General features: G+C 39.3%; 1 protein-coding gene across 2 annotated transcripts; it reads left to right on the forward strand.

Moving 5' to 3' along the window:
- Positions 1–3,903: 3,903 nt before the first annotated feature.
- Positions 3,904–42,875, forward strand: LOC106603993 (globoside alpha-1,3-N-acetylgalactosaminyltransferase 1). 2 transcript variants are annotated; one of them, XM_014198309.3, is made up of 11 exons: positions 3,904–4,176; positions 30,486–30,540; positions 30,662–30,694; positions 33,888–33,920; positions 35,667–35,702; positions 36,296–36,430; positions 37,495–37,546; positions 38,289–38,444; positions 39,423–39,547; positions 40,084–40,246; positions 40,375–42,875. In XM_014198309.3, the coding sequence occupies exons 1-11, from the start codon at positions 4,110–4,112 to the stop codon at positions 40,573–40,575; spliced, it is 1,056 nt and encodes a 351-aa protein (XP_014053784.2). In that variant the 5' UTR covers positions 3,904–4,109; the 3' UTR covers positions 40,576–42,875. The 2 variants fall into 2 exon arrangements, with proteins under 2 accessions (XP_014053784.2, XP_014053785.2); XM_014198310.3 differs by lacking the exon at positions 3,904–4,176 and adding an exon at positions 9,090–9,675.
- Positions 42,876–72,089: the final 29,214 nt, after the last annotated feature.

The following is a 72,089-nucleotide window of genomic DNA, read 5'->3' on the forward strand; positions in this document are numbered from 1 at the left end:
CTGTCCTGTCCGGCCGGTGAACGGAGAATCCATCGAGTTGGATAGCCGTGGGGGGTATCTTGTCCAAGAGCCGTGTTTCTGAAAAGCAAAAAATATTGCAGTTTTGAGAGTCCCGTTGGTCGCAGATCCCCCGATCAGAAGTTATTCATCTTATTATCAAATGACTGTACATTGGCTAGTAGAATGGACGTAAGAGGTGACCGGTTTTCCTTTCACCTTAATCTCACCAGGATCCTCCCTCTCTTGCCTCTGTAACGCCGGCATTTCCTCTTGGGTTGGAATTATAGAGATAGTCCAGAGCAAATGAGTGTAAGTCGAAGCCGGATTTTGGGGTTTAATAACTACCGATCTACTGATCAAAAGTTCTTGTTGCAAAATGGCAGCCACCTTTTTTCCCTCCATTTTGTTACGTTACAGCCTTATTCTAAAAATGGATTAAATCATTTTCTCTCTCTCATAAATCTACACACAATACCACATAATGACAAAGCAAAAAACAGGTATTTAGACATTTTTTTGCAAATGTAAGAAAAATAAAAAACTGAAATATCACATTTATTCAGACCCTTTACTCAGTACTTTGTTGAAGCACCTTTGGCAGTGATTTTACAAGTCTTCTTGGGTATGACGCTACAAGCTTGGCACACCTGTATTTGTGGAGTTTCTCTCCCATTCTTCTCTGCAGATCACTCTCAAGCTCTGTCAGGTCGGATGGGGAGCGTCGCTGCACAGCTATTTTCAGGTCTCTCCAGAGATGTTCAATCGGGTTCAAGTCCGGCCTCAAACAAAGCATTTGTGTTTAGTGAGTCCGCCAGATCAGAGGCAGTAGGGATGACCAGGGATGTTCTCTTGATAAGTGCATGAATTGGACCATTTTCCTGTCCCGCTAAGCATTGAAAATGTAACTAGTACTTTGGGTTCTCAGGGAAAATGTATGTAATAAAAAGTACATTATTTTCTTTCGGAATGTAGTGAAGTAAAAGTAGTCAAACATATAATTAGTAAATTAAAGTACAGATACTCCAAAAAACGACTTAAGTAAAAACACTTTAAAGTACAACTTAAGTACTTTACACCACTGGACATAGGTACCATCCAAAATGACACCCTATCCACCTTAGGACTTCCTGGTTAAAAGTAGCGCACTCTAAAGGGAATAGGGTGGCATTGCAGAAGCAAACATAAAAATGTTTACTGTATGTATAATTTCACTGTGACATTATTCTGTATCTTTCTTTTTAGTGATTTGAATGTGCTGAATGTAACGATTTTTTTTTTTTTTTTTAAACTACTAAATCAATGATTATTTTATGTCCTGTTCATCTTTACCCGTTTAACAATCAATCGGGTGCAGGTGGAAAAGGTTAAACAATAATGTTCTGAGAGACATGAGGAAACAAAAGGGTTTTAATATGAGTGCGATGTAGATTACCTTTGTCCCTATAGTGGGACAATTTGGAAATGGATGAACCCGTTTTAAAAGGCATGAACCTAGATAACTCCTTTTAGATTTGAATGGGTTCCAACGTTTTCAATGTGATTCCAGAGCTACATTAAAGATGGATGGTTACATTCCATCATTCCATGCCCATATTTAGGAATATGGATAATGAAATCTTATCTCAGATCTGTAGTTGAAGGCAACATATGCCTCAAAGGGAGAGATGGAGGATAACGTTCATAGCAGCTCGCTGGCGCCATCTAGTGGATGGACACTGTCATTTAATGGTTGTTTATTTAAGGCAAACACACAGAGAGAGAGAGAGAGAGAGAGAGAGAGAGAGAGAGAGAGAGAGAGAGAGAGAGAGAGAGAGAGAGAGAGAGAGAGAGAGAGAGAGAGAGAGAGAGAGAGAGAGAGAGAGAGAGAGTCTGGTTAGGTTATGCTTATGCATAATAAAATATCCAATCAACGTACATTTCGTGAACAAACACTCGGACGTGACTTTTCCCCGTATTAGCGCTGACTTTGCTGATAGCTACTTTGAGGAAAAATGTTTTTACTGTGACTGATATGGTTGTTCCACCTAGCTATCTAAACCCGAATGCACTATAACTGTACGACGCTCTAGATAACAGCGTCTACTAAATGACTAAAATGTAAATGTAAAAATGGGTAGGAACAAGGTTCGGGAAATATGATCATAGATCTGTGAATAGGTTAGTATCTAACACTAGTGACATAGCGAAAGATAGAATATAGACAGCTACTGGAGATGCACCTTATACAGTTCAATCGAGAGCAGACTGAACTGAAGCTGGCATCGAGACCATATAACTGAAGCTGGCATCGATACCGCATAACTGAAGCTGGCATCGAGACCGCATAACTGAAGCTGGCATCGAGACCGCATAACTGAAGCTGGCATCGAGACCGCTTAACTGAAGCTGGCTTCGAGACCGCATAACTGAAGCTAGCATCGAGACCGCATAACTGAAGCTGTCATTGAGACCACTTAACTGAAGCTGGCTTCGAGACCGCATAACTGAAGCTAGCATCGAGACCGCATAACTGAAGCTGGCATCGAGACCATATAACTGAAGCTGGCATCGATACCGCATAACTGAAGCTGGCATCGAGACCGCATAACTGAAGCTGGCATCGAGACCGCATAACTGAAGCTGGCATCGAGACCGCATAACTGAAGCTGGCATCGAGACCGCTTAACTGAAGCTGGCTTCGAGACCGCATAACTGAAGCTAGCATCGAGACCGCATAACTGAAGCTGTCATCGAGACCACTTAACTGAAGCTGGCTTCGAGACCGCATAACTGAAGCTAGCATCGAGACCGCATAACTGAAGCTGTCATCGAGACCGCTTAACTGAAGCTGGCATCGAGACCGCTTAACTGAAGCTGGCATCGAGACCGCATAACTGAAGCTGGCATCGAGACCGCATAACTGAAGCTGGCATCGAGACCGCTTAACTGAAGCTGGCATCGAGACCGCATAACTGAAGCTGGCATCGAGACTGCATAACTGAAGCTGGCATCGAGACCGCTTAACTGAAGCTGGCATCGAGACCACTTAACTGAAGCTGGCATTTTAACCGCATAACTGAAGCTGGCAGCGAGACCGCTTAACTGAAGCTGGCTTCAAGACTGCATAACTGAAGCTGGCATCAAGACCGCATAACTGAAGCTGGCATCGAGACCGCATAACTGAAGCTGGCATCGAGACGGCATAACTGAAGCTGGCATCGATACCGCATAACTGAAGCTGGCATCGAGACCGCTTAACTGAAGCTGGCATCGAGACTGCATAACTGAAGCTGGCATCGAGACCGCTTAACTGAAGCTGGCAGCGAGACCGCTTAACTGAAGCTGGCATCGAGACTGCATAACTGAAGCTGGCATCGAGACCGCATAACTGAAGCTGGCATCGAGACTGCATAACTGAAGCTGGCATCGAGACGGCATAAATGAAGCTGGCATCGAGACTGCTGAACTGAAGCTGGCATCGAGACCGCTGAACTGAAGCTGGCATCGAGACCGCTTAACTGAATCTGGCATCTAAACAGCTTTGTCCTAAAATTGCTTTCCAGTTTCACTGACTCGCCCGATGGTGCGCAGCTCACTCGCTTGTGATGGTTGATGCCAAAAGCCTCCCTCTCTCTCGTTTCACTTTGTAAAACGATGGATTGTAGCCCAATAACAAGGAACAGCGTTCCCGACCTAAGGCTGTTCCTTGTTATTGGGCTACAAATCCACAACGCTCCGCTATTTTAAACATTTTTTTTTTTAAGTCCTTATCGTGGTGTAGTAGGTTATTCTAAATTATTTCTGAACAGACAGCAGTAATTATATAACTTTGACAAATGTATTTACATGTATCAGTGGTGATGCAGTTCCTTCAGAACCCTTCGCGCGCTAGAGAGAGAGAGAGAGAGAGAGAGAGAGGAGAGAGAAGAGAGGAGAGAGAGAGAGAGAGAGAGAGAGAGAGAGAGAGAGAGAGATCATAGAAAGTCAATCTCATTCTTGTTATGTGAGAGATACCGGCGCGCTTCTCACACATAAATTACAATATTGCGCAAACCAAATAGGCTCCGGAACAAAACAGTCCAAAACGGAGAGGATCCGGCTCAAATAAAGGACTGACGACGAGCCTTCAGATGGCGGTGGGGAGATTTCAGGTCGTCGGCAACTGTTGCTGTACCACAGCAAGTGAACGAATGAGGGGTAAGTTGAAATATATTTACATTTCAAGATGTATACCCATTGTTATAAAGATAAGAAATTGATTATTTCAAAGCTGCGTTGTTTGAACTTGGTCAACAAGTTGCTGGATGGAAACCTCGACCTGACAAAGTAAACAACTGTTCACAATTTCCGTTTTATGCCATTTCCGTTTTATGGTTAAATGGGCTTTTTGGGCTTTTTAAAAGTGAACTCATGAAAGGCTGAATGTAAACGGAAGCCCTACAAACGTAAATGATTCTCTGAGGATATGATGAGAAATCACAACGTTGCGGACTACGCCTCTACCTTGATCTCAGAAAACTGCCACAACTTGAACATTCTGTTTTAAAACAGTTGATCGTGTTGTTGGTGCCCCGCTAAAAGTGATATTATCGATCCTCAGATCTATTTGAACAGTTTTCACGATTCTTTACAGAAAATATACAGACAAATATTGAATCCCAGATTGACAGTAGCCAACCCACACCAGTATTTCTGGTCAGGGGCCAATTCAGACAACTATTCTGAGAACGTCTACTGCTTCCTTTCGCTCATTTTGAGTCTCTTTTTGATACTGTAGCTCACAATGAGGACCTCTTCCTGCCCCTTAGACGTGGCCCCTACTAGACTACTCAGAGGTTATGCCTACTGTTGGCCCCAACATTGTGTCTATTGTTACAATCTCCCTCCCTTTTATCCAACATTTTATGAAAAAGTTGTTTTCAAACAATTGGTGGCTTTTTTTTTGTATCAACAACTTATTTTATTTTTTAATTGTCAGCCTTCCGCTCACTTCACAGCACACAAACTGTTTCATTAAAAGTCAGTAATGATTGCTGATGCCGGTGAATGCTCTATCCTAGTTCTCTATCCTAGTTCTCTATCCTAGTTCTCTATCCTAGTTCTCTATCCTAGTTCTCTATCCTAGTTCTCTATCCTAGTTCTCTATCCTAGTTCTCTATCCTAGTTCTTTAGGATTTCAGTGCCATGTTTTGATACTATTTATCATAACATTCTTGTCGACCGGCTGGAGAGGTGGGTGGGAATCTCTGGCATTGCCATCGATTGGTTAAGGTCATGTTTATGTGGCAGACGATTCTCACTGAGCATGGGTGGATGAAAAGCAGCTTTATTTACCAATCAGACCCAGTGATCAAGCAAATTAAATCACATTTCTTTGGTCACATACACATGGTTAGCAGATGTTAATGTGAGTGTAGCATAATTCTTGTGCTTCTAGTTCCGACAGTGCAGTAATATCTAAAGTAATCTAACAATTCCCCAACGACTCCCTAATACACACAAATCTAAAGGGGTGAATGAGAATATGTACATATAAATATGTGGATGAGCGATGACCGAGCGGCATAGGCAAGATGCAATAGATGGTATAAAATACAGTATGAGATGACTAATATAAGATATGTAAACATTTATTAAAGTGGCTAGTGATCCATTTATTAAAGTGGCCAATGTTCGAGTCAGTATGTAGGCAGCAGCCTCTCTGTGTTAGTGATGGCTGTTTAACAGTCTGATGGCCTTGAGATAGAAGCTGTTTTTTAGTCTCTCGGTCCCAGCTTTGATGCACCTGTATTGACCTCGCCTTCTGGATGATAGCGGGGTGAACAGGCCGTGGCTCGGGTGGTTGTTGTCCTTGATGGTCTTTTTGGCCTTCCTGTGACATCGGGTGCTGTAGGTGTCATGGAGGGCGGGTAGTTTGCCCCCGGTGATGCGTTATGCAGACCGCACCACCCTCTGGAGAGCCCTGCGGTTGAGGGCGGTACAGTTGCCGTACCAGGCGATGATACAGGATGCTCTCAGTTGTGGATCTTTAAAAGTTTGTGAGGGTTTTAGTTGACAAGCCAAATTTCTTCAGCCTCCTCTGTGATGTTTACGCCGAGGAACTTAAAACTTTCCACCTTCTCAACTGCTGTCCCGTCGATGTGGATAAGGGGATGTTCCTGTTTCCTGGAGTCCATGATCATCTCCTTTGTTTTGTTGACGTTGAGTGAGAGGTTGTTTTCCAAACATCACACTCCGAGTGCCCTCACCTCCTCCCTGTAGGCTGTCTTGTTGTTGTTGGTAATCGAGCCCACTACTGTTGTGTCGTCTGCAAACTTATTGATTATTGAGTTGGAGGCGTCCATGGCCACGCAGACGTGGGTGAACAGGGAGTACAGGAGGGGGCTGAGCATGCACCCTTGTGGGGCCCAAGCTGGCATAGCTACAAGTGTCTTGCTGACAGCAGCATTACCACCCTGCATCCCAATGCTGACTTGCCTCTAAAGCTAAGCAGGGTTGGTCCTGGATGGGATACCAGATGATGCTGGAAGTGGTGTTGGAGACACACTTTCCTCTGGTATAAAAAAAAATATATCCCAATACCTCAGGGCAGTGATTGGTGACATTTCCTTGTGTAGGGTGCTGTCTTTCAGATGGGACATTAAATGGGTGTCCTGACTCTCTGTGGTCACTACAAGTCCCATGGCACTTAATTGTAAGAGTAGGGGTGTTAATCCCGGTGTCCTGGCAAAAAAAATAAAAATCATTGCCACCTAATCATCCCCAGCTTCCAATTGGCTCATTCATCCCCCTTCCTGTCCCCTGTAACTATTCCCCAGGTGGTTGCTGTAAATGGAAATGTGTTCTGAGTCACCTTACCTGGTAAAATAAGGGTTAAATAAACACCAAATATTGGATGTGTGACAACTTCCTCCAGCTCATTGATAAGAAATCAGAGGTTGTTTGGCCTCCACCATGCTAGATTGAAATAACTTTGGTCCTTTGTCCACCAATGTAAAGACGAAGGCCAGAAACGCCTTCTTTGACCCTGACCTCAATGTCGAGATGCATGTAAAGAAGGTTGTCCTTTTATCATCAAAGAAATATAGCTCAAGTCAAGTATTTTATTTCATTCACTGATTATACAGTGCCTTCTGAAAGTTTTCAGACCCCTTGACTTTTTTTCCCCTCATTTTGTTACGTTTACAGCCTTATTCTAAAATGGATTAAATACAGAATTCTTCAGCAAACTAAACACAATACCCCATAATGACAAAGCGAAAACTGTTTTTTGAAATATTTGCAAATTTAATACAGATGAAAGAAAACTTAAATACCTTTTATTTACATACAGTTGAAGTCGGAAGTTTACATACACTAAGTAGACTGTGCCTTTAAACAGCTTGGAAAATTCTAGAAAAGACGTCATGGCTTTAGAAGCTACTGATAGGCTAATTGACATAATTTGAGTCAATTGGAGGTGTACCTGTGGATGTATTTCAAGGCCTACCTTCAAACTCAGTGCCTCTTGGCTTGACATCATGGGAAAATCAAAAGAAATCAGCCAGGACCTCAGAAAAAAAATTGTAGACCTCAACAAGTCTGGTTCATCCTTGGGAGCAATTTCCAAACACCTGAAGGTACCATGTTCATCTGTACAAACAATAGTATGCAAGTATAAACACCATGGGACCACGCAGCCGTCATACCGCTCAGGAAGGAGACGCGTTCTGTCTCCTAGAGATGAACGTACTTTGGTGCGAAAAGTGCACATCAGGCCCAGAACAACAGCAAAGGACCTTGTGAAGATACTGGAGGAAACAGGTACAAAAGTATATATATCCACAGTAAAACAAGTCCTATATCGACATAACCTGAAAGGCCGCTCAGCAAGGAAGCAGCCACTGCTCCAAAACCGCCATTAAAAAAAGCCAGACTACGGTTTGCAACTGCACATTGGGACAAAGATCGTACTTTTTGGAGAAATGTCCTCTGGTCTGATGAAACAAAAATATAACTATTTGGCCAGAATGACCATCGTTATGTTTGGAGGAAAAAGGGGGAGGCTTGCAAGCCGAAGAACACCATCCCAACTGTGAAGCACGGGGGTGGCAGCATCATGTTGTGGGGGTGCTTTGCTGCAGGAGGGACTGGTGCACTTAAAAAAATAGATGGCATCATGTGAAAGGAAAATTATGTAGTTATATTGAAGTATCATCTCAAGACATCAGTCAGGAAGCTAAAGCTTTGTTGCAAATGGGTCTTCCAAATGGACAATGACCCTAAGCATACTTCCAAAGTTGTGGCAAAATGGCTTAAGGACAACAAAGTCAAGGTATTGGAGTGGCCATCACAAAGCCCTCACCTCAATCCTATAGAACATTTGTGGGCAGAACTGAAAAAGCGTGTGCGAGCAAGGAGGCCTACAAACCTGACACGGTTACACCAGCTCTGTCAGGAGGAATGGGCCAAAATTCACCCAACTTATTGTGGGAAGCTTGTGGAAGGCTACCCAAAACGCTTGACCCAAGTTAAACAATTTAAAGGCAACGCTGCCAAATACACTCAAATAGTATGTAAACTTTTGACCCACTGGGAATGAGATGAAAGAAATAAAAGCTTAACTAAATAAATCATTCTCTCTACTATTATTCTGACACTTTCACATTCTTAAAATAAAGTGGTGATCCTTACTGACCTAAGGCTGGGAATTTTTACTAGGATTAAATGTCAGGAATAGTGAAACTGAGTATTTGGCTAAGGTGCATATGTAAACTTCAACTGTAAGTATTCAGACTCTTTGCTATGAGACTTGAAATTGAGCTCAGGTGCATCCTGTTTCCATTGATCATCCTTGAGATGTTTCTACAACTTGATTGTTTTTTACCTGGAACCCCCAAAAAAAAGGGTTCACCTATGAAGACAGCCGCAGAATACGAGTAAGAGTTCGGGAGTGCAGTTCACACAGACAGACAGCAGGGGGAGACATTGTCCTGCTCTACTGGACAGAAAACTGCAGGCTTTTGTTCCAGTCCAGCACTAAGAAACTTGATGCTAACAAAACTAAATTATCAGACAGACGTTGAAGAAAGGCTGGGGGGAGAAAGGCTGGAACAAAAACCTAGTTAATAGAAGAAATAGGCTACGTACCAATATTCTACCCTTTTCAGAAGTGTACACTCATACACTCTCCCTCGGAGTGGTGTGAGGAATATGGGGGAGGGTCTGTTAGAAGTTAGTATGGGACTAGGAGTGGAACCTCCCTCCAGCCATGCTTGTACCAATCCAATACTTTATGCCTGCTTGAGTAGAGTGAACAAGTGCATACTTCTGTAGAGAGGAAGCTCAATGGAAACATTTATTTGTACAGTGACAAAGGCTGGAACAGAAACCTAGTTAATAGAAGAAATAGGCTACGTACCAATATTCTACCCTTTTCAGAAGTGTACACTCATACACTCTCCCTCGGAGTGGTGTGAGGAATATGGGGGAGGGTCTGTTAGAAGTTAGTATGGGACTAGGAGTGGAACCTCCCTCCAGCCATGCTTGTACCAATCCAATACTTTATGCCTGCTTGAGTAGAGTGAACAAGTGCATACTTCTGTAGAGAGGAAGCTCAATGGAAACATTTATTTGTACAGTGACAGGTATCGACAGCTACTGTAGATGATACTGGGACCAGGTGATTTTCAGGAACATCAGTCAAAATGCATATAAGTGAGTACAATTTCCAAAAATAAATACTTAGATGTCATTTGGCCTCCATGTAGATATAATAAGTGATTTAGTAGATAAGATGGTTAAGGCTTGTTTAATGAGTTGGCGTTTTTATGTTTTTTAATCTATTCATTTAAATGTATTTTGATGACGCGAACTCATCCACTCCCGTCGCGAACGCACATTATTTAATTGCCCTTTTTATAAATGTTTTGGCGCGTTGAAGTTTGTAGTATTTAATTCCTACGAAATGTATATCTTGTTGTTTTAACTCGTTCGCAAATATCGTCAGTATTTACTGTGAGCAAGGCTAATCATGTGTCGAGGAAATGTTTGGTCCAGTCGCAATATTGTGCAATATGTACCTTCTTTAATTAACCTTTACCTGTGTTGGTTTCAGCACTCTGAGATTAGAACAAACATTTTGAAATCTTTTCATTTTTTTGTAATTACTGTTTGGTCAACAAGGAATCACATAAATACACAGTGTGACACAATAAGGCGAATATCAACTATGATATAATGTTGCGTTTGAATGGATTTATCAAGCTATCGGCTCGGGGGCAGGAACATTTGTCATGAAAGTCTGGTTGTTGGCATATTGTCACACTAATTTCAGGGCATGTTGTCATGTAAAACCTATTGAAGCCTCTGCATATCCATCACATGGGAATGAAGGCTCACATTTTAAACTAATGTGAAAACACTCATTTACACACGCATATTTATGAATTAATGCCCTAACATGTTCTTAAAGGCCAGTATAGCCTTTTTTTTTTATCAGTATGTTGTTTTACTACATTTTTATTTTTATTTTATTTAACCTTTATTTAACTAGGCAAGTCAGTTAAGAACAAATTCTTATTTACAATGAGGGCCTACCAAAAGGCCTCCTGTGGGGACGGGGGCTGGGATTCAATAAATAAATAATAATAATAATAATAATAATAATAATAATAATAATACTAATAACATCAACATACACGTAGGCTCACACACACACACACACACACACACACACACACACACACACACACACACACACACACAGCATTTTTAAATGATGTATGTTTTGTCAAACCAAAGTTTGTATTCTAATATGTTCTAATAAAGAACCGATGATGTTGTCATGTATTATTTGTGTTCAGTTCATTTATAAGGATGTACCACAATCAAGTGCAATTTATCTCCAATAAGCATTGACATTTAGATATATACTGCTCAAAAAAATAAAGGGAACACTTAAACAACACAATGTAACTCCAAGTCAATCACACTTCTGTGAAATCAAACTGTCCACTTAGGAAGCAACACTGATTGACAATAAATTTCACATGCTGTTGTGCAAATGGATAGACAACAGGTGGAAATTATAGGCAATAAGCAAGACACCCCCAATAAAGGAGTGGTTCTGCAGGTGGGGACCACAGACCACTTCTCAGTTCCTATGCTTCCTGGCTGATGTTTTGGTCACTTTTGAATGCTGGCGGTGCTTTCACTCTAGTGGTAGCATGAGACGGAGTCTACAACCCACACAAGTGGCTCAGGTAGTGCATCTCATCCAGGATGGCACATCAATGCGAGCTGTGGCAAGAAGGTTTGCTGTGTCTGTCAGCGTAGTGTCCAGAGCATGGAGGTGCTACCAGGAGACAGGCCAGTACATCAGGAGACGTGGAGGAGGCTGTAGGAGGGCAACAACCCAGCAGCAGGACCGCTACCTCCGCCTTTGTGCAAGGAGGAGCAGGAGGAGCACTGCCAGAGCCCTGCAAAATGACCTCCAGCAGGCCACAAATGTGCATGTGTCAGCTCAAACGGTCAGAAACAGACTCCATGAGGGTGGTATGAGGGCCCGACGTCCACAGGTGGGGGTTGTGCTTACAGCCCAACACCGTGCAGGACGTTTGGCATTTGTCAGAGAACACCAAGATTGGCAAATTCGCCACTGGCGCCCTGTGCTCTTCACAGATGAAAGCAGGTTCACACTGAGCACGTGACAGACGTGACAGAGTCTGGAGACGCCGTGGAGAACGTTCTGCTGCCTGCAACATCCTCCAGCATGACCGGTTTGGCGGTGGGTCAGTCATGGTGTGGGGTGGCATTTCTTTGGGGGGCTGCACAGCCCTCCATGTGCTCGCCAGAGGTAGCCTGACTGCCATTAGGTACCGAGATGAGATCCTCAGACCCCTTGTGAGACCATATGCTGGTGCAGTTGGCCCTGGGTTCCTCCTAATGCAAGACAATGCTAGACCTCATGTGGCTGGAGTGTGTCAGCAGTTCCTGCAAGACGAAGGCATTGATGCTATGGACTGGCCCGCCCGTTCCCCAGACCTGAATCCAATTGAGCACATCTGGGACATCATGTCTCGCTCCATCTACCAACGCCACGTTGCACCACAGACTGTCCAGGAGTTGGCGGATGCTTTAGTCCAGGTCTGGGAGGAGATCCCTCAGGAGACCAACCGCCACCTCATCAGGAGCATGCCCAGGCGTTGTAGGGAGGTCATACAGGCACGTGGAGGCCACACACACTACTGAGCCTCATTTTGACTTGTTTTAAGGACATTACATCAAAGTTGGATCAGCCTGTAGTGTGGTTTTCCAATTTAATTTTGAGTGTGACTCCAAATCCAGACCTCCATGGGTTGATAAATTGGATTTCCATTGATTATTTTTGTGTGATTTTGTTGTCAGCACATTCAACTATGTAAAGAAAAAAGTATTTAATAAGATTATTTATTTCATTCAGATCTAGGATGTGTTGTTTAAGTGTTCCCTTTATTTTTTTGAGCAGTGTATTTGCAATCTGCTTTAAATATATATTATTCTTCAAATAGTATCAGTTGATGTATAATGGTTCTGATAACTTGTCCCATACTGTCAGCTACGGGGCAAGTTGTCCCATACTGTCAGCTACGGGGGCAAGTTGTCCCATGCTGTCAGCTACGGGGGCAAGTTGTCCCATGCTGTCAGCTACGGGGGCAAGTTGTCCCATGCTGTCAGCTACGGGGGCAAGTTGTCCCATGCTGTCAGCTACGGGGGCAAGTTGTCCCATGCTGTCCAGCTACGGGGGCAAGTTGTCCCATGCTGTCAGCTACGGGGGCAAGTTGTCCCATGCTGTCAGCTACGGGGGCAAGTTGTCCCATGCTGTCAGCTACGGGGGCAAGTTGTCCCATGCTGTCAGCTACGGGGGCAAGTTGTCCCATGCTGTCAGCTACGGGGGCAAGTTGTCAGCTACGGGGCAAGTTGTCCCATACTGTCAGCTACGGGGGCAAGTTGTCCCATGCTGTCAGCTACGGGGGCAAGTTGTCCCATGCTGTCAGCTACGGGGGCAAGTTGTCCCATGCTGTCAGCTACGGGGGCAAGTTGTCCCATGCTGTCAGCTACGGGGGCAAGTTGTCCCATGCTGTCAGCTACGGGGGCAAGTTGTCCCATGCTGTCAGCTACGGGGGCAAGTTGTCCCATGCTGTCAGCTACGGGGGCAAGTTGTCCCATGCTGTCAGCTACGGGGGCAAGTTGTCCCATGCTGTCAGCTACGGGGGCAAGTTGTCCCATGCTGTCAGCTACGGGGGCAAGTTGTCCCATGCTGTCAGCTACGGGGGCAAGTTGTCCCATGCTGTCAGCTACGGGGGCAAGTTGTCCCATGCTGTCAGCTACGGGGGCAAGTTGTCCCATGCTGTCAGCTACGGGGGCAAGTTGTCCCATGCTGTCAGCTACGGGGGCAAGTTGTCCCATGCTGTCAGCTACGGGGGCAAGTTGTCCCATGCTGTCAGCTACGGGGGCAAGTTGTCCCATGCTGTCAGCTACGGGGGCAAGTTGTCCCATGCTGTCAGCTACGGGGCAAGTTGTCCCATGCTGTCAGCTACGGGGGCAAGTTGTCCCATGCTGTCAGCTACGGGGGCAAGTTGTCCCATGCTGTCAGCTACGGGGGCAAGTTGTCCCATGCTGTCAGCTACGGGGGCAAGTTGTCCCATGCTGTCAGCTACGGGGGCAAGTTGTCCCATGCTGTCAGCTACGGGGGCAAGTTGTCCCATGCTGTCAGCTACGGGGCAAGTTGTCCCATGCTGTCAGCTACGGGGGCAAGTTGTCCCATGCTGTCAGCTACGGGGGCAAGTTGTCCCATGCTGTCAGCTACGGGGGCAAGTTGTCCCATGCTGTCAGCTACGGGGGCAAGTTGTCCCATGCTGTCAGCTACGGGGGCAAGTTGTCCCATGCTGTCAGCTACGGGGGCAAGTTGTCCCATGCTGTCAGCTACGGGGGCAAGTTGTCCCATGCTGTCAGCTACGGGGGCAAGTTGTCCCATGCTGTCAGCTACGGGGCAAGTTGTCCCATGCTGTCAGCTACGGGGCAAGTTGTCAGCTACGGGGCAAGTTGTCCCATACTGTCAGCTACGGGGGCAAGTTGTCCCATGCTGTCAGCTACGGGGGCAAGTTGTCCCATGCTGTCAGCTACGGGGGCAAGTTGTCCCATGCTGTCAGCTACGGGGGCAAGTTGTCCCATGCTGTCAGCTACGGGGCAAGTTGTCCCATGCTGTCAGCTACGGGGGCAAGTTGTCCCATGCTGTCAGCTACGGGGCAAGTTGGTCAGCTACGGGGCAAGTTGTCCCATGCTGTCAGCTACGGGGGCAAGTTGTCCCATGCTGTCAGCTACGGGGGCAAGTTGTCCCATGCTGTCAGCTACGGGGGCAAGTTGTCCCATGCTGTCAGCTACGGGGCAAGTTGTCCCATGCTGTCAGCTACGGGGGCAAGTTGTCCCATGCTGTCAGCTACGGGGGCAAGTTGTCCCATGCTGTCAGCTACGGGGGCAAGTTGTCCCATGCTGTCAGCTACGGGGGCAAGTTGTCCCATGCTGTCAGCTACGGGGGCAAGTTGTCCCATGCTGTCAGCTACGGGGGCAAGTTGTCCCATGCTGTCAGCTACGGGGGCAAGTTGTCCCATGCTGTCAGCTACGGGGGCAAGTTGTCCCATGCTGTCAGCTACGGGGGCAAGTTGTCCCATGCTGTCAGCTACGGGGGCAAGTTGTCCCATGCTGTCAGCTACGGGGGCAAGTTGTCCCATGCTGTCAGCTACGGGGGCAAGTTGTCCCATGCTGTCAGCTACGGGGGCAAGTTGTCCCATGCTGTCAGCTACGGGGGCAAGTTGTCCCATGCTGTCAGCTACGGGGGCAAGTTGTCCCATGCTGTCAGCTACGGGGGCAAGTTGTCCCATACTGTCAGCTACGGGGCAAGTTGTCCCATGCTGTCAGCTACGGGGCAAGTTGTCAGCTACGGGGCAAGTTGTCCCATACTGTCAGCTACGGGGGCAAGTTGTCCCATGCTGTCAGCTACGGGGGCAAGTTGTCCCATGCTGTCAGCTACGGGGGCAAGTTGTCCCATGCTGTCAGCTACGGGGGCAAGTTGTCCCATGCTGTCAGCTACGGGGGCAAGTTGTCCCATGCTGTCAGCTACGGGGGCAAGTTGTCCCATGCTGTCAGCTACGGGGCAAGTTGTCCCATACTGTCAGCTACGGGGGCAAGTTGTCCCATACTGTCAGCTACGGGGCAAGTTGGTCAGCTACGGGGCAAGTGCTGTCAGCTACGGGGGCAAGTTGTCCCATACTGTCAGCTACGGGGGCAAGTTGTCCCATACTGTCAGCTACGGGGGCAAGTTGTCCCATGCTGTCAGCTACGGGGGCAAGTTGTCCCATGCTGTCAGCTACGGGGCAAGTTGTCCCATGCTGTCAGCTACGGGGGTAAGTTGTCCCATACTGTCAGCTACGGGGCAAGTTGTCCCATGCTGTCAGCTACGGGGCAAGTTGTCAGCTACGGGGCAAGTTGTCCCATACTGTCAGCTACGGGGCAAGTTGTCCCATGCTGTCAGCTACGGGGGCAAGGTGTCCCATGCTGTCAGCTACGGGGGCAAGTTGTCCCATGCTGTCAGCTACGGGGCAAGTTGTCCCATGCTTTCAGCTACGGGGGCAAGTTGTCCCATGCTGTCAGCTACGGGGGCAAGTTGTCCCATGCTGTCAGCTACGGGGGCAAGTTGTCCCATGCTGTCAGCTAGGGGGGCAAGTTGTCCCATGCTGTCAGCTACGGGGGCAAGTTGTCCCATGCTGTCAGCTACGGGGGCAAGTTGTCCCATGCTGTCAGCTAGGGGGGCAAGTTGTCCCATGCTGTCAGCTAGGGGGGCAAGTTGTCCCATGCTGTCAGCTACGGGGGCAAGTTGTCCCATGCTGTCAGCTAGGGGGGCAAGTTGTCCCATGCTGTCAGCTAGGGGGGCAAGTTGTCCCATGCTGTCAGCTAGGGGGGCAAGTTGTCCCATGCTGTCAGCTAGGGGGGCAAGTTGTCCCATGCTGTCAGCTAGGGGGGCAAGTTGTCCCATGCTGTCAGCTAGGGGGGCAAGTTGTCCCATGCTGTCAGCTAGGGGGGCAAGTTGTCCCATGCTGTCAGCTAGGGGGGCAAGTTGTCCCATGCTGTCAGCTACGGGGGCAAGTTGTCCCATGCTGTCAGCTACGGGGGCAAGTTGTCCCATGCTGTCAGCTACGGGGGCAAGTTGTCCCTATACTGTCAGCTACGGGGCAAGTTGTCCCTATACTGTCAGCTACGGGGGCAAGTTGTCCCTATACTGTCAGCTACGGGGGCAAGTTGTCCCATGCTGTCAGCTACGGGGGCAAGTTGTCCCATGCTGTCAGCTACGGGGGCAAGTTGTCCCATGCTGTCAGCTACGGGGGCAAGTTGTCCCATGCTGTCAGCTACGGGGGCAAGTTGTCCCATGCTGTCAGCTACGGGGGCAAGTTGTCCCATGCTGTCAGCTACGGGGGCAAGTTGTCCCATGCTGTCAGCTACGGGGGCAAGTTGTCCCATGCTGTCAGCTACGGGGGCAAGTTGTCCCATGCTGTCAGCTACGAGGGCAAGTTGTCCCATGCTGTCAGCTACGGGGCAAGTTGTCCCTTGCTGTCAGCTACGGGGGCAAGTTGTCCCATGCTGTCAGCTACGGGGCAAGTTGTCCCATGCTGTCAGCTACGGGGCAAGTTGTCCCATGCTGTCAGCTACGGGGCAAGTTGTCCCATGCTGTCAGCTACGGGGCAAGTTGTCCCATGCTGTCAGCTACGGGGCAAGTTGTCCCATGCTGTCAGCTACGGGGCAAGTTGTCCCATGCTGTCAGCTACGGGGCAAGTTGTCCCATGCTGTCAGCTACGGGGCAAGTTGTCCCATGCTGTCAGCTACGGGGCAAGTTGTCCCATGCTGTCAGCTACGGGGGCAAGTTGTCCCATGCTGTCAGCTACGGGGCAAGTTGTCCCATGCTGTCAGCTACGGGGGCAAGTTGTCCCATGCTGTCAGCTACGGGGGCAAGTTGTCCCATGCTGTCAGCTACGGGGGCAAGTTGTCCCATACTGTCAGCTACGGGGGCAAGTTGTCCCATACTGTCAGCTACGGTGGCAAGTTGTCCCATACTGTCAGCTACGGGGGCAAGTTGTCCCATACTGTCAGCTACGGGGGCAAGTTGTTCCATGCTGTCAGCTACGGGGCAAGTTGTCCCATGCTGTCAGCTACGGGGGCAAGTTGTCCCATGCTGTCAGCTACGGGGGCAAGTTGTCCCATGCTGTCAGCTACGGGGGCAAGTTGTCCCATGCTGTCAGCTACGGGGGCAAGTTGTCCCATGCTGTCAGCTACGGGGGCAAGTTGTCCCATGCTGTCAGCTACGGGGGCAAGTTGTCCCAGACTGTCCCCCGTAGCTGACAGCATGGGACAACTTGCCCCGTAGCTGACAGCATGGGACAACTTGCCCCCGTAGCTGACAGCATGGGACAACTTGCCCCGTAGCTGACAGCATGGGACATCTTGCCCCCGTAGCTGACAGCATGGGACAACTTGCCCCCGTAGCTGACAGCATGGGACAACTTGCCCCCGTAGCTGACAGCATGGGACAACTTGCCCCCGTAGCTGACAGCATGGGACAACTTGCCCCGTAGCTGACAGCATGGGACAACTTGCCCCCGTAGCTGACAGCATGGGACAACTTGCCCCCGTAGCTGACAGCATGGGACAACTTGCCCCCGTAGCTGACAGCATGGGACAACTTGCCCCCGTAGCTGACAGCATGGGACAACTTGCCCCCGTAGCTGACAGCATGGGACAACTTGCCCCCGTAGCTGACAGCATGGACAACTTGCCCCCGTAGCTGACAGCATGGGACAACTTGCCCCCCAAATTACAGACAGTAGCGTACAAGTAGTAAAATATAACTCAATTTATTGAACTTTTATATGTATTTTAATGTGATTTGAAATAGGCCTATAGCCTACTGTATGTGCATTCTAATGCATTTATCTCGGTTTTCATTTGAAGCATCTTTTCATACATAGCTTGTTTGTATCAATTGCAAAGACATTAGCAACTTTTTGTTTGTTGTCAACTTTGTGCTGAAGTTTATCAGTAGTCACAGTGAAACGATAAACCATGCAATTCTATATTTAGCGAAGATCTTCTTCTGTGGGGAAAAAAAGCATCTAACGAAACTCTTAGCTGTTCTGCGAGTGGTCTGAGGCAGGTGTAATGCCCAGTTCACATCAGTGATGTATTTCATTACGCCGTACGCCATTTTCACTTGCCCTGATACTGAACGGACAAGTGTAGTGTTTGTAACACAAGATGGAGGAGAGCCTGTCTCATCAGAGATGCCATTTTATTTTTGGGAAATTACAAAATATGACCTTTTCATTCAAGACATGATAAATATATTGTTTCAGGTGATAATAGAACATGTTTTGTTTAGTTACTTTTTACTCAACATGTTTCTCTAACTTTATAGCAAGTCAAGATAGCTAGCTAAAAGCTAGGCTAGGTTGAAGGTACCACTGTAGCTAGCTAAAAGCTAGGCTAGGTTGAAGGTACCACTGTAGCTAGCTAAAAGCTAGGCTAGGTTGAAGGTACCACTGTAGCTAGCTCAAAGCTAGGCTAGGTTGATGTTATGAGAATTCTGTTCCCAATGTTCATAAACTGAACTTCAATGAGACTACTCAGTCTGCACCCCAGAGTTTATAAGATTCTGGTTAAATGACACAGACAGAGGCCCAGCCTACAATAGTCAACAATGTTTATTCACGAGTGCTCTGCCTAAAAATGAGGACACAGTCTTTTTATATGTGTACACAGACACCACACACACACACAAATGAACTCACATTAGTAGAGAACTCCACCCTGCTTTAGGCGGCTGTATTTTTCCACAGTACACATACATTCTTTATCACACATCTGCAACCTGTCTCCTTATCTTTCGCCAGCCTAGCCGTTTTTGGGCAGTTGTTCCCCTCCCTAACTTAGGGAGGCCCCTTTTCCTGTTCCTATTTACAACGTCGTCTTATCAACTCTGCCTTGCTCATTTTGAAATAGTAACAGTGTCCTAGTTTGAAAAAGTCTACTCACACACAGTATTGGATTATAGTCTTTAACACATTATTATAGTCTTTAACACATTATTATAGCCTTAATTCTAATACATTTCACAAAGTTATATGTTTTCAGAGTGGAATACTTTAGTCAAAACCTTAAACAGATAAATTATTTTATCAGTTGAAGGTACTGCAAGCTACAGTGGTACCTCCACTTAATAATTATCATCAAAAACTTAACAGCCAATGTGTATTATTTAACATTCCTGTAAGTGATTACTATTTTAATAGTAATTGATAATTGCTTACAAGTTGCTAGCTATCCCATAAAGCCATCACCGAAAACCACATATTTTCATCTTCTTCTGTGGTTTGACATTTTTCAAACTTTTCGTCGTCTTCAGTCCAGCCAGAGTCCGTCAAAGAACAGGAAGTAACCAGAGTATGCAGCGACTGTATCACAACGAAGCCTTCCACCCCGAGGGGTGTTGCATTTCCACTCCGTTGTGGACGTCCCCATTTGAAATCAAATCAAATTTTATTCGTCACATTTTATTAGTCACACAACAGGTGTTGTAGACCTTACAGTGAAATGCTTACTTACAAGCCCCTAACCAACAATGCAGTTAAAAAAAAAATACAGATAAGTATAAGACATAAAGTAACAAGTAATTAACCTGTTAGGGCTAGGGGGCAGTATTGACACGGCTGGATAAAAAACGTACCCGATTTAATCTGGTTACTACTCCTGCCCAGTAACTAGAATATGCATATAATTATTGGCTTTGGACAGAAAACACTCCAAAGTTTCTAAAACTGTTTGAATGGTGTCTGTGAGTATAACAGAACTCAAATGGCAGGTCAAAACCTGAGAGATTCCTTTACAGGAAGTGGCCTGTCTGACCATTTATTGTCTTTCTTTGACATCTCTTTTCAAAACTTAGGATCTCTGCGGTAACGTGACACTTCCCACGGCTCCAATAGGCTCTCAGAGCCCGGGAAAAACCTGAATGTCGTCATTCCAGCCCCAGGCTGAAACACATTATCGCCTTTCTCAAGTGGCTGATCAAGGGACTGTGGGCTTAGGCGCGTGCACTGGCCTCCCCCCGTCTTTGTGTTTTTTCCTCTGTTTACCGAAAAGGAGATTCCCGGTCGGAATATTATCGCTTTTTTACGAGATAAATTGCATAAAAATTGATTTTAAACAGCGGTTGACATGCTTCGAAGTACGGTAATTTAATATTTACATTTTTTTTGTCACGAATTGCGCCATGCGCGCGACCCTTCTTTACCATTTCGGATAGTGTCTGGAACGCACGAACAAAACGCCGCTATTCGGATATAACGATGGATTATTTTGGACCAAACCAACATTTGTTATTGAAGTAGCAGTCCTGGGAGTGCATTCTGACGAAGACAACAAAAGGTAATCAAACTCTTATAATAGTAAATATGATTATGGTGAGTGCTAAACTTGCCGGGTGTCTAAATAGCTAGCCCGTGATGCCTGGGCTATGTACTTAGAATATTGCAAAATGTGCTTTCACCAAAAAGCTATTTTAAAATCGGACATATCGAGTGCATAGAGGAGGTCTGTATCTATAATTCTTAAAATAATTGTTATGCTTTTTGTGAACGTTTATCGTGAGTAATTTAGTAAAATGTTAGCGAATTCCCCGGAAGTTTGCGGGGGGTATGCTAGTTCTGAACGTCACATGCTAATGTAAAAAGCTGGTTTTTGATATAAATATGAACTTGATTGAACAAAACATGCATGTATTGTATAACATAATGTCCTAGGGTTGTCATCTGATGAAGATCATCAAAGGTGAGTGCTGCATTTAGCTGTCTTCTGGGTTTTGGTGACATTATATGCTAGCTTGAAAAATGGGTGTCTGATTATTTCTGGCTTGGTACTCTGCTGACATAATCTAATGTTTTGTTTTCGTTGTAAAGCCTTTTTGAAATCGGACAGTGTGGTTAGATTAACCTCTCTGGGCTAGGCGGGACGAATTCGTCCCACCTACGTAACAGCCACTGGCAGCCTGTGGCGCGATTTTCAAAACCTTAAAAATCCTATTACTTCAATTTCTCAAACATATGACTATTTTACAGCTATTTAAAGACAAGACTCTCGTTAATCTAACCACACTGTCCGATTTCAAAAAGGCTTTACAACGAAAGCAAAACATTAGATTATGTCAGCAGAGTACCAAGCCAGAAATAATCAGACACCCATTTTTCAAGCCAGCATATAATGTCACCAAAACCCAGAAGACAGCTAAATGCAGCACTCACCTTTGATGATCTTCATCAGATGACAACCCTAGGACATTATGTTATACAATACATGCATGTTTTGTTCAATCAAGTTCATATTTATATCAAAAAACAGCTTTTTACATTAGCATGTGACGTTCAGAACTAGCATACCCCCCGCAAACTTCCGGGGAATTCGCTAACATTTTACTAAATTACTCACGATAAACGTTCACAAAAAGCATAACAATTATTTTAAGAATTATAGATACAGACCTCCTCTATGCACTCGATATGTCCGATTTTAAAATAGCTTTTTGGTGAAAGCACATTTTGCAATATTCTAAGTACATAGCCCAGGCATCACGGGCTCGCTATTTAGACACCCGGCAAGTTTAGCACTCACCATAATCATATTTACTATTATAAAAGTTTGATTACCTTTTGTTGTCTTCGTCAGAATGCACACCCAGGACTGCTACTTCAATAACAAATGTTGGTTTGGTCCAAAATAATCCATCGTTATATCCGAATAGCGGCGTTTTGTTCGTGCGTTCCAGACACTATCCGAAATAGTAAAGAAGTGTCGCGCGCATGGCGCAATTCGTGACAGTTAAATTCGAAATATTCCATTACCGTACTTCGAAGCATGTCAACCGCTGTTTAAAATCAATTTTTACGCCATTTTTCTCGTAGAAAAGCGATAATATTCCGACAGGGAATCTCCTTTTCGGCAAACAGAGGAAAAAATCCCAAAGGCGGGGGCGGTCGGGTCACGCGCCTAAGCCCAGTGTCCCTTGATCGGCCACTTGAGAAAGGCGATAATGTGTTTCAGCCTGGGGCTGGAATGACGACATTCTGTTTTTTCCCGGGCTCTGAGCGCCAATGGACGACGTGGGAAGTGTCACGTTAGAGCAGAGATCCTTAGTAAATGATAGAGATGGAAAAGAAGTTCAAGAAATGGTCAGACAGGCCACTTCCTGTAAAGGAATCTCTCAGGTTTTGACCTGCCATTTGAGTTCTGTTATACTCACAGACACCATTCAAACAGATTTAGAAAATTTAGGGTGTTTTCTATCCATATGTAATAAGTATATGCATATTCTAGTTACTGGGTAGGAGTGGTAACCAGATTAAATCGGGTATGTTTTTTATCCAGCCGTGTCAATACTGCCCCCTATCCTAAACAGGTTAACGAGAGTCTTGTCTTTAAATAGCTGTAAAATAGTCATATGTTTGAGAAATTGAAGTAATAGGATTTTTAAGGTTTTGAAAATCGCGCCACAGGCTTCAAGTGGCTGTTACGTAGGTGGGACGAATTTGTCCCGCCTAGCCCATAGAGGTTAACCTCTCTAGGGTAGGTGGCACCAAATCGTCCCACCTACGTAACAGCCAGTGTAATCCCGTGGCGCGTTATTCAAAAACCTCAAAAATGCAAAAACTTCAATTTTTCAAACATATGACTATTTTACACCATTTTAAAGACAAGACTCTCGTTAATCTAACCACACTGTCCGATTTCAAAAAGGCTTTACAACGAAAGCAAAACATTAGATTATGTCAGCAGAGTACCCAGCCAGAAATAATCAGACACCCATTTTTCAAGCTAGCATATAATGTCACATAAACCCAAACCACAGCTAAATGCAGCACTAACCTTTGATGATCTTCATCAGATGACAACCCTAGGACATTATGTTATACAATATATGCATGTTTTGTTCAATCAAGTTCATATTTATATCAAAAACCAGCTTTTTACATTAGCATGTGACTAGCATTCCCACCGAACACTGCCGGTGAATTTACTAAATTACTCACGATAAACGTTCACAAAAAGCATAACAATTATTTTAAGAATTATAGATACAGAACTCCTCTATGCACTCGATATGTCCGATTTTAAAATAGCTTTTCGGTGAAAGCACATTTTGCAATATTCTCAGTAGATAGCCCGGCATCACAGGGCTAGCTATTTAGACACCCAGCAAGTTTAGCACTCAGCAAAGTCACATTTACTATAAGAAAAATGTTATTACCTTTGCTGTCTTCGTCAGAATGCACTCCCAGGACTTCTACTTCAATAACAAATGTTGGTTTGGTTCAAAATAATCCATAGTTATATCCAAACAGCGGCGTTTTGTTCGTGCGTTCAAGACACTATCCGAAAGGGTAAATAAGGGTGACGAGCATGGCGCAATTCGTGACAAAAAAATTCTAAATATTCCATTACCGTACTTCGAAGCATGTCAACCGCTGTTTAAAATCAATTTTTATGCAATTTTTCTCATAAAAAAGCGATAATATTCCGACCGGGAATCTGCGTTTAGGTAAACAGACGAAAGAAAATAAAGCATGGGGTCGACTCGGGCACGCGCCTAAGCCCATAGTACTCTGATCGGCCACTTGCCAAAAGCGATAATGTGTTTCAGCCAGGGGCTGCCTCGATATCGTTCAGCTTTTTCCCGGGCTCTGAGAGCCTATGGGAGCCGTAGGAAGTGTCACGTTAGAGCAAAGATCCTCAGTCTTCAATAAAAAGAGCCAAGATGAAACACTACTTGTCAGACAGGCCACTTCCTGCATTGAATCTTCTCAGGTTTTGACCTGCCATTTGAGTTCTGTTATACTCACAGACACCATTCAAACAATTTTAGAAACTTTAGGGTGTTTTCTATCCAAAGCCAATAATTATATGCATATTCTAGTTACTGGGCAGGAGTAGTAACCAGATTAAATCGGGTACGTTTTTTATCCGGCCGTGTCAATACTGCCCCCTAGCCCTAACAGGATAACAGAGGGTAGCAGCGGTGTAAAAGAGGGGGGGTGGTGGCAATGCAAATAGTCTGGGTAACCGTTTGATTAGATGTTCAGCAGTCTTATGGCTTGGGGGTAGAAGCTGTTCAGAAGCCTCTTGGACCTAGAATTGGTGCTCCAGTACCACTTGCCGTGTGGTAGCAGAGAGAACAGTCTATGACCAGGGTGTCTGGAGCCTTTAACATTTTTTAGGGCCTTCCTCTGACACCGCCTGGTATAGAGGTCCTGGACGGCAGGAAGCTTGGCACCAGGGATGTACTGGGCCATTCGCACAATCCTCCGTAGTGCCTTGCGGTTGGAGGCCGAGCAGTTGCCATACCAGGCGGTGATGCAACCAGTCAGGATGCTCTCGATGGTGCAACTCCAGAACTTTTTGAGGAGCTGAGCATCCATGCCAAACCTTTTCAGTCTCCTGAGGGGGAATAGGAAATGTCATGCCCTCTTCATGACTCTCTTGGTGTGTTTGGACCTTAATAGTTTGTTGGTGATGTGACACAAAGGAACTTGAAGCTCTCAACCTGCTCCACTACAGCCCCATCGATGAGAATGGGGGCGTGCTTGGTCCTCCTTTTCCTGTAGTCCACAATCATCATCTTTGTCTTGATCACATTGAAGGTGAGGTTGTTATCCTGGCACCACACTGCCAGGTCTCTGACTACCTCCCTATAGGCTGTCTCATCGTTGTTGGTGATCAGGCCTCCAGTGGTTCGTCCTGCAGCGTACTGCGGCGCAGCTTGCATGGTACCGCAGAATTCTATGGCATGTTATTTTTATCATTTTTTTACATTTTTATTTCACCTTTATTTAACCAGGTAAACTAGTTGAGAACAAGTTCTCATTTACAACTGCGACATGGCCAAGATAAAGCAAAGCAGTGCGACACAAACAACAACAGAGTTACACATGGAATAAACAAGCGTACAGTTAATAACACAATAGAAAAATGACGAAGTCTATATACAGTGTGTGCAAATGGCGTCAGGAGGTAGGCAGTAAATAGGCCATAGTAGCGAAGTAATTACAATTTAGCAGATTAACACTGGAGTGATAAATGAGCAGATGATGATGGGCAAGTAGTGATACTGGTGTGCAAAAGAGCAAAAAAGTAAATAAAAACAATATGGGGATGAGGTAGGTAGATTAGGTGGGCTATTTACAGATGGACTATGTACAGCTGCAGCGATCGGTTAGCTGCTCAAATAGCTGATGTTTAACGTTAGTGAGGGAAATATAAGTCTCCAGCTTCAGAGATTTTTGCAATTCGTTCCAGTCACTGGCAGCAGAGAACTGGAAGGAAAGGCAGCCAAAGGAGGTGTTGTCCTTGATGTCTATGTTAGTTAATGATTACGACAAATGATTACGCATATATTTTTTTTGTCATAAAATTCATTTAACTGGCTAACTTTATGGGTGTTGTGACATGAGTTTGAAATTGTAATTCTGGTTGTTAAATGTTTTAGGTACTCCTGAAACAACCAGCAAACCAGGCTGTCGTCTTGTGAAACAGTGGATGTAAAGAATCAAGCTAGCTAAAGCATTTACCTCAAATTGAATGTACAATTTTGTGTGCTTGCCTTGCTGATATTTGCCATGAAATGCGGGTGAAGTAACGTTAGTAAACTAACAATTTTTGATGGGTGAACGGCTACTGTGAGGATAATATAAGATTAGGCAGTGAGTATGGGATGAAGAAGGATAAAGAAAGGTTAATCGCAGTGGTGGAAAAAGTACCCAATTGTCATACTTGAGTAAAAGTAAATATACCTAGACTCAAGTAGAAGGGAAAGTCACCCAGTTAAATATTACTTGAGTAAAAGTCTAAAAGTATTTGATTTGAAATATACTTATTAATCAAAAGTCAATGTAATTGCAAAAATATACTAAAGTATCAAAAGTAAAAGTATAAATAATTTAAAATTCATTATATTATGCAAACCAGGCGGCACCATTTTCTTTATTTTCAAATGTATGAATAGCCAGGGGCACACTCCCAACACTCTGACATGATTTACACATGAAGCATTTGTGTTTGGTGAGTCTGACAGATCAGAGGCAGTAGGGATGTTCTCTTGATAAGTGTGTGAATTGGTCCATTTTCCCATCCTGCTAAGCATTCAAAATGTAATGAGTACTTTTGGGTGTCAGGGAAAATGTATGGAGTAAAAAGTACAATATTTTCTTGTAGTGAAGTACAAGTTGTTAAAAATATAAATAGTAAACTACAGATATCCAAAAAAACTACTTAAGTAGTATTTTTACTTAAGTACTTTACAGCACTGTTTAATTGAGAACTCTCCTGAAAATTGAACTAAAGAGCACTTTATGTTATCTAGGGTGAAGAAGCTGGTTTGAGCTAGTCCTAAACCACAGAGGTTTAGGTGCGAAACAAAAAGGTGCTAAACAAAAAGCTAGAGAAACATGTTCTAAACAAAAAAGACCAACTGAAATGGCAGTTGTGGTTAACGCTGGGGGCTGGGCGCACCCAATCTATGACGTGATATATGAAGACACCAAAGGCTCTGTCATGACGTTGGCCGCTTTGAGTACAGGGAGGACAGTTGACCCCCTCCCCCTTGCACCATCCCCCAACCTACCTCCCCCCACCCAGGCCCTGTGTGAAAGGGTTGTAAAACTCTAAGAGGAGAATCTCTTGCCACATGTCCCATAGAGAGACACAGGAAATTCTTCCAACTCACAGAATTGGGGAACCGAATGACATTTAGGTTCTGGAGAAGGTATGAAAGATTGGTGAAGAATCCAGCTACGAACTGGTCCGCTTGGTACAATTTTGTGATACTCAGAAGAGACAATATAGCCATATTACCATAAAACGGTTTATATAATAGCCTCAGCCTTGAGACTTGCATCCACATGGTTGTATAGAATGTATTAATAAGGATAAAGCTTTTGTAATACATTGAGATGCTATGTACTGATGTTAATGTGATAGAATTGTATTTCTGTACCAAGCTTAACTCAGTCATCGGCACGCCCCCAGGGACACAGACAGGACCAGGCGTCATGTTCACTATAAAACTATACCCTGATCTACTTTCTTGAGACCAGGCCTCCACTCCATTGCGAGTTGGCCAATAGGTTTGACCATCCAAGTACTCTACTGAAAGTGAACTATACCACGTGGTTAACTTTTAGACTATTGATACTGACAGAATAAGAACAAGTCTTTGATATTGAGTAATAGTCTGCAGCTAGAAATTATATCATTGAACACGAAGACCAACGAAACATCCATTCTATGATGATGATGATGATGATAGAGAGAGAGAGAGAGAGAGAGAGAGAGAGAGAGAGAGAGAGAGAGAGAGAGAGAGAGAGAGAGAGAGAGAGAGAGAGAGAGAGAGAGAGAGAGAGAGAGAGAGAGAGAGAGAGAGAGAGAGAGAGAGAGAGAGAGAGAGAGAGAGAGAGAGAGAGAGAGAGAGAGAGAGAGAGAGAGAGAGAGAGAGAGAGAGAGAGAGAGAGAGAGAGAGAGAGAGAGAGAGAGAGAGAGAGAGAGAGAGAGAGAGAGAAAATCCCGACGACACACTGAGCGTAAATATATATATTGATTGCAGTTGTTCCCGAATGAGTGAGCGTTCAATTGTTAATATTAATGAACTCTGTGTACGTCCTCAGCTGAACTTTTATGACCCATTGTTGAACAAGACACCAGCCATGCCTGTTAGCCACTAGGGCACATTACTCTACCAATTCTTTGTGATGATAATTACTGTTTATACTTTCTGTGAATTACTTAGTTTAGTAAATAAATGATTTTAAGACAATTGATGTATGGATGACTCTTAGTAAAGACTGGGTTCGTGCAGATACAACAATTTACGACGTTTGGAATGAGACTGGACGCGAGGTAAAATACACCATTTAAACCAGAAGATAATCGGCCTATACTATAATAGAATATAATATATAATGTTGTAATATAGGAAAGTTTATATTAGGAAAATTATAACTTTGTAATCTGAATATTTTCCTTGGTGCCCCGATCTCCTAGTTAATTACAATTAAACGATGAATCAGTTTGATCGCGTGATAATAATTACAGGGAGTTAATTGATAATGTCTTCAGTTTAATGGTACCCCAAAGACACGACAGCGCTAAAGAAAAAACATAAAATACTAAGAAGAAAAAAACAAAAGAAAAAACCCCATAAAATACTGTAATGACCTAGATCATAAAGGAACAATTGTCCAGACAGAGGATGGAGTTAACGAATGGACGGTTTATTAACCCAACTTAACACAGGCTACTGTTTGGGCCGTAGCCCACGCCAAATAAATGAAAGGTACCCTACAAACCAACCGTGACCTTCTCTTGTGAAGCCCAGACGTAAGAGAGAGAACAATGGCTAAACCCGGTCTTAACTTCCAATGCTCCATCCCCCTGCCCAACCCCCCTCCACGCCACTCCGCCAACCACCACGATGCCCGGAATCAGAACATTCCAGGCATTCCCATGATTGGCAGATAGCAGGTTGATTCGCATGACCCCGCGAACACTGGTAAGTACGACACAGCCCACTAATAGCCTAACACATAACACACAGCTGTCTTTGCGGGTCGCTACAATACTCAGAAAGAAAACTGGGGCCTCGAATCTGATATAAAGATTAGCCGCTTGTGACGTAGGCCTAAAGAAAATAATGGGCCAATCATATCGAGTGTGTTGCCATGACGAATTTGACGCTATGCGACCCACCGCTGGAGACTTCCTTCAACAAAGATGGCTGACAAAAATACTAGGACCGAAGCAAATGTTAGGTAATTATAACGCCATAACGAATATGTTAGTTAATGTAGAGACAAACGATTATAAATATTTCTTTGGTGGTTTTCTCTCCTGAGAAAACCACCAAACCAGCCTGTTGTCTTGTGAAACAGTGGATGTAAAGAATCTAGCTAGCTAAAGCATTTACTGCAAATTCAATGTACATTTTGTATGCTTGTCTTGCTGATATTTGCCATGAAATGCAGCTAAAGTAACGTAACTTGGCTAGCTAACCATTTTCTTGCTTATTGTGTAGTGGAGGATAAAAATAGCTGTATGCCTATGGATGTGTAGCTAGCTATGTAGCCGATCTGTGTATGGACCCTAAAATGTTTGGTATAAATATTAGTTCAGAACCTAGTTATGAACCTCCGCTATCATAGCTGTTTGTATCCACTTCAGAACAGCCAAAGGGCATTAATGAAGCCTATGGATGGAGTAGAATAATATAACGTTATTGTGCTAAGTATGGAAGTCATATATACATGTAGTTATTACCATGCATGAGATCCCCACATTGTAGCCTGTACATTGAATATATTCAGTGATCATGTACTCTACCTTGGCAAATAAAGGTGTGGTTCAGGTATGAATGTCTGTGACATTCTTTTTGAGTCATATCCAATACCAAGAGTAAACTCCAGTCTTTGAATGATGCTGTGTCTGCATGTATGTATTACAATGATATACTTCAACAGTGTTTACCAATCCATCTATGGTTACACATTGTAACTATGCAATAGACTAGAAACATGATTTAACTAGTTAAAGGCTGATTTGTAATTCATATATACAGAGGAGCAGGGAAGACGGCATATGATTAATGAATTACAGTGCTACTTAATATTCTCTCAGTTCATCACAATTCCATAATATTGTCTCTAGTGGTGTCTCCTAACCAGCCTTGGGCTCCCAGTCGACCTGAAGGTTATTTTTAGTGCGGATGATGTGGCGATGACGGGACTGGTGGTTGGCATCCTCTCTCACATCAAAATAAAGCTGCAGATGAGAGACAGATGGAGAAGAGAGATGTATTTATTAATTCTAAGGCTTAATCTTGCTAACACGGTCAGTCATCATCATCAGGAGGTGAAATGCAAAACTGACCAAGGATCATTAACTCTGGGACTACTACATCTCTAGCTGTTTTTCTTTTAATAATACTTCCAGTTGACCCGATCAAGTGACCTCTCACCTCTGATCATGCTGTGCCCTCCTATGTAGCCAGTTCAGATGCAGGAGGGGTTCACCGACACAGCTGATATAACCTAGAGGATTTATTGCACCTAGAGGTGCATATTGGTACGAAGCCGATTTTAACTAGCCTGTTTTAATATTGATACTATTGATACTAGGGGTGTGAACGTTTGATACCAGGGTTCAACGTTCACACCCCTATCATCAATATTAGCAGGCTAGTTAATCGGTTTTGTAACAATATGCAAAAGGTGAAAGTCTCATATTTTTTATGATATTAGATCTATTATGTGTCTGCACATCGAATGCATTCAAATATACAGATATGATGACATTTTCATACACTAATCTAAGTACTTTTTCATATAACCTTTCTTCTTTTTTTTCAGGATATGCATATTTCCTACTTTTTTTAGTAGTGGTTGTGGGAACGACGATCTGCTGGTAAGGACATCTGAAAAGCTGCAGCCAAAATGTGGGATCTTTTTGGATATTTTTTTTAAATCATCATTATTGTTATTGATTTTATATAATTATATAATTGTATATTCTCCTCTCAACAAAGGTTGCTCTTCTCATACGATGCCGTGTCTCTCAAGTAAGAAAACATGTATTGTCTCATGCTGGTTGAAAGCTGTACTGTACGGTATGGCTAAGGCTGGGTTAAAGGGGAAACTGGCTTGATGCTGTACTGTACGGCTAAGGCTTAAGGGGAAGGGGTTAAAGGGGAAACTGGCTTGATGCTGTGTTTGATGTCTTATTTGTGTAGTGAACAGGATAAACTGGTTTTTTTCCCCGGCCTCTTCCCAGAATTCTGTGTTTTGGTTTTCACAATGCCATTGTTTGGCAGGTTCTTTATTGTTGGATAAAGGTGATCCTGTGGTGTGACGAATGACTATAAATAGCCCCAATTGTTACCCGATTCCTTATGTACTGCACTACTTTACTAAATAGGGACAGGATGGTATTTGGGACACTACTTTACTAAATAGGGACAGGAAGGTTTTTGGGACACTCCTTTACTAAATAGGGACAGGAAGGTTTTTGGGACACTCCTTTACTAAATAGGGACAGGAAGGTTTTTGGGACACTACTTTACAAAATAGGGACAGGAAGGTTTTTGGGACACTACTTTACAAAATAGGGACAGGAAGGTTTTTGGGACACTACTTTACTAAATAGGGACAGGAAGGTATTTGGGACACTCCTTTACTAAATAGGGACAGCAAGGTATTTGGGACACTCTTTACTAAATAGGGACAGGAAGGTATTTGGGACACTACTTAGTGGTGGACCTGTGTGGCTGAGTTGTTTGAACACGGTGCTTGCAAAACCAAGGATTGTGGGTTTGATTCTCTCCATGGCCACACATATGAAAAATGTATGTACAGTGGGGGAAAAAATGTATTTGATCCCCTGCTGATTTTGTATGTTTGCCCACTTACAAAGAAATGATCAGTCTATAATTTTAATGGTAGGTTTATTTGAACAGTGAGAGACAGAATAACAACAAAAAAATCCAGAAAAACACATGTCAAAAATGTTATAAAATGATTTGCATTTTAATGAGGGAAATAAGTATTTGACCCCTCTGCAAAACATGACTTAGTACTTGGTGGCAAAACCCTTGTTGGCAATTACAGAGGTCAGACGTTTCTTGTAGTTGGTCACCAGGTTTGCAAACATCTCAGGAGGGATTTTGTCCCACTCCTCTTTGCAGATCTTCTCCAAGTCATTAAGGTTTCGAGGCTGACATTTGACAACTCGAACCTTCAGCTCCCTCCACAGATTTTCTATGGGATTAAGGTCTGGAGACTGGCGAGGCCACTCCAGGACCTTAATGTGCTTCTTCTTGAGCCACTCCTTTGTTGCCTTGGCCGTGTGTTTTGGGTCATTGTCATGCTGGAATACCCATCCACGACCCATTTTCAATGCCCTGGCTGAGGGAAGGAGGTTCTCACCCAAGATTTGACAGTACATGGCCCGTCAAATGATGCGGTGAAGTTGTCCTGTCCCCTTAGCAGAAAAACACCCCCAAAGCATAATGTTTCCACCTCCATGTTTGACGGTGGAGAAGGTGTTCTTGGGGTCATAGGCAGCATTCTTCCTCCTCCAAACACGGCGAGTTGAGTTGATGCCAAAGTGCTCCATTTTGGTCTCATCTGACCACAACCCTTTCACCAGTTGTCCTCTGAATCATTCAGATGTTCATTGGCAAACTTCAGACGGGCATGTATATGTATTCTTGAGCAGGGGGACCTTGCGGGCGCTGCAGGATTTCAGTCCTTCATGGCGTAGTGTGTTACCAATTGTTTTCTTGGTGACTATGGTCCCAGCTGCCTTGAGATCATTGACAAGATCCTCCCGTGTAGTTCTGGGCTGATTCCTCACCATTCTCATGATCATTGCAACCCCACGAGGTGAGATCTTACATGGAGCCCCAGGCCGAGGGAGATTGACAGTTCTTTTGTGTTTCTTCCATTTGCGAATAATCGCATCAAATGTTGTCACCTTATCACCAAGCTGCTTGGCGATGGTCTTGTAGCCCATTACAGCCTTGTGTAGGTTTACAATCTTGTCCCTGACATCCTTGGAGAGCTCTTTGTTCTTGTCCATGGTGGAGAGTTTGGAATCTGATTGATTGATTGCTTCTGTGGACAGGTGTCTTTTTTACAGGTAACAAGCTGCGGTTAGTAGCACTCCCTTTAATAAGAGTGTGCTCCTAATCTCAGCTCGTTACCTGTATAAAAGACACCTGGGAGCCAGAAATCTTTCTGATTGAGAGGGGGTCAAATACTTATTTCCCTCATTAAAATGCAAATCAATTTATAAAATTGTTGACATACGTTTTTCTGGATATTTTTGTTGTTATTCTGTCTCTCACTGTTCAAATAAACCTACCATTAAAATTATAGACTGATCCTTTCTTTATCAGTGGGCAAACGTACAAAATCAGCAGGGGATCAAATACTTTTTTCCCCCCACCTGTATGCTGTGGTGGTTAATTTCTTTACTATCAAATGAGGAGAGACAAACTTGTCACACAAGTCAGTTATACTTAAACTAAATCTTTATTCACTTATTAATAAGGGAGCAGGTCAATACAACACACACATATAAAGTGAATCGATTGAGTGCTCTACGTTAATGATGTCTGGTCGACGAACCACCCTCAGATGATTCGTTGAGAGCCCCTAGACAAAAGTATTTTATAGCCAGGATACACCACCTTCAGTCTACATGACAAACAACAGATGTATGGAATGGGTCACAAGATTAAGATTAGTATGAAAGATACTTATAATTCACAGCAGACAGTATCTGCTGTAAAAACAGTTATCTTTGTGTAGAGACCAAGGTCTGGCCCCGAGTCATCTCTCCCTGGTACCTTACAGAACAGAAACATTTAATTCATGCTCTGGAACGCGCTATCACCCAAAGAGGCCCATCCTCAGTAGAACACACACAGATGAGCGTTCTAACAACCCATTTATTCTATTGCATAAAACAACAATTTTATTCAATAATAGCGTTATAACAATTTTGCAATTTCCACTATAATGCATGACTAAATTGCTTTGGATAAACGTGTCTGCTAAATGGCTTATATAATATTAATATAATATTATATATACTCGTAAGACCAGTAGATAATACCAAGATTACTGAACTATGAACTTGATACTCCACTCGGGTGTTTCTGCTTGGACAGGTGCTTAGACGGGTATCAAATGTAAGATAATGATCTCTGATCTCTGTTAAATCTCACTCTTTTCCTTCTCATCTGTCAGACAGGTGCCTCCCCATGTTGTGCTGAATGACAGGTGAGCGAGTACGTGTGGGTATCCGTACTATACTGGTGTGGCAGCCCCCGCACCTTTCCTAAACCTCCATATAAACTATATATACAAAAGTATGTGGACAACCCTTCAAATGAGTGGATTCAGCTATTGCACACAGCCATGCAATCTCCATAGTCAAACATTGGCAGTAGAATGGCCTTACTGAAGAGCCCAGTGACCTTCAACGTGACACCGTCATAGGATGCCACCTTTCCAACAAGTCAGTTCGTCAACTTAATGCCCTGCTAGAGCTGCCCCGGTCAACTGTAAGAGCTGTTATTGTGAAGTGGAAACGTCTAGGAGCAACAACGGTTCAGCTGCAAAGTGGTAGGACACACAAGCTCACAGAACGGGACCGCCGAGTGCTGAACCGCGTAACGCGTAAAAATCGTCTGTCCTCGATTGCAACACTCGCTACCGAGTTCAAAACTGTCTCTAGAAGTAACTGTAACCGATGTGAAATGGCTAGTTAGTTAGCGGTGGTGCGCGCTAATAGCGTTTCAATTAGTGACGTCACTCGCTCTGCGACCTTAAGTAGTTGTTCCCCTTGCCCTGCAAGGGCCGCGGCTTTTGTGGCGCGATGGGTAACGATGCTTCGTGGGGTGTCAGTTGTTGATGTGCGCAGAGGGTCCCTGGTTCAAGCCCAGGTTGGGGCTAGGAGAGGGACGGAAGCTATACTGTTACACAACGTCAGCACAAGAAGTGTTTGTCAGGACCTTCATGAAATGGGTTTCCATGGCTGAGCAGCCACACACAAGCATAAGATCACCATGCGCAATGCCAAGCGTCGGCTGGAGTGGTGTAAAGTTCGCCGTCATTGGACTACGGAGCAGTGGAAACCTGTTTTCTGGAGTGATGAATCACGCTTCACCATCTGGCAGTCTTACAGACGAATCTGGGTTTGGCGGATGCCAGGAAAACGCTATCTGCCCGAATGTAGTGCCAACTGTAAAGTTTGGTGAAGGAGGAATAATGGTATGGGGTTGTTTTTCATGGTTCCCGGCTAGGCCCCTTAGTTCCAGTGAAGGGAAATCTACAGCATACAATGACATTCTAGATGATTCTGTGCTTCCAACTTTGTGGCAACAGTTTGGGGAAGGCCCTTTCCTATTTCAGCATGACAATTCCCCCATACACAAAGCGAGGTCCATACAGAAATGGTTTGTCGAGTTCGGTGAAGTTGAGCCCTGACCTCAACTTCATTGAACACCTTTGGGATGAATTGGAATGCCGACTGCGAGCCAGGCTTAATCACCCAACAACAGTGTCCGACTTCAATAATGCTCTTGTGGCTGAATGGAAGCAAGTCCCCGCAGCAATGTTCCAACATCGAGTGGAGGCTGTTATAGCAGCAAACCAACTCCATATTAATGCCCATGATTTTGGAATGAGATGTTCGACGAGCTTATGTATGTGCGTCCTTTGGAGGGGTTGGGTTAAAAGTGGAAGTCAAATTTTGGTGGACCTTGTGTGCAATTGATCAATAAAGTGATCTTATCTTTTACTATTGATATCTATGTTTTAAATAATGAATCAACCAAGTGTAGCCTGGTCCCAGATCAGTTTGTGCCACCATGCCACCACCTTTTGATTCCAAACATGAAGGAGTGACATTATGTCACAAACAAACTGGTACCCCAAGCAAGTCTTAGCCTTGAACAAAATACATCATTATCTCAGTATCAGTCTGTTTCTGCTGAAAGTTAACCTGCTCCCACTGTTTTTCAGATTACAGAGCAAGCAAGTCAAACTGATGGAACCAGTGTAAGTGGCAGCAAAATGCAGATAACAGAATTTCAATAGAGGTTTATTTTATCTTTCTACTCTATATTCTATTATACCATTATGGTAAACACGTTCAATGAAGTACATACCTATAATGTCTCTAGTGTTACCACTAATGGCTTTTTTATCTTGATTATCTTGATGATTATGCTCTGAAAATAAAAATGTGCGTTATTATTTATTATTATTATTAGGAGGACTGAAGTGCCGACTCCGTGGCTGGTAAAAAAAAAAAGTTGTTCTTCTTCCTTTCTCCTCCTTCTTTCTTCTCCTTTCTCGTAATTCATTTCTCCTTTCTCGTTCTTCCATCCCCTTTCCCCTACTTCCTTCTCTTAATTTTTTCTTCCTTCTTCCTTCCTTCTCCTTCTCTCCTTCCTTCCTTCCTCTCTCCTCTCCTCCTTCTCCTTCCTTTCTCCACCTACCCCCTCTCCCTTCTCTCCTTCCTTTCTCCTACTTTCTACTCCTTCTCTTTCTCCTACTTTCTACTCCTTCTCTTTCTTCTTCTTTCTTCTCCTTCCTTTCTCATTCTTCCTTCTTCCTTTTGTCCTTCTCCTTCTTCCTTCCTTCTTCAGGAGGACTGACGTGCTGACTGTAACCCCGTGGCTGGCTCCTATAGTCTGGGAAGGGACTTTTGACCCCCAGGTCATAGACACGGCCTTTATTTCACAACACCTCACCATCGCTACCACTGTGTTCGCTGTAGGGAAGTAAGTCACAGACTCCATGTGTAGTAACCTGTTGCAAAGGCAGTGGTTTACACCACTTCCTGTGTGCATGTGCCGCCTTTTTATGCACATTTTGCGGCCTCTCGGGCCCAAAAGAAATGTCTGCGTTATTCAAAACCTTATCATGGGGGGACTATTTTTGTGTCTCAACTGGTGTTAAGGATGTCTTGCTGCTTTGTAAATGAGTATCGGTTCCCCCTGATTTGGCTCATAGTGAGGCTCGAACTCAGAACCTCTGCCTCACAAACACACGTGACCACCCTACGGTAGGTAGCCTGGTGGTTAGCGCATTGTGCCAGTAACTGAAGGGTTGCTTGATCGAATCCCCGAGATGACAAGGGGAAATTCTGTCATTCTGAGCAAGGCGGTTAACCCACTGTTTCCCTGGGCGCCGAAAGAAGTGGATGTCGATTAAGGCAGCTCCCCCCCCCCCAGCTCTCTGATTCAGAGGGGTTCGGTTAAATGCGGAAGACACATTTCAGATGAATACATTCAGTTGTACAACTGACTCGGTATCCCCCTTCCTTTTACTGAAGCGTCTTACTCCGTCGCGCCACTGAAAGCTAGCTATTCGGCAGTGCAAGTGGGGGACCCTTCGGGCTGAGCAGTGAGTTTCACAGATAACCGTATGCTACATTGGCACCTTGTTTCTGTATAGTGCACTACGTTACTCTACCCCCATAGGGGCCCTGGTTAAAAGTAGTTGTCTATAATGGGTAATAAGGTGCCATTCAGGATTGACACTATAGCCTTATATATCAATCCTTTTGCGTCATATTTCCGGATTAATGCAGTCTCATGTTAATTCAGATTGTCTTGTCAAATTGTCTAAACGTAAACATTTTCACTCGCTTGTGCTATACCTGAACGTTTCACATTCTTCTTTTCTCCAGATCCAGTGTAATAAATACATATCTGGATCTGTCACATAGATGCACCTCCTCATTTTTCTGTCCATCGTTGAAGATGTAGTCACTTTTTAGTTCTGTCGTTTCACATATGGACATTTCTTGTTTCTTTTTTTTCATCTCTATTCATCCTTGCAGATACATTCGTTTTCTCCGGGACTTCTTAGAGTCAGCTGAGAAGCACTTCATGGTGAGAATCCGGAACTGTCTATCAAATGGATTGACTGTTATAGTCTAAAGAAGGTCCAGGGATTACTCATTAAAGGAACATTCTGGGCCCGTATTTATGAAGGGATTACTCATTAAAGGAACATTCTGGGCCCGTATTTATAAAGAGTTTACTCATTAAAGGAACATTCTGGGCCCGCATTTATGAAGGGATTACTCATTAAAGGAACATTCTGGGCCCGTATTTATGAAGGGATTACTCATTAAAGGAACATTCTGGGCCCGTATTTATGAGGGATTACTCATTAAAGGAACATTCTGGGCCCGTATTTATAAAGAGTTTACTCATTAAAGGAACATTCTGGGCCCGTATTTATGAAGGGATTACACATTAAAGGAACATTCTGGGCCCGTATTTATAAAGGGATTACTCATTAAAGGAACATTCTGGGCCCGTATTTATAAAGGGATTACTCATTAAAGGAACATTCTGGGCCCGTATTTATAAAGAGTTTACTCATTAAAGGAACATTCTGGGCCCGTATTTATAAAGACTACTCTAGGACTAGGTCCACCCTGCCCATGTGATCTTATTCATTGGTCCAAATATTTCATTACATTTGTTTTAAATTAGTTCATATGATTTTAATTCCTTTTTAATTCAATTCAAATCATTAGAAATTCGATCCCATTCAATTAGTTTTAAATCCTTTTGATTCAAATTCGATAGAAAGTCCATCCCATTCAATTCCATTTGATTCCAGGTGGGGCTGGAGGTGCACTACTACGTATTCACCGACCTGCCCGGCGACGTGCCCGACAACGTGACTCTGGGTGTCGGCAGACTGCTCAGCATTGTGAGGGTGCAGAAGTTCGACCGCTGGCAGGAGATATCCCTCCGCCGCATGGAGCACATCCAGGTTATTATAAATAATATATTACATCGTTATCACATTGAATTAGTTTATTTTCAGTATACAGCATACTGTACCTAGTAGAATGAAATGCTTACTAACAAGCTCTTCTCTCCATACAGTAGCTAAAGAAACATGATCTACACATGCTCCAAACTCTCAGCAAACTATCAGTTGTAACTCTGTTGATAATAGGATAGGGTTAGGTTTAGTTTAGGGTTAGGGATAGGTTTAGGGTTAGGATTAGTTTAGGGATAGGTTTAGGTTAGGTTTAATTTAGGGATAGGGTTAGGTTTAATTTAGGGATAGGGTTAGGTTAGGTTTAATTTAAGGATAGGGTTAGGTTAGGTTTAATTTAGGGATAGGGTTAGGTTTAGTTTAGATTTAATTTAGGGTTAGGTTTCGGTTAGGTTTAATTTAGGGATAGGGTTAGGTTTAGGTTAGGTTTAATTTAGGGATAGGGTTAGGTTTAGGTTAGGTTTAATTTAGGGATAGGTTAGGTTTAGTTTAGGGTTAGGTTTAGGGTTAGTTTAGGTTTAGTTTAGGGATAGGTATAGGGTTAGGTTTAAGGTTAAGTTAGGATGATATGCCTATTGGGTTAGTGAGGGTAGGGTTAGGTTTAGTTTAGGTTTAGTTTAGGAATAGGGTTAGGTTTAGTTTAGGGATAGGGTTAGGGATAGGTTTAGGCTTAGGTTTAGGGATAGGTCTGGGTAGGTTTAGTTTAGGGATAGGTTTAGGGTTAGGTTTAGTTTAGGGTTAGGTTTAGGTTTAAGGTTAAGTTAGGATGAAATGCTTATTGGGTTAGTGCATACTAGATAGTTGAAATGTTGTTGACAGTAGACTTTATGGACTTTGTATTTTTATCATGTCAGCCCTGCCCTAGAAAACCAAATTTCCATCTGAGGACAAAGTTTTTTTATTTGGTTGGTTGATTGGTGGATGTTCAGTAGATATTAAATCAACCAATCATGTATTTGGGAGCAGACTGCCATTAAGGATCAAATCCACCGGGAGGCGCACTACATCTTCTGCATGGACGTAGACATGAGGTTCCACGGCCGTGTGGGGCCCGAAGCTCTGGGGAGACTGGTGGCCGCCATCCACCCCTGGTAATTCTTTCTTACTTAAAGGGCCAGCATCCACCCCTGGTAATACTTACTTAAGGGGCCAGCATCCACCCCTGGTAATACTTACTTACTTAAGGGGCCAGCATCCACCCCTGGTAATACTTACTTAAGGGGCCAGCATCCACCCCTGGTAATACTTACTTACTTAAGGGGCCAGCATCCACCCCTGGTAATACTTACTTACTTATTAAAGGGCCAGCATCCACCCCTGGTAATACTTACTTAAAGGGCCAGCATCCACCCCTGGTAATACTTACTTAAAGGGCCAGCATCCACCCCTGGTAATACTTACTTAAGGGGCCAGCATCCACCCCTGGTTATGCTTACTCATTTAAAAACTCTGATGGAGGAAATTGTAGTTGACCACTCTTTTTATTTTATGCACCTACATGCTGACAACTTCCTGTTAACCTCCTTGTCAGGTCTACCTCGCAAAGATGGTTTCTAACCTCAAGGGTCTTTTTTTGTTTTGTTAAAAAGGTGAAGTAACAATACAAAACTGTCTTGTGTTTTTGAAGGTTCTACACGTACACCCGGAACCAGTACCCTTACGAGCGACGGACCGTCTCCAAAGCCTACATACCCTTGGACCAGGGAGACTTCTACTACCAGGCCAACATATTCGGAGGAACGTTGGAGGATATTCACCGGCTGACCAAGATGTGCAGGGAGCACCTGGAGGTAGGTACTTACGCACGCAGGCATACAGTTAGTCACTCACGTACAGTACTCACTCACTCACTCACTCACTCACTCACTCACTCACTCACTCACCCCACCCCTCTACCCTACCCCCTTCCTCCCTCTAGGTTGATAAGTCAAAGGGTGTGGAGGCTGTGTGGCAGGAAGAGAGTCACCTGAATTGGTACCTGTTGAGGAACAAGCCCACCAAGCTCCTGTCACCGGAGTATGTGTGGGATGACGCTAAAGAACAGGCTGCGAAGGAGATAAAATTGGTCCGCTTCTCCTCTGTCATTAAGGACAAGGAAGAGGTCAGGGATAACCTTTGAGAGAAGAGGAGAGAAATAATATTTTTCTTTGACAAGCTGCAGGGAAGAGAGGAGAAAAGTGGAGAGGATGGAAGGAGGAGAGGAAAGAGGGAAGGAGGAGAGGAAAGAGGGACGGAGGATAGGAAAGAGGGAAAGAGAGAGAGAACTTTAATACAGACCGTTACTTTGCCTGGTTTTATTTTATATTTTTGCACACTGCACTTTTGGTTCAGTGAAATATGGGTTTGTTCTTGTTTAGTGTCTTTGTGACATAGGCTATGCTCGAAACGACACCCTAGAACTACTGGTTAAGAAGTGCACTCAACTCAGACTTAGCTATCTTTACTTTATGTACAATGGGCTCCATCATTTTTGGCATGTTTGATAAAGATGAGAAAAAAATATTGTATAAAATAAATAATACTATATTTTAAGCCTATGCTCCATAAAATTGGGTAGTTATATTATAATAATACAATTTCTCAGAGAAAGAGATTTTGTTAAACAATTAATAATGAAAAAAGATATGGGTTGAAATGATCAGGACCTCTGTTTTCAGTACTCCAGCACCCTGCCCTTGCGAGGATAACGACACTGAGCCTTTGATAAAGGTCACGCGTGTCACGTCCTGGCCAGTATAGAGGATATTTTGTTATTGTAGTTTGGTCAGGACGTGGCAGAGGGTAGTTGATTTATGTATTACGGGGTTTTTTGGTCACTGGTTTATGTTTGTATTTCTATGGGCATGTTCTAGGTTAGTTTTTCTATGTGTAGGTTGGGTGCTGGACTCTCAATTGGAGGCAGGTGTTTCTAGTTGCCTCTGATTGGGAGTCCTATAAGTAGGTGTGTGTTTTGTTTGTTATTTGTTAGCACTGCTTTTTGTTGAGCCTGCTACTCTGTTCCTGTCGTTAGTTTGTTGATTGTTTTTTCGTGGTGTTCTCATTTTTATAATAAATATGTTGAGCACGCAACCCGCTGCGCCTTGGTCCCATTCTATCTTCCACGACAGCTGTGACAGAACTACCCACCACAACAGGACCAAGCAGCGGAGGAAATCTGGCGAGGACCGGGGAACACGGCTGGTAAGGGAGCCCGAGAGGCAGCCCCAATAATGTTTTTTTGGGGGGGGGGCACAAGGGCAGTTTGGCGGGGCGAGGATGGAGCCCCAAGCCAGCTCCCCGTACCATTTTTGGGCAGAGACGAACTGGACAGGTCCCGTGCTTTGGGGTGATGGGTACTGTGGCGAGGCTGAGCATTTTCAGGCCGGTACGCGCAGTGCCAGCACCCCGCATGTGCCAGGGGAGAGTGAGCATTCAGCCAGTAGGGGTGATGCCAGTCCTGCGCTCGAGACCGCCAGTGCACCTCTACGGTCCAGTGTGTCAGCCCAGTCCGACTCGGCCTGTTCCCGCCCCCCGCACTAGCCCTGAGGTGCGTGTGCCCAGACTGGCACATCCTGTACCAGCCCACGCATCAGGCTTCTAGTGCGTCAGCCAGGAGCCGCCAGAGCCGCCCGCCTGTCCGGAGCCGCCAGAGCCGCCCGCCTGTCCGGAGCCGCCAGAGCCGCCCGCCTGTCCGGAGCCGCCAGAGCGGCCCGCCAGCCGGGCGCAGCCATCGCCGGGCGCAGCCATCGCCGCCCGCCAGCCGAGAGCAGCCAGGGTCGCCCGCCAGCCAGGCGCAGCAAGAATCGCCCGCCAGCCGGGCGAAGTCAGGGTCGCCCACCAGTCCTCCGACGCGGCCAGGGGCGCCACCTAAGTGGGCGACGCCGAGGGTGGAGCGGGGTCCACGTCCCGCACCTGAGCCGCCTCCGATATAGGTGGGTTGGGGAGGGGGGGTGTAGCACAGTGCCGTCGTTGACGGCAGCCACCCTCCCTTCCCTTCCTTTAGTTTAGGGGGATTTTTCTGTTTGTTTTGGGGTTTTCTGTGTTTTGTGTAGGTGCATCCGGGGTCTGCACCTTTGGGGGGGGGGTACTGTCACGTCCTGACCAGTATAGAGGATATTTTGTTATTGTAGTTTGGTCAGGACGTGGCAGAGGAGAGTTGATTTATGTATTACGGTGTTTTTTGGTCACTGGTTTATGTTTGTATTTCTATGGGTATGTTCTAGGTTAGTTTTTCTATGTGTAGGTTGGGTGCTGGACTCTCAATTGGAGGCAGGTGTTTCTAGTTGCCTCTGATTGGGAGTCCTATAAGTAGGTGTGTGTTTTGTTTGTTATTTGTTAGCACTGCTTTTTGTTGAGACTGCTACTCTGTTCCTGTCGTTAGTTTGTTTATTGTTTTTTCATGGTGTTCTCATTTTTATAATAAATATGTTGAGCACGCAACCCGCTGCGCCTTGGTTCCATTCTATCTTCCACGACAGCTATGACAACGCGGTAATAGTCACACTCCCCACTTTAAAAACGGCCATATCTTTCTTACAATCAGGGCCAAGTGTATGTTTTTTTTTGTAGGTATCTGTTAGTGCTTGAATACAATACAGACAAGTTATTGTTTAAATGTAGCTTTCATGCAACAAAATCTCTAATTAGTGTTTGTAGCGGAGTCACAGCCAATTAAGATCTTACATAACATGAGGTTCTTTAGTGATATACCATTAATGTAACATATTATCTGATAAATTACTTAGTTGACTATATCAACACTATATCACTATATCAACACTACATCACTACAACACTATATCAACACTACATCACTACAACACTATATCAACACTATATCACTATATCAACACTACATCACTACAACACTACATCACTACAACACTACATCACTACAACACTACATCACTACAACACTACATCACTACAACACTACATCACTATATAAACACTACAACACTATATCAACACTATATCACTATATCACTACAACACTACATCACTATATCAACACTACATCACCAACACTACATCACTATATCAACACTACATCACTATATCAACACTACATCCCTATAGCAACACTACATCACTATATCATCACTATATCAACACTACATCACTATAGCAACACTACATCACTATATCAACACTATATCATCACTATATCAACACCACATCACTATATCAACAATACATCACTATATCAACACTATATCACTATATTAACACTACATCACTATATTATCACTACAACACTACATCACTATATCAACACTACATCACTATATCAACACTACATCACTATATCAACACTACATCACTACAACACTACATCACTATATCAACACTACATCACTATATCAACACTACATCACTACAACACTACATCACTATATCAACACTACATCACTATCACTATATCAACATTACATCACTATCAACACTACATCACTATATCAACACTACATCACTATATCAACACCACATCACTATATCAACACCACATCACTATATCATCACTATATCAACACTACATCACTATATCAACACCACATCACTATATCAACACCACATCACTATATCAACACTACATCAATATATCAACACTACATCACTATATCAACACTACATCAACACTACATCACTATATCAACACTACATCACTATATCAACACAACATTACTATATCAACACTACATCACTATATCATCACTATATCAACAATACATCACTATATCAACACCACATTGCTATATAAACACTACATCACTATATCAACACTATATCAACACTACATTACTATATCAACACTATATCAACACCACATAACTATATCACTATATCAACACTATATCAACACTACATCACTATATCAACACTACATTACTATATCAACACTATATCAACATTACATCACTATCAACACCACATCACTATATCAACACTACATCACTACATCACTATATCAACACCACATCACTATATCAACACCACGTCACTATATCAACACTATATCAACACTATATCACTATATCAACACTACATCACTATATCAACACTATATCAACACTATATCAACACTACATCACTATATCAACACCACATCACTATATCAACACTACATTACTATATCAACACTATATCAACATTACATCACTATATCAACACCACATCACTATATCAACACTACATCACTACAACATTACATCACTATATCAACACCACGTCACTATATCAACACTACATCACTATATCAACACTACATCACTACAACACTACATCACTATATCAACACTACATCACTATATCACTATCAACATTACATCACTATCAACACTACATCACTATATCAACACTACATCACTATATCAACACTACATCACTATAGCAACACTACATCACTATATCAACACTACATCACTACAACACTATCACTATATCAACACTACATCAACACTACATCACTATATCAACACTACATCACTATATCAACACTACATCACTATATCAACACTACATCACTATATCAACACCACATCACTATATCATCACTATATCAACACTACATCACTATATCAACACCACATCACTATATCAACACCACATCACTATATCAACACTACATCACTATATCAACACTACATCAACACTACATCACTATATCAACACTACATTACTATATCAACACTATATCAACACTACATCACTATATCAACACCACATCACTATATCAACACTACATCACTATATCAACACTATATCAACACTACATCACTATATCAACACTACATTACTATATCAACACTATATCAACATTACATCACTATATTAACACCACATCACTATATCAACACTACATCACTATATCAACACTATATCAACACTACATCACTATATCAACACTACATTACTATATCAACACTTTATCAACATTACATCACTATATCAACACCACATCACTATATCAACACTACATCACTATATCAACACTACATAACTACAACACTACATCACTATATCAACACCACGTCACTATATCAACACTATATCAACACTATATCAACACTACATACAAACTACATCACTATATCAACACCACGTCACTATATCAACACTATATCAACACTACATCACTACATCAACACTACATCACTATATCAACACTATATCACTATATCAACACTACATCACTACAACACTACATCACTATATCAACACTATATCACTATATCAACACTACATCACTATCAACACTATATCAACACTACATCACTATATCAACACCACATCACTATATCAAAACTACATCACTATATCAACACTATATCAAAACTACATCACTATATCAACACTATATCAACACTACATCACTATATCAACACCACATCACTATATCAACACTACATTACTATATCAACACTATATCAACACTACATCACTATATCAACACCACATCACTATATCAACACTACATCACTATATAAACACTACATCACTACAACACTATCAACACTATATCACTATATCAACACTACATCACTACAACACTACATCATTATATCAACACTACATCACCAACACTACATCACCAACACTACATAACTATATCAACACTACATCACTATATCAACACTACATCACTATAACAACACTACATCACTATATCAACAATATATCATCACTATATCAACACCACATCTTTATATCAACACTACATCACTATATCAACACTATATCACTATTTTAACACTACATCACTATATCAACACTATATCACTATAGCAACACTACATCACTATAGCAACACTACATCACTATATCAACACTACATCACTACAACACTACATCACTATATCAACACTACATCACTATATCACTATATCAACACTACATCACTATATCAACACTACAACACTATATCAACACTACATCACTATATCAACACCACATCACTACATTACTATATCAACACTACATCACTATATCAACACTACATCACTATATCAACACCACATCACTATATCATCACTATATCAACACTACATCACTATATCAACACCACATCACTATATCAACACTACATCACTATATCAACACTACATCACTATATAAACACTACATCACTACAACACTATCAACACTATATCACTATATCAACACTACATCACTACAACACTACATCATTATATCAACACTACATCACCAACACTACATCACCAACACTACATCACTACAACACTACATAACTATATCAACACTACATCACTATATCAACACTACATCACTATAACAACACTACATCACTATATCAACAATATATCATCACTATATCAACACCACATCTTTATATCAACACTACATCACTATATCAACACTATATCACTATTTTAACACTACATCACTATATCAACACTATATCACTATAGCAACACTACATCACTATAGCAACACTACATCACTATATCAACACTACATCACTACAACACTACATCACTATATCAACACTACATCACTATATCACTATATCAACACTACATCACTATATCAACACTACAACACTATATCAACACTACATCACTATATCAACACCACATCACTACATTACTATATCAACACTACATCACTATATCAACACTACATCACTATATCAACACCACATCACTATATCATCACTATATCAACACTACATCACTATATCAACACCACATCACTATATCAACACTACATCACTATATCAACACTACATCAGCACTACATCACTATATCAACACTACATCACTATATCAACACCACATCACTATATCAAAACTACATCACTATATCAACACCACATCACTATATCATCACTATATCAACACTACATCACTATATCAACACCACATCACTATATCAACACCACATCACTATATCAACACTACATCAATATATCAACACTACATCACTATATCAACACTACATCAACACTACATCACTATATCAACACTACATCACTATATCAACACTACATTACTATATCAACACTACATCACTATATCATCACTATATCAACACTACATCACTATATCAACACCACATTGCTATATAAACACTACATCACTATATCAACACTATATCAACACCACATAACTATATCAACACTACATCACTATATCAACACTATATCAACACTACATCACTATATCAACACTACATTACTATATCAACACTATATCAACATTACATCACTATATCAACACCACATCACTATATCAACACTACATCACTACATCACTATATCAACACCACATCACTATATCAACACCACGTCACTATATCAACACTACATCACTATATCAACACTACATCACTATATCAACACCACATCACTATATCATCACTATATCAACACTACATCACTATATCAACACCACATCACTATATCAACACCACATCACTATATCAACACTACATCACTATATCAACACTACATCAACACTACATCACTATATCAACACTACATTACTATATCAACACTATATCAACACTACATCACTATATCAACACCACATCACTATATCAACACTACATCACTATATCAACACTATATCAACACTACATCACTATATCAACACTACATTACTATATCAACACTATATCAACATTACATCACTATATTAACACCACATCACTATATCAACACTACATCACTATATCAACACTATATCAACACTACATCACTATATCAACACTACATTACTATATCAACACTTTATCAACATTACATCACTATATCAACACCACATCACTATATCAACACTACATCACTATATCAACACTACATAACTACAACACTACATCACTATATCAACACCACGTCACTATATCAACACTATATCAACACTATATCAACACTACATACAAACTACATCACTATATCAACACCACGTCACTATATCAACACTATATCAACACTACATCACTACATCAACACTACATCACTATATCAACACTATATCACTATATCAACACTACATCACTACAACACTACATCACTATATCAACACTATATCACTATATCAACACTACATCACTATCAACACTATATCAACACTACATCACTATATCAACACCACATCACTATATCAAAACTACATCACTATATCAACACTATATCAACACTACATCACTATATCAACACCACATCACTATATCAACACTACATTACTATATCAACACTATATCAACACTACATCACTATATCAACACCACATCACTATATCAACACTACATCACTATATAAACACTACATCACTACAACACTATCAACACTATATCACTATATCAACACTACATCACTACAACACTACATCATTATATCAACACTACATCACCAACACTACATCACCAACACTACATCACTACAACACTACATAACTATATCAACACTACATCACTATATCAACACTACATCACTATAACAACACTACATCACTATATCAACAATATATCATCACTATATCAACACCACATCTTTATATCAACACTACATCACTATATCAACACTATATCACTATTTTAACACTACATCACTATATCAACACTACATCACTATATCAACACTACATCACTATATCACTATATCAACACTACATCACTATATCAACACTACATCACTATATCAACACTACATCACTATATCAACACTACAACACTATATCAACACTACATCACTATATCAACACTATATAACTATATCAACACTACATCACTACAACACTACATCACTATATCAACACTATATCACTATATCAACACTACATCACTATCAACACTATATCAACACTACATCACTATATCAACACCACATCACTATATCAAAACTACATCACTATATCAACACTATATCAACACTACATCACTATATCAACACCACATCACTATATCAACACTACATTACTATATCAACACTATATCAACACTACATCACTATATCAACACCACATCACTATATCAACACTACATCACTATATAAACACTACATCACTACAACACTATCAACACTATATCACTATATCAACACTACATCACTACAACACTACATCATTATATCAACACTACATCACCAACACTACATCACCAACACTACATCACTACAACACTACATAACTATATCAACACTACATCACTATATCAACACTACATCACTATAACAACACTACATCACTATATCAACAATATATCATCACTATATCAACACCACATCTTTATATCAACACTACATCACTATATCAACACTATATCACTATTTTAACACTACATCACTATATCAACACTATATCACTATAGCAACACTACATCACTATAGCAACACTACATCACTATATCAACACTACATCACTACAACACTACATCACTATATCAACACTACATCACTATATCACTATATCAACACTACATCACTATATCAACACTACAACACTATATCAACACTACATCACTATATCAACACCACATCACTACATTACTATATCAACACTACATCACTATATCAACACTACATCACTATATCAACACCACATCACTATATCATCACTATATCAACACTACATCACTATATCAACACCACATCACTATATCAACACTACATCACTATATCAACACTACATCAGCACTACATCACTATATCAACACTACATCACTATATCAACACCACATCACTATATCAAAACTACATCACTATATCAACACCACATCACTATATCATCACTATATCAACACTACATCACTATATCAACACCACATCACTATATCAACACCACATCACTATATCAACACTACATCAATATATCAACACTACATCACTATATCAACACTACATCAACACTACATCACTATATCAACACTACATCACTATATCAACACTACATTACTATATCAACACTACATCACTATATCATCACTATATCAACACTACATCACTATATCAACACCACATTGCTATATAAACACTACATCACTATATCAACACTATATCAACACTACATCACTATATCAACACTACATTACTATATCAACACTATATCAACACCACATAACTATATCAACACTACATCACTATATCAACACTATATCAACACTACATCACTATATCAACACTACATTACTATATCAACACTATATCAACATTACATCACTATATCAACACCACATCACTATATCAACACTACATCACTACATCACTATATCAACACCACATCACTATATCAACACCACGTCACTATATCAACACTACATCACTATATCAACACTACATCACTATATCAACACTACATCACTATATCAACACCACATCACTATATCATCACTATATCAACACTACATCACTATATCAACACCACATCACTATATCAACACCACATCACTATATCAACACTACATCACTATATCAACACTACATCAACACTACATCACTATATCAACACTACATTACTATATCAACACTATATCAACACTACATCACTATATCAACACCACATCACTATATCAACACTACATCACTATATCAACACTATATCAACACTACATCACTATATCAACACTACATTACTATATCAACACTATATCAACATTACATCACTATATTAACACCACATCACTATATCAACACTACATCACTATATCAACACTATATCAACACTACATCACTATATCAACACTACATTACTATATCAACACTTTATCAACATTACATCACTATATCAACACCACATCACTATATCAACACTACATCACTATATCAACACTACATAACTACAACACTACATCACTATATCAACACCACGTCACTATATCAACACTATATCAACACTATATCAACACTACATACAAACTACATCACTATATCAACACCACGTCACTATATCAACACTATATCAACACTACATCACTACATCAACACTACATCACTATATCAACACTATATCACTATATCAACACTACATCACTACAACACTACATCACTATATCAACACTATATCACTATATCAACACTACATCACTATCAACACTATATCAACACTACATCACTATATCAACACCACATCACTATATCAAAACTACATCACTATATCAACACTATATCAACACTACATCACTATATCAACACCACATCACTATATCAACACTACATTACTATATCAACACTATATCAACACTACATCACTATATCAACACCACATCACTATATCAACACTACATCACTATATAAACACTACATCACTACAACACTATCAACACTATATCACTATATCAACACTACATCACTACAACACTACATCATTATATCAACACTACATCACCAACACTACATCACCAACACTACATCACTACAACACTACATAACTATATCAACACTACATCACTATATCAACACTACATCACTATAACAACACTACATCACTATATCAACAATATATCATCACTATATCAACACCACATCTTTATATCAACACTACATCACTATATCAACACTATATCACTATTTTAACACTACATCACTATATCAACACTACATCACTATATCAACACTACATCACTATATCACTATATCAACACTACATCACTATATCAACACTACATCACTATATCAACACTACATCACTATATCAACACTACAACACTATATCAACACTACATCACTATATCAACACCACATCACTACATTACTATATCAACACTACATCACTATATCAACACTACATCACTATATCAACACCACATCACTATATCATCACTATATCAACACTACATCACTATATCAACACCACATCACTATATCAACACTACATCACTATATCAACACTACATCAGCACTACATCACTATATCAACACTACATCACTATATCAACACCACATCACTATATCAAAACTACATCACTATATCAACACCACATCACTATATCATCACTATATCAACACTACATCACTATATCAACACCACATCACTATATCAACACCACATCACTATATCAACACTACATCAATATATCAACACTACATCACTATATCAACACTACATCAACACTACATCACTATATCAACACTACATCACTATATCAACACTACATTACTATATCAACACTACATCACTATATCATCACTATATCAACACTACATCACTATATCAACACCACATTGCTATATAAACACTACATCACTATATCAACACTATATCAACACTACATCACTATATCAACACTACATTACTATATCAACACTATATCAACACCACATAACTATATCAACACTACATCACTATATCAACACTATATCAACACTACATCACTATATCAACACTACATTACTATATCAACACTATATCAACATTACATCACTATATCAACACCACATCACTATATCAACACTACATCACTACATCACTATATCAACACCACATCACTATATCAACACCACGTCACTATATCAACACTACATCACTATATCAACACTATATCACTATATCAACACTACATCACTATATCAACACTATATCAACACTATATCAACACTACATCACTATATCAACACCACATCACTATATCAACACTACATTACTATATCAACACTATATCAACATTACATCACTATATCAACACCACATCACTATATCAACACTACATCACTACAACATTACATCACTATATCAACACCACGTCCCTATATCAACACTACATCACTATATCAACACTACATCACTATATCAACACTACATCACTACAACACTACATCACTATATCAACACTACATCACTATATCACTATCAGCATTACATCACTATCAACACTACATCACTATATCAACACTACATCACTATATCAATACTACATCACTATAGCAACACTACATCACTATATCAACACTACATCACTACAACACTATCACTATATCAACACTACATCAACACTACATCACTATATCAACACTACATCACTATATCAACACTACATCACTATATCAACACTACATCACTATATCAACACCACATCACTATATCATCACTATATCAACACTACATCACTATATCAACACCACATCACTATATCAACACCACATCACTATATCAACACTACATCACTATATCAACACTACATCACTATATCAACACTACATCAACACTACATCACTATATCAACACTACATTACTATATCAACACTATATCAACACTACATCACTATATCAACACCACATCACTATATCAACACTACATCACTATATCAACACTATATCAACACTACATCACTATATCAACACTACATTACTATATCAACACTATATCAACATTACATTACTATATTAACACCACATCACTATATCAACACTACATCACTATATCAACACTATATCAACACTACATCACTATATCAACACTACATTACTATATCAACACTATATCAACATTACATCACTATATCAACACCACATCACTATATCAACACCACGTCACTATATCAACACTACATCACTATATCAACACTATATCACTATATCAACACTACATCACTATATCAACACTATATCAACACTATATTAACACTACATAACTATATCAACACCACATCACTATATCAACACTACATTACTATATCAACACTATATCAACATTACATCACTATATCAACACCACATCACTATATCAACACTACATCACTATATCAACACTACATAACTACAACACTACATCACTATATCAACACCACGTCACTATATCAACAATATATCAACACTATATCAACACTACATCAAAACTACATCACTATATCAACACCACGTCACTATATCAACACTATATCAACACTACATCACTATATCAACACTATATCACTATATCAACACTACATCACTACAACACTACATCACTATATCAACACTATATCACTATATCAACACTACATCACTATCAACACTATATCAACACTACATCACTATATCAACACCACATCACTATATCAAAACTACATCACTATATCAACACTATATCAACACTACATCACTATATCAACACCACATCACTATATCAACACTACATTACTATATCAACACTATATCAACACTACATCACTATATCAACACCACATCACTATATCAACACTACATCACTATATAAACACTACATCACTACAGCACTATATCAACACTATATCACTATATCAACACTACATCACTATATCAACACTACATCACCAACACTACATCACCAACACTACATCACTACAACACTACATCACTATATCAACACTACATCACTATATCAACACTACATCACTATAACAACACTACATCACTATATCATCACTATATCAACACCACATCTTTATATCAACACTACATCACTATATCAACACTATATCACTATATTAACACTACATCACTATATCAACACTATATCAACACTGCATCACTATATCAACACTATATCAACACTACATCACTATATCAACACTACATCACTATAGCAACACTACATCACTATAGCAACACTACATTACTATATCAACACTACTTTACTATATCAACACTATATCAACACTACATCACTATATCAACACCACATCACTATATCAAAACTACATCACTATATCAACACTATATCAACACTACATCACTATATCAACACCACATCACTATATCAACACTACATTACTATATCAACACTATATCAACACTACATCACTATATCAACACCACATCACTATATCAACACTACATCACTATATAAACACTACATCACTACAGCACTATATCAACACTATATCACTATATCAACACTACATCACTACAACACTACATCATTATATCAACACTACATCACCAACACTACATCACCAACACTACATCACTACAACACTACATCACTATATCAACACTACATCACTATATCAACACTACATCACTATAACAACACTACATCACTATATCATCACTATATCAACACCACATCTTTATATCAACACTACATCACTATATCAACACTATATCACTATATTAACACTACATCACTATATCAACACTATATCAACACTGCATCACTATATCAACACTATATCAACACTACATCACTATATCAACACTACATCACTATAGCAACACTACATCACTATAGCAACACTACATCACTATATCAACACTACTTTACTATATCAACACTATATCAACATTACATCACTGTATCAACACCACATCACTATATCAACACTACATCACTACATCACTATATCAACACCACATCACTATATCAACACCACGTCACTATATCAACACTTCATCACTATATCAACACTATATCACTATATCAACACTACATCACTATATCAACACTATATCAACACTATGTCAACACTACATCACTATATCAACAGCACATCACTATATCAACACTACATTACTATATCAACACTATATCAACATTACATCACTATATCAACACCACATCACTATATCAACACTACAACATTACATCACTATATCAACACCACGTCACTATATCAACACTACATCACTATATCAACACTACATCACTATATCAACACTACATCACTACAACACTACATCACTATATCAACACTACATCACTATATCACTATCAACATTACATCACTATCAACACTACATCACTATATCAACACTACATCACTATATCAACACTACATAACTATAGCAACACTACATCACTATATCAACACTACATCACTACAACACTATCACTATATCAACACTATATCAACACTACATCACTATATCAACACTACATCACTATATCAACACTACATCACTATATCAACACCACATCACTATATCATCACTATATCAACACTACATCACTATATCAACACTACATCACTATATCAACACTACATCAACACTACATCACTATATCAACACTACATTACTATATCAACACTATATCAACACCACATCACTATATCAACACCACATCACTATATCAACACTACATCACTATATCAACACTATATCAACACTACATCACTATATCAACACTACATTACTATATCAACACTATATCAACATTACATCACTATATTAACACCACATCACTATATCAACACTACATCACTATATCAACACTATATCAACACTACATCACTATATCAACACTACATTACTATATCAACACTATATCAACATTACATCACTATATCAACACACATCACTATATCAACACCACGTCACTATATCAACACTACATCACTATATCAACACTATATCACTATATCAACACTACATCACTATATCAACACTATATCAACACTATATCAACACTACATAACTATATCAACACCACATCACTATATCAACACTACATTACTATATCAACACTATATCAACATTACATCACTATATCAACACCACATCACTATATCAACACTACATCACTATATCAACACTACATAACAACAACACTACATCACTATATCAACACCACGTCACTATATCAACACTATATCAACACTACATCAACACTACATCACTATATCAACACCACGTCACTATATCAACACTATATCAACACTACATCACTACATCAACACTACATCACTATATCAACACTATATCACTATATCAACACTACATCACTACAACACTACATCACTATATCAACACTATATCACTATATCAACACTACATCACTATCAACACTATATCAACACTACATCACTATATCAACACCACATCACTATATCAAAACTACATCACTATATCAACACTATATCAACACTACATCACTATATCAACACCACATCACTATATCAACACTACATTACTATATCAACACTATATCAACACTACATCACTATATCAACACCACATCACTATATCAACACTACATCACTATATAAACACTACATCACTACAACACTATCAACACTATATCACTATATCAACACTACATCACTACAACACTACATCATTATATCAACACTACATCACCAACACTACATCACCAACACTACATCACTACAACACTACATCACTATATCAACACTACATCACTATATCAACACTACATCACTATAACAACACTACATCACTATATCAACACTATATCATCACTATATCAACACCTCATCTTTATATCAACACTACATCACTATATCAACACTATATCACTATATTAACACTACATCACTATATCAACACTATATCAACACTGCATCACTATATCAACACTATATCAACACTACATCACTATATCAACACTACATCACTATAGCAACACTACATCACTATAGCAACACTACATCACTATATCAACACTACATCACTACAACACTACATCACTATATCAACACTACATCACTATATCACTATATCAACACTACATCACTATATCAACACTACATCACTATATCAACACTACATCACTATATCAACACTACAACACTATATCAACACTACATCACTATATCAACACCACATCACTACATTACTATATCAACACTACATCACTATATCAACACTACATCACTATATCAACACCACATCACTATATCATCACTATATCAACACTACATCACTATATCAACACCACATCACTATATCAACACTACATCACTATATCAACACTACATCAGCACTACATCACTATATCAACACTACATCACTATATCAACACCACATCACTATATCAAAACTACATCACTATATCAACACTATATCAACACTACATCACTATATCAACACCACATCACTATATCAACACCACATCACTATATCATCACTATATCAACACTACATCACTATATCAACACCACATCACTATATCAACACCACATCACTATATCAACACTACATCAATATATCAACACTACATCACTATATCAACACTACATCAACACTACATCACTATATCAACACTACATCACTATATCAACACTACATCACTATATCAACACCACATTGCTATATAAACACTACATCACTATATCAACACTATATCAACACTACATCACTATATCAACACTACATTACTATATCAACACTATATCAACACCACATAACTATATCAACACAACATCACTATATCAACACTATATCAACACTACATCACTATATCAACACTACATTACTATATCAAAACTATATCAACATTACATCACTATATCAACACCACATCACTATAGCAACACTACATCACTACATCACTATATCAACACCACATCACTATATCAACACCACGTCACTATATCAACACTACATCACTATATCAACACTATATCACTATATCAACACTACATCACTATATCAACACTATATCAACACTATATCAACACTACATCACTATATCAACACCACATCACTATATCAACACTACATTACTATATCAACACTATATCAACATTACATCACTATATCAACACCACATCACTATATCAACACTACATCACTACAACATTACATCACTATATCAACACCACGTCACTATATAAACACTACATCACTATATCAACACTACATCACTATATCAACACTACATCACTACAACACTACATCACTATAGCAACACTACATCACTATATCAACACTACATCACTATATCAACACTACATCACTATATCAACACCACATCACTATATCAACACCACATCACTATATCAACACTACATCACTATATCAACACTACATCACTATATCAACACTACATCAACACTACATCACTATATCAACTCTACATTACTATATCAACACTATATCAACACTACATCACTATATCAACACCACATCACTATATCAACACTACATCACTATATCAACACTATATCAACACTACATCACTATATCAACACTACATTACTATATCAACACTATATCAACATTACATCACTATATTAACACCACATCACTATATCAACACTACATCACTATATCAACACTATATCAACACTACATAACTATATCAACACTACATTACTATATCAACACTATATCAACATTACATCACTATATCAACACCACATCACTATATCAACACCACGTCACTATATCAACACTACATCACTATATCAACACTATATCACTATATAAACACTACATCACTATATCAACACTATATCAACACTATATCAACACTACATAACTATATCAACACAACATCACTATATCAACACTACATTACTATATCAACACTATATCAACATTACATCACTATATCAACACCACATCACTATATCAACACTACATCACTATATCAACACTACATAACTACAACACTACATCACTATATCAACACCACGTCACTATATCAACACTATATCAACACTATATCAACACTACATCAAAACTACATCACTATATCAACACCACGTCACTATATCAACACTATATCAACACTACATCACTACATCAACACTACATCACTATATCAACACTATATCACTATATCAACACTACATCACTACAACACTACATCACTATATCAACACTATATCACTATATCAACACTACATCACTATCAACACTATATCAACACTACATCACTATATCAACACCACATCACTATATCAAAACTACATCACTATATCAACACTATATCAACACTACATCACTATATCAACACCACATCACTATATCAAAACTACATCACTATATCAACACTATATCAACACTACATCACTATATCAACACCACATCACTATATCAACACTACATTACTATATCAACACTATATCAACACTACATCACTATATCAACACCACATCACTATATCAACACTACATCACTATATCAACACTACATCACTACAACACTACATCACTATATCAACACTACATCACTATATCACTATATCAACACTACATCACTATATCAACACTACATCACTATATCAACACTACATCACTATATCAACACTACAACACTATATCAACACTACATCACTATATCAACACCACATCACTACATTACTATATCAACACTACATCACTATATCAAAACTACATCACTATATCAACACTATATCAACACTACATCACTATATCAACACCACATCACTATATCAACACCACATCACTATATCATCACTATATCAACACTACATCACTATATCAACACCACATCACTATATCAACACCACATCACTATATCAACACTACATCAATATATCAACACCACATCACTATATCATCACTATATCAACACTACATCACTATATCAACACCACATCACTATATCAACACTACATCACTATATCAACACTACATCAGCACTACATCACTATATCAACACTACATCACTATATCAACACCACATCACTATATCAAAACTACATCACTATATCAACACTATATCAACACTACATCACTATATCAACACCACATCACTATATCAACACCACATCACTATATCATCACTATATCAACACTACATCACTATATCAACACCACATCACTATATCAACACCACATCACTATATCAACACTACATCAATATATCAACACTACATCACTATATCAACACTACATCAACACTACATCACTATATCAACACTACATCACTATATCAACACTACATCACTATATCAACACCACATTGCTATATAAACACTACATCACTATATCAACACTATATCAACACTACATCACTATATCAACACTACATTACTATATCAACACTATATCAACACCACATAACTATATCAACACAACATCACTATATCAACACTATATCAACACTACATCACTATATCAACACTACATTACTATATCAACACTATATCAACATTACATCACTATATCAACACCACATCACTATATCAACACTACATCACTACATCACTATATCAACACCACATCACTATATCAACACCACGTCACTATATCAACACTACATCACTATATCAACACTATATCACTATATCAACACTACATCACTATATCAACACTATATCAACACTATATCAACACTACATCACTATATCAACACCACATCACTATATCAACACTACATTACTATATCAACACTATATCAACATTACATCACTATATCAACACCACATCACTATATCAACACTACATCACTACAACATTACATCACTATATCAACACCACGTCACTATATAAACACTACATCACTATATCAACACTACATCACTATATCAACACTACATCACTACAACACTACATCACTATAGCAACACTACATCACTATATCAACACTACATCACTATATCAACACTACATCACTATATCAACACCACATCACTATATCAACACCACATCACTATATCAACACTACATCACTATATCAACACTACATCACTATATCAACACTACATCAACACTACATCACTATATCAACTCTACATTACTATATCAACACTATATCAACACTACATCACTATATCAACACCACATCACTATATCAACACTACATCACTATATCAACACTATATCAACACTACATCACTATATCAACACTACATTACTATATCAACACTATATCAACATTACATCACTATATTAACACCACATCACTATATCAACACTACATCACTATATCAACACTATATCAACACTACATAACTATATCAACACTACATTACTATATCAACACTATATCAACATTACATCACTATATCAACACCACATCACTATATCAACACCACGTCACTATATCAACACTACATCACTATATCAACACTATATCACTATATAAACACTACATCACTATATCAACACTATATCAACACTATATCAACACTACATAACTATATCAACACCACATCACTATATCAACACTACATTACTATATCAACACTATATCAACATTACATCACTATATCAACACCACATCACTATATCAACACTACATCACTATATCAACACTACATAACTACAACACTACATCACTATATCAACACCACGTCACTATATCAACACTATATCAACACTATATCAACACTACATCAAAACTACATCACTATATCAACACCACGTCACTATATCAACACTATATCAACACTACATCACTACATCAACACTACATCACTATATCAACACTATATCACTATATCAACACTACATCACTACAACACTACATCACTATATCAACACTATATCACTATATCAACACTACATCACTATCAACACTATATCAACACTACATCACTATATCAACACCACATCACTATATCAAAACTACATCACTATATCAACACAATATCAACACTACATCACTATATCAACACCACATCACTATATCAAAACTACATCACTATATCAACACTATATCAACACTACATCACTATATCAACACCACATCACTATATCAACACTACATTACTATATCAACACTATATCAACACTACATCACTATATCAACACCACATCACTATATCAACACTACATCACTATATCAACACTACATCACTACAACACTACATCACTATATCAACACTACATCACTATATCACTATATCAACACTACATCACTATATCAACACTACATCACTATATCAACACTACATCACTATATCAACACTACAACACTATATCAACACTACATCACTATATCAACACCACATCACTACATTACTATATCAACACTACATCACTATATCAACACTACATCACTATATCAACACCACATCACTATATCATCACTATATCAACACTACATCACTATATCAACACCACATCACTATATCAACACTACATCACTATATCAACACTACATCAGCACTACATCACTATATCAACACTACATCACTATATCAACACCACATCACTATATCAAAACTACATCACTATATCAACACTATATCAACACTACATCACTATATCAACACCACATCACTATATCAACACCACATCACTATATCATCACTATATCAACACTACATCACTATATCAACACCACATCACTATATCAACACCACATCACTATATCAACACTACATCAATATATCAACACTACATCACTATATCAACACTACATCAACACTACATCACTATATCAACACTACATCACTATATCAACACTACATCACTATATCAACACCACATTGCTATATAAACACTACATCACTATATCAACACTATATCAACACTACATCACTATATCAACACTACATTACTATATCAACACTATATCAACACCACATAACTATATCAACACAACATCACTATATCAACACTATATCAACACTACATCACTATATCAACACTACATTACTATATCAACACTATATCAACATTACATCACTATATCAACACCACATCACTATATCAACACTACATCACTACATCACTATATCAACACCACATCACTATATCAACACCACGTCACTATATCAACACTACATCACTATATCAACACTACATCACTATATCAACACTATATCAACACTATATCAACACTACATCACTATATCAACACCACATCACTATATCAACACTACATTACTATATCAACACTATATCAACATTACATCACTATATCAACACCACATCACTATATCAACACTACATCACTACAACATTACATCACTATATCAACACCACGTCACTATATAAACACTACATCACTATATCAACACTACATCACTATATCAACACTACATCACTACAACACTACATCACTATAGCAACACTACATCACTATATCAACACTACATCACTATATCAACACTACATCACTATATCAACACCACATCACTATATCAACACCACATCACTATATCAACACTACATCACTATATCAACACTACATCACTATATCAACACTACATCAACACTACATCACTATATCAACTCTACATTACTATATCAACACTATATCAACACTACATCACTATATCAACACCACATCACTATATCAACACTACATCACTATATCAACACTATATCAACACTACATCACTATATCAACACTACATTACTATATCAACACTATATCAACATTACATCACTATATTAACACCACATCACTATATCAACACTACATCACTATATCAACACTATATCAACACTACATAACTATATCAACACTACATTACTATATCAACACTATATCAACATTACATCACTATATAAACACCACATCACTATATCAACACCACGTCACTATATCAACACTACATCACTATATCAACACTATATCACTATATAAACACTACATCACTATATCAACACTATATCAACACTATATCAACACTACATAACTATATCAACACCACATCACTATATCAACACTACATTACTATATCAACACTATATCAACATTACATCACTATATCAACACCACATCACTATATCAACACTACATCACTATATCAACACTACATAACTACAACACTACATCACTATATCAACACCACGTCACTATATCAACACTATATCAACACTATATCAACACTACATCAAAACTACATCACTATATCAACACCACGTCACTATATCAACACTATATCAACACTACATCACTACATCAACACTACATCACTATATCAACACTATATCACTATATCAACACTACATCACTACAACACTACATCACTATATCAACACTATATCACTATATCAACACTACATCACTATCAACACTATATCAACACTACATCACTATATCAACACCACATCACTATATCAAAACTACATCACTATATCAACACTATATCAACACTACATCACTATATCAACACCACATCACTATATCAACACTACATCACTATATAAACACTACATCACTACAACACTATATCAACACTATATCACTATATCAACACTACATCACTACAACACTACATCATTATATCAACACTACTTAACCAACACTACATCACTACAACACTACATCACTATATCAACACTACATCACTATATCAACACTACATCACTATAACAACACTACATCACTATATCAACACTATATCATCACTATATCAACACTACATCACTATATCAACACCACATTGCTATATAAACACTACATCACTATATCAACACTATATCAACACTACATCACTATATCAACACTACATTACTATATCAACACTATATCAACACCACATAACTATATCAACACAACATCACTATATCAACACTATATCAACACTACATCACTATATCAACACTACATTACTATATCAACACTATATCAACATTACATCACTATATCAACACCACATCACTATATCAACACTACATCACTACATCACTATATCAACACCACATCACTATATCAACACCACGTCACTATATCAACACTACATCACTATATCAACACTATATCACTATATCAACACTACATCACTATATCAACACTATATCAACACTATATCAACACTACATCACTATATCAACACCACATCACTATATCAACACTACATTACTATATCAACACTATATCAACATTACATCACTATATCAACACCACATCACTATATCAACACTACATCACTACAACATTACATCACTATATCAACACCACGTCACTATATAAACACTACATCACTATATCAACACTACATCACTATATCAACACTACATCACTACAACACTACATCACTATAGCAACACTACATCACTATATCAACACTACATCACTATATCAACACTACATCACTATATCAACACCACATCACTATATCAACACCACATCACTATATCAACACTACATCACTATATCAACACTACATCACTATATCAACACTACATCAACACTACATCACTATATCAACTCTACATTACTATATCAACACTATATCAACACTACATCACTATATCAACACCACATCACTATATCAACACTACATCACTATATCAACACTATATCAACACTACATCACTATATCAACACTACATTACTATATCAACACTATATCAACATTACATCACTATATTAACACCACATCACTATATCAACACTACATCACTATATCAACACTATATCAACACTACATAACTATATCAACACTACATTACTATATCAACACTATATCAACATTACATCACTATATCAACACCACATCACTATATCAACACCACGTCACTATATCAACACTACATCACTATATCAACACTATATCACTATATAAACACTACATCACTATATCAACACTATATCAACACTATATCAACACTACATAACTATATCAACACCACATCACTATATCAACACTACATTACTATATCAACACTATATCAACATTACATCACTATATCAACACCACATCACTATATCAACACTACATCACTATATCAACACTACATAACTACAACACTACATCACTATATCAACACCACGTCACTATATCAACACTATATCAACACTATATCAACACTACATCAAAACTACATCACTATATCAACACCACGTCACTATATCAACACTATATCAACACTACATCACTACATCAACACTACATCACTATATCAACACTATATCACTATATCAACACTACATCACTACAACACTACATCACTATATCAACACTATATCACTATATCAACACTACATCACTATCAACACTATATCAACACTACATCACTATATCAACACCACATCACTATATCAAAACTACATCACTATATCAACACTATATCAACACTACATCACTATATCAACACCACATCACTATATCAAAACTACATCACTATATCAACACTATATCAACACTACATCACTATATCAACACCACATCACTATATCAACACTACATTACTATATCAACACTATATCAACACTACATCACTATATCAACACCACATCACTATATCAACACTACATCACTATATAAACACTACATCACTACAACACTATATCAACACTATATCACTATATCAACACTACATCACTACAACACTACATCATTATATCAACACTACTTAACCAACACTACATCACTACAACACTACATCACTATATCAACACTACATCACTATATCAACACTACATCACTATAACAACACTACATCACTATATCAACACTATATCATCACTATATCAACACCACATCTTTATATCAACACTACATCACTATATCAACACTATATCACTATATTAACACTACATCACTATATCAACACTATATCAACACTGCATCACTATTTCAACACTATATCAACACTACATCACTATATCAACACTACATCACTATAGCAACACTACATCACTACAGCAACACTACATCACTATATCAACACTACATCACTATATCAACACTACATCACTATATAAACACTACAACACTATATCAACACTACATCACTATATCAACACCACATCACTACATTACTATATCAACACTACATCACTATATCAACACTACATCACTATATCAACACCACATCACGATATCATCACTATATCAACACTACATCACTATATCAACACCACATCACTATATCAACACTACATCACTATATCAACACTACATCACTATATCAACACTACATCAGCACTACATCACTATATCAACACTACATCACTATATCAACACCACATCACTATATCAAAACTACATCACTATATCAACACTATATCAACACTACATCACTATATCAACACCACATCACTATATGAACACTACATTACTATATCAACACTATAGCAACACTACATCACTATATCAACACCACATCACTATATCAACACTACATCACTATATAAACACTACATCACTACAACACTATATCATCACTATATCACTATATCAACACTACAACACTGCATCACTGTATCAACACTACATCACCAACACTACATCACTTCAACACTACATCACTATATCAACACTACATCACTATATCAACAGTATATCATCACTATATCAAAACCACATCACTATCTCAACACTACATCACTATATCAACACTATATCACTATATTAACACTACATCACTATATCAACACTATATCAACACTGCATCACTATATCAACACTATATCAACACTACATCACTATATCAACACTACATCACTATAGCAACACTACATCACTAGAGCAACACTACATCACTATAGCAACACTACATCACTATATCAACACCACATCACTATATCAACACTACATCACTATATCATCACTACATCACTATATCAACACTACAACACTACATCACTATATCAACACTACATCACTATATCACTATATCAACACTACATCACTATATCAACACTACATCACCAACACTACATCACTATATCAACACTACATCACTATATCAACACTACATCCCTATAGCAACACTACATCACTATATCATCACTATATCAACACTACATCACTATAGCAACACTACATCACTCTATCAACACTATATCATCACTATATCAACACCACATCACTATATCAACAATACATCACTATATCAACACTATATCACTATATTAAAACTACATCACTATATTATCACTACAACACTACATCACTATATCAACACTACATCACTATATCAACACTACATCACTACAACACTACATCACTATATCAACACTACATCACTATATCACTATCAACATTACATCACTATCAACACTACATCACTATATCAACACTACATCACTATATCAACACTACATCACTATAGCAACACTACATCACTATATCAACACTACATCACTACAACACTATCACTATATCAACACTACATCAACACTACATCACTATATCAACACTACATCACTATATCAACACTACATCACTATATCAACACTACATCACTATATCAACACCACATCACTATATCATCACTATATCAACACTACATCACTATATCAACACCACATCACTATATCAACACCACATCACTATATCAACACTACATCACTATATCAACACTACATCAACACTACATCACTATATCAACACTACATTACTATATCAACACTATATCAACACTACATCACTATATCAACACCACATCACTATATCAACACTACATCACTATATCAACACTATATCAACACTACATCACTATATCAACACTACATTACTATATCAACACTATATCAACATTACATCACTATATTAACACCACATCACTATATCAACACTACATCACTATATCAACACTATATCAACACTACATCACTATATCAACACTACATTACTATATCAACACTTTATCAACATTACATCACTATATCAACACCACATCACTATATCAACACTACATCACTATATCAACACTACATCACTACAACACTACATCACTATATCAACACTATATCACTATATCAACACTACATCACTATCAACACTATATCAACACTACATCACTATATCAACACCACATCACTATATCAAAACTACATCACTATATCAACACTATATCAACACTACATCACTATATCAACACCACATCACTATATCAAAACTACATCACTATATCAACACTATATCAACACTACATCACTATATCAACACCACATCACTATATCAACACTACATTACTATATCAACACTATATCAACACTACATCACTATATCAACACCACATCACTATATCAACACTACATCACTATATAAACACTACATCACTACAACACTATATCAACACTATATCACTATATCAACACTACATCACTACAACACTACATCATTATATCAACACTACTTAACCAACACTACATCACTACAACACTACATCACTATATCAACACTACATCACTATATCAACACTACATCACTATAACAACACTACATCACTATATCAACACTATATCATCACTATATCAACACCACATCTTTATATCAACACTACATCACTATATCAACACTATATCACTATATTAACACTACATCACTATATCAACACTATATCAACACTGCATCACTATTTCAACACTATATCAACACTACATCACTATATCAACACTACATCACTATAGCAACACTACATCACTATAGCAACACTACATCACTATATCAACACTACATCACTATATCAACACTACATCACTATATAAACACTACAACACTATATCAACACTACATCACCATATATCAACACCACATCACTACATTACTATATCAACACTACATCACTATATCAACACTACATCACTATATCAACACCACATCACGATATCATCACTATATCAACACTACATCACTATATCAACACCACATCACTATATCAACACTACATCACTATATCAACACTACATCAGCACTACATCACTATATCAACACTACATCACTATATCAACACCACATCACTATATCAAAACTACATCACTATATCAACACTATATCAACACTACATCACTATATCAACACCACATCACTATATGAACACTACATTACTATATCAACACTATAGCAACACTACATCACTATATCAACACCACATCACTATATCAACACTACATCACTATATAAACACTACATCACTACAACACTATATCATCACTATATCACTATATCAACACTACAACACTGCATCACTGTATCAACACTACATCACCAACACTACATCACCAACACTACATCACTTCAACACTACATCACTATATCAACACTACATCACTATATCAACAGTATATCATCACTATATCAAAACCACATCACTATCTCAACACTACATCACTATATCAACACTATATCACTATATTAACACTACATCACTATATCAACACTATATCAACACTGCATCACTATATCAACACTATATCAACACTACATCACTATATCAACACTACATCACTATAGCAACACTACATCACTAGAGCAACACTACATCACTATAGCAACACTACATCACTATATCAACACCACATCACTATATCAACACTACATCACTATATCATCACTACATCACTATATCAACACTACAACACTACATCACTATATCAACACTACATCACTATATCACTATATCAACACTACATCACTATATCAACACTACATCACCAACACTACATCACTATATCAACACTACATCACTATATCAACACTACATCCCTATAGCAACACTACATCACTATATCATCACTATATCAACACTACATCACTATAGCAACACTACATCACTCTATCAACACTATATCATCACTATATCAACACCACATCACTATATCAACAATACATCACTATATCAACACTATATCACTATATTAAAACTACATCACTATATTATCACTACAACACTACATCACTATATCAACACTACATCACTATATCAACACTACATCACTACAACACTACATCACTATATCAACACTACATCACTATATCACTATCAACATTACATCACTATCAACACTACATCACTATATCAACACTACATCACTATATCAACACTACATCACTATAGCAACACTACATCACTATATCAACACTACATCACTACAACACTATCACTATATCAACACTACATCAACACTACATCACTATATCAACACTACATCACTATATCAACACTACATCACTATATCAACACTACATCACTATATCAACACCACATCACTATATCATCACTATATCAACACTACATCACTATATCAACACCACATCACTATATCAACACCACATCACTATATCAACACTACATCACTATATCAACACTACATCAACACTACATCACTATATCAACACTACATTACTATATCAACACTATATCAACACTACATCACTATATCAACACCACATCAC

Source organism: Salmo salar, chromosome 04 (assembly GCF_965601325.2).
Source record: "Salmo salar chromosome 04, fSalSal1, whole genome shotgun sequence".
Classification (NCBI taxonomy): Eukaryota; Metazoa; Chordata; class Actinopteri; order Salmoniformes; family Salmonidae; genus Salmo; species Salmo salar.

What these genes read in the sequence shown, in the direction of transcription:
- LOC106603993 (XM_014198309.3), top strand. Translation starts at nt 4,110, where the DNA reads ATGGCGGTGGGGAGATTTCAGGTCGTCGGCAACTGTTGCTGTACCACA. An exon ending in GTCAAACTGATGGAACCAGT is followed by an intron (nt 35,703 to 36,295) that starts GTAAGTGGCAGC and finishes TTCCTTCTTCAG; the next exon opens with GAGGACTGACGTGCTGACTG. An exon ending in ACTGTGTTCGCTGTAGGGAA is followed by an intron (nt 36,431 to 37,494) that starts GTAAGTCACAGA and finishes TCATCCTTGCAG; the next exon opens with ATACATTCGTTTTCTCCGGG.